This window comes from Heteronotia binoei, chromosome 13, assembly GCF_032191835.1.
Source record: "Heteronotia binoei isolate CCM8104 ecotype False Entrance Well chromosome 13, APGP_CSIRO_Hbin_v1, whole genome shotgun sequence".
Classification (NCBI taxonomy): Eukaryota; Metazoa; Chordata; class Lepidosauria; order Squamata; family Gekkonidae; genus Heteronotia; species Heteronotia binoei.
Genome location: NC_083235.1, coordinates 5,004,154 through 5,074,292, shown reverse-complemented (window position 1 = coordinate 5,074,292; position 70,139 = coordinate 5,004,154). Strand labels below are relative to the sequence as shown.

The following is a 70,139-nucleotide window of genomic DNA, read 5'->3' as shown; positions in this document are numbered from 1 at the left end:
GTCCCTCCCAAGCACCAAGATTACAGAGTATCACTTGCCCCAAAGAGTTCCAACAATATGCTGTGGCTAATAGCCACTGATCGACTTCTGCTCCATATGTTGATCCAATTCCCTCTTGAAGCTGGCTATGCTTGTAGCTGCCACCACCTCCTGTGGCAGTAAATTCCAGGTGTTAATCACCCTTTGGGTGAAAAAGTCCTTCCTTTTATCCATTCTAACCCAACTGCTCAGCAATTTCATTGAATGCCCACGAGTTCTCGTATTGTGAGAAAGGGAGAAAAGGACTTCTTTCTCTGCCTTCTCTATCCCATGCAGAATCTTGTCATCCTCTATCACGTCACTCCTCTGTCGACGTTTCTCCAAGTGCTTTAACCTTTCTTCATAGAGAAAGTGTTCCAACCCTTTAATCATTCTAGTTGCCCTTTTTTCACTTTTTCCCAATGCTATAATATTTTTTTTGAGGTGCGGTGACCAGAATTGTACACAATGTTCCAATTGAGGCCACACCATCGATTTATACAGGGGCATTATGATATTGGTTTATTTGTTTTCAATTACCTTTCTAATAATTCCCAACGTGGCGTTGGCCTTTTTTATTGCATTTGCACACTGTCTCGACATTTTCAGTGAGTTACCTACCGCGACCCCAAGATCTCACTTTTGGTCAGTCTCTGCCAGTTCACACCCCATCAACTTGTATTTATAGCTGGGAGTTTTGGCCCCAATGTGCACTTGGCCACGTTGAATCTCATTGGCCACGTTGACGCCCGCTCGCCCAGCCTCGACAAATCCCTTTGGAGTGCCTCACAACTCTCTCTGGTTCTCACCGCCCTGAACAATTTAGTGTCACCCCGCAAATGTAGCCACTTCACTGCTTACTCCAAACTCCAAATCATTATTGAACAAGTTAAAAAGCATCAGACCTTGTACTGAGCCCTGCGGTACCCCACTGCTTACCACCTTCCACTGCGAAAATTGTCTATCCCTCGAGAGATCTTGGCAGTGTTTTGGTTCACCCAGGTTTCGAACTAAACGACTGCAAGGTAAAACTGCTGGTTAACTGTAGGCAAAGTGATACGGCCAGATTTACACAGACTTTTCCAGGCGAGCTCACAGTGCCCTCTTAAGGGGTTTAATGTTTTTCAACAGACATTTGCTTAATTTGCTATGACGTTCAGAGAGCGAGACAAGGCGAGACTCTGTATTTGCATTTATTTTCTTCATTTTTTGGAGGGCTATTTCTGTTCTGCCATTCCTCGTGGCGGACCACACCGTATACATCAATGGAATCAGTCAGAGCTAGTTTGGTGTAGTGATTAAGTGTGCGGACTCTTATCTGGGAGAACCGGGTTGGATTCCCCACCCCTCCACTTGCAGCTGCTGGAATGGCCTTGGATCAGCCATACCTATCATAGAAGTCTTGGATTAGCCATAGCTATCATACTCTGCTCTGGTAAGACGTCACCTGGAGTATTGTGTTCAGTTTTGGGCACCACATTTTAAGAAGGATCTAGACAAGCTGGAACAGGTCCAGATAGAGGATGGTGTGGAATTGTTTTCTGTGGCCCCAGAAGGTAGGACCAGAACCAGTGGGTTGAAATTAAATAAAAAGTGTTTCCAGCTCAACATTAGGAAGAACTTCCTGACCGTTAGAGTGGTTCCTTAGTTGGAACAGGCTTCCTCGGGAGGTGGTGGGCTCTCCTTCCTTGGAGGTTTTTCAACAGAGGCTAGATGGCCATCTGACAGCAATGAAGATCCTGTGAATTTAGGGGGAGGTTTTTGTGAGTTTAGAGCAGTTCCTCAGTGGAACAGGCTTCCTCCTTGGGAGGTGGTGGGCTCTCCTTCCTTGGAGGTTTTTCAACAGAGGCTAGATGGCCATCTGACAGCAATGAAGATCCTGTGAATTTAGGGGGAGGTTTTTGTGAGTTTAGAGCAGTTCCTCAGTGGAAGAGGCTTCTTCCTTGGGAGGTGGTGGGCTCTCCTTCCTTGGAGGTTTTTAAACAGAGGCTAGATGGCCATCTGATAGCAATGAGGAGCCTGTGAATTTAGAGGGAGGTATTTGTGAGTTTCCTGCATTGTGCAGGAGGTTGGACTAGATGACCCTGGAGGTCCCTTCCAACTCTATGAAAAGTGATTGCGCCGCTTGGGAGCAGTGACCATAATGTTATTGATTTCACCGTTTGTATAAATAGGGAGTTGCCCAAAAAGACCGCCACAACCACATTTAACTTTAAAAGGGGTAAATTCTCTGAGATGAGGAGGCATGTGAGGAGGAAACTGAAAGGAAAGGTAAATACGGTCAAAACCCTTGGGGAAGCTTGGAGACTATTTAAAACTATAATCCTAGAAGCTCAGATAAAATACAAGTTAGGAAAGGCACAAACAGGCATAAGAAAACGCCTGCATGGTTAACAAACAAAGTAATGGAAGCTGTAAAAGGTAAGAAGGACTCCTTTAAGCGGTGGAAAACCAGTCCAAGTGAGATTAGTAAAAGGGAACACAGGCTGTGGTAAATCAAATGCAAGACTGTGATCAGGCAGGCAAAAAGAGACTATGAGGAGCATATTGCAAAAAACATAAAGACCAACAATAAAAATTTCTTCAAATATATTAGAAGTAGGAAACCAGCCAGGGAGGCAGTGGGACCCTTGGATGACCATGGGGGTAAAAGGATTACTGAAGGAGGATAGGGAAATGGCTGAGAAGCTGAATGCATTTTTTGCCTCCATCTTCACTGTGGAAGATGAGAACTTTTTCCCTGCCCCAGAACCACTAATTTTGGAAGGAGAGTTGAAAGACCTGAGTCAGATTGAGGTGAAAAAAGAGGAGGTCCTACAACTGATAGACAAATTAAAAACTAATAAGTCACCGGGTCCGGATGGCATACATCCGAGAGTTCTGAAAGAACTCAAAGTTGAACTTGTGGATCTTCTGACAAAAATCTGTAATCTTTCATTGAAATCTGCCTCCGTTCCTGAGGACTGGAAGGTAGCAAAAAGGGTTCCATCTTTAAAAAGGGTTCCAGAGGAGATCTGGGAAATTACAGGCCAGTCAGTCTGACTTCAATATCGGGAAAGTTGGTAGAAACCATTATCAAGGACAGAATGAGTAGGCATATTGATGAACACGGGTTATTGAGGAAAACTCAGCATGGGTTCTTTTTCCATGTATAAACAAATTTATTAGTAACATATGGCAGCAGAATTATATCTACAACTTATAAAGAGCTTAAAATAAAAAAAAAAATCGTTCTACCCCATATCTTACTTTCCTCCCACCCCTCCCTCCGTTACTTGACCCCCGCCAGTGTTATTTTTTTTAAAAAAAAACAAATATTAAAGGTACCCTTAATTATAAAAATCTTAATCATCAAAAATTGTCCAATGTCCTTTTATTTTCCACTCTTTCTCTACGTATCTTCTGAATTTCTTCCACTCCGCATTAAAAAGTTCTAAATCATAGTCTCTTAGTTTTCTTGTTAATTTGTCCATTTCACTCCATGACATAACTTTTGTAATCCAGTCCCATTTTTCTGGTATTTTTTCTTGCTTCCATAACTGCGCATACAATGTCCTAGCAGCTGAGAGCAAGTACCATATTAAAGTTCTATCTTCAGCATGGGTTCTGTAAGGGAAGATCTTGCCTCACTAACCTGTTACATTTCTTTGAGGGGGTGAACAAACATGTGGACCCAATAGATGTTGTTTACCTTGACTTCCAGAAAGCTTTTGATAAAGTTCCTCATCAAAGGCTCCTTAGAAAACTTGAGAGTCATTGAGTAAAAGGACAGGTCCTCTTGTGGATCAAAAACTGGCTGAGTAATAGGAAGCAGAGAGTGAGTATAAATGGGCAGTCTTCGCAGTGGAGGACGGTAAGCAGTGGGGTGCCGCAGGGCTCGGTACTGGGTCCCATGCTCTTTAACTTGTTCATAAATGATTTAGAGTTGGGAGTGAGCAGTGAAGTGGCCAAGTTTGCAGATGACACTAAATTGATCAGGGTAGTGAGAACCAGAGAGGATTGTGAGGAACTCCAAAGGGACCTGTTGAGGCTGGGTGAGTGGGCGTCAATGTGGCAGATGCAGTTCAGTGTGGCCAAGTGCAAAGTAATGCACCTTGGAGCCAAGAATCCCAGCTACAAATACAAGTTGATGGGGTGTGAACTGGCAGAGACTGACCAAGAGAAAGATCTTGGGGTCGTGGTAGATAACTCACTGAAAATGTCAAGACCGTGTGCGTTTGCAATAAAAAAGGCCAACGCCATGCTGGGAATTATTAGGAAGGGAATTGAAAACAAATCAGCCAGTTCCATAATGCCCCTGTATAAATCAATGGTGCGGTCTCATTTGGAGTACTGTGTGCAGTTCTGGTCGCCGCACCTCAAAAAGGATATTATAGCATTGGAGAAAGTCCAGAAAAGGGCAACTAGAATGATTAAAGGGCTGGAACACTTTCCCTATGAAGAAAGGTTGAAACGCTTGGGACTCTTTAGCTTGGAGAAACGTCGACTGTGGGGTGACACAGGGACGGGCTCGAAACACTCTATAACCCCTCAAAAGAACAGCAGTCTAGCTCGCTTCCTCCGAGCCCTGCCGCCATAAGTTTCAAGGGGGCTCATTTTGCGGCATCTCCTGGCGGGAGGGTGGCACCCGCACGGGACACATATCAAATGAAAGAGGGGGCGCAGGGCTATCAGAAACAGCCGGCGGAGGGAGTCGCGAGACCACCCCACTGGGGGATCCACACCCCGAAAGTGATGAAGGTGGCGCAGATAGAGCCAACAGAGCAAACAGGACAAAATAAATAGGCTGCATTATGCAGCACAGTTGAGAAAGTGCCTTATCCCATATACTGATGAAGTATATACAGGATTTGAGAACAAAATTGTTTCCGGCGGTGATATTTGGGGGATTTTTGGGGACGTCACAGGAAGTGCTGTGAAGTCACTTCCTGTTTCCGGCAGTGGCATTTGGAGGAAATGATGTCATTTGGGGGAAGTGATGTCACAGGAAGTGATGTCACTTCTCGTTTCCGGCAGGTGACGCGGGGAAATGATGTCACAGGAAGTGGTGTCACTTCCTGTTTCCGGCAGTGGCATGACGTCACCGGAAGTGACGTCACTTCCTGTTTCCGGCGACGAACGCGCTTCGCGCGCGCACACCCCTACCTTCCACCCCCCCCCCCCCAAGGTGTCCCTGGCTGGCCTTCAGACATTATGGTCACCCTAGTTGTCCTTGAAAGGAGTGTTTCTGTCAGAACTCTCTCAGCCCCACCCACCTCACAGGTTGTCTGTTGTGGGGGGAGAAGGTAAAGGAGATTGTGATTCGCTCTGAGACTCTGAGATTTGGAGTGGAGGGCAAGATATAAATCCAATATCATCATCATCTTCTTGTCTGCATTCATCTGAGAGAAGCTAATTTTCATGTACTTGTTTTTTGAGGCTGTTTTAATGGTTTTCATGTGCATGTTTTCTGATAAGAGACTGTTTTAATGGTGGCATATTACTGCAGCAAGGAATGTAAAAAAAACACGGGAGTTTGTAATGAGTGGATTCTGTTTATTACATTTTTAAGTTATGTCAAAAAGGAATCCATAGCGACAGGATGGTAGTATACAAGTTTATTTAATGAATTAATCAGTCAAAAAGGCAGAATATAAGTCAGCTATGCGGTCTTCAAGCGGTTGCCAGGTCTAATACGTTAAAACAACAGGAGTCTACAGTTCAACATCTTACGTACTAAGAAAGACAGGAGCACTTCTAAGCATGTGCAAAGTGCTATCCTTCTGCCACAAAGAGTCCACCACAAGTTCTCTACAACAGCCAGAGGGGTTGTCTTCTTCATTATTACTTATTAAAACATCTCTATTCCTCCTTTCCTAGTGGTTTAAGGCGACTTATGATAAGAGTTAATAAAATTTCAGTTTTTAAATCAACAATAAACTAGCAAACCCCAAATCTCTCCTCCACCCCACTTTCCCCCTTAAAAGATGTCAGCCAGCACACCCCCCCTCAGAAGTCTTTGCAAACAGGCAGACCTGGCAGTGCCTCTGAGATCTGCAAGGAAGTGCCTCTCCACCACTTTAGGGAGCCCCATCCACAGAGTCGGGGCCACGATGAAAAAGGCCCTGCTCTAGTTGATGCCGGATAGGTCAACCTGAACAGTGGGAGATTCCCAACCGATGGTTGCCTGATTACCACAGTTGGCACACAGGTACCAGGAAGGTCTCCATCCCCAGGACTCTTGATTTTGGGAATAGAGCGCTAGCCAGGGAGGTAGATCAAGGCAGAAGCAAGAGTGGCAGTGTTGGGAGCCAGCTTGTATGAACATATAAGAACATATGAAGCTGCCTTCTACTGAATCAGACCCTCGGTCCATCAAAGTCAGTATTGTCTACTCAGACTGGCAGCGGCTCTCCAGCAGTGTTCCCTCTAAGCTGAATTAGTGTGAGCTAGCTCACAGTTTTTTAGCCTCAGGCTCACACATTTTTGTCTTAGCTCACAAAAAAATGGCCCCAGAGCGAAGTAATTTATGCAGTAGCTCACAACTTTAATGCTAGTAGCTCACAAAGTAGAATTTCTGCTCACAAGACTACACAGCTTAGAGGGAACATTGCTCTCCAGGGTCTCCAGCTGAGGTTTTTCACGCCTCTTTGCCTGGATCCTTTTTAGTTGGAGATGCCGTTAGGATTGAACCTGGGACCTTCTGCTTGCCAAGAAGATGCTCTACCGCTGAGCCACCGTCCCTCCCCTGCTCTCCACGGTCTCAAGCTGAGGTTCTTCACGCCTTCTTGCCTGGACCCTTTTTAGTTGGAGATGCCAGGGATTGAACCTGGGACCTTCTGCTTACCAAGCAGATGCTCTACTGCTGAGCCACCGCCCCTCCCTGTGTGTAAAGGGCCATCACGTGGCAGTCAACTTACGACGACTCGGTTTTCAAGGGCAGAGGTGAACAGAGGCTGTTGGCCTTACTGGACTCTGCGTGATGCCCCTGGACCTCCTTGGTGGTCTCCCATCCAAGTACTAAGCAGGCCTAGAGATGTGAAGGCCTGGGGGAAAACCCAGAAAAATTCATTTTTTTTCCTGAAGCCTCCCCCCACAAAAAAAAAAATTGAAAAAAAAAGAAAAGAAATTGATTATGGAACGTTTTATTTTAACATGATGAATAAGATATTTTAAGACAAGGTGTTCAAATATTTCCCAAATCATTTCTAAAAACATATGTACGGTATCAGATTATTCTAATTTCTGTGCACCGAGGACAAGCAAGTCCTCCTAGGTCATGCCCATTCATTGAAACTTAGTCCTGCACTCCCTTCTATACAATTCCCCCTCTTCCGTTCTTTTTATGAGAATGAGATTTTTATTTTTATTTAACACTGTGGAGAGGAAATACGAATAACGGTTACTTTTGGATTTTTAAAAATTGTTTTTGTGGAGGTACTTTTTTGTCTGCTCCACATAAACTAGTAAACCGTTCAGGAGAGCGTTGCTCCGTTTGTTACGACTGCAAATAAATATCGTTTTAAAAGTAAATTCTGTTTGTAATCATCGTTTGGATGCGCTGTATTTTTTAATACGCTGGCTGTGATCATTTCATGCCAATTAAAATTGTCCATAGTCATATTTTATGTTCCTAAAGTAACAGAATGACTTTCAATCTGGAAAAGAAAAAAAAGAAGCACTAATGTGGCATTTTTTTTTTAAATTTTTCCGGGAAAAAACTAAGGTTTTTTCCTGTTGTGTTCCTGGGCCTAGCGAGGCCTGCAAGCCCCAGGGAAGCCTGCCTAGGAGTTACTGGAAAAAGTCTGCATCTCTCAGGTCAGATCCCCTCTGTCCCTCTGATTGGGTGGCCAGGTTTTGGAGGGAAACTGGCCCAGAGAGGGGTGGGGCCTGGGAGGAGAAGATAAAAGGACCAAGCCCAGGCCGGGGGTGGGGTTCTTTCCCTGGAAAGCTGAGCTGGAGGTAGGCTGTAGCCTGGAGAGCTTGAAGCAGGGGAAAGACCCTTACCCAAGGGGGTAAGTGTTAGTATTAAAGTAGGGGCAGTAAGATAGACGTGTTAGGGCATTTGGTTATTTTTCCCTTCACCCTTTTACTGTTTTACGCACCTTGTTTGTTATTTTGCACTGACCTTTAAATAAACCTTTTTCCCCCCCTGTTGTTAACTGACATCTGACAGCAATGAAGATCCTGTGAATTTAGGGGGAGGTGTTTGTGTGTTTACTGCATTGTGCAGGGGATGGGACTAGATGACCCTGGGAGGTCCCTTTCAACTCTTTGATTCTATGATTGTGCAGGGAGTTGGACTAGATGACCCTGGAGGTTTCTTCCAACTCTATGATTCTCACGCCTATTATTTGGCCTAAGCGAACAGAGGCCTGGAAGCGCTTCGGAGGGATGACCTAAACTCTTCTCTGTTTTTATCTGCACAACAACTCTGTGAAGTAGGTCAGGCCAAGAATATCTGCCTCAAGATCACCCAAGCCAACTTCCGCGGCAGAGCGCGGATTCGAACTTGGGTCTCCCGGATCTTAGACTGACGCTCTAACCGCTACTAAACATTGGCTCTCTGGAATCTTCTGAAGCGTGTGTCGGTTCTTGGGCAAAAAAAGTACCATACGAAAACCACTACAGTAAGGGGAAATCACATATTCTGCGGAGGGAGTTTTATTAATGCAAACAGAAGAGGGTAGAGGGGAATAACGGACTCTGCGGGGCCAAATTCTGTACAACTATACACACAATGGGCTTTGGCAGGGGTGGAATTCTAGCAGGAGCTCCTTTGCATATTAGGCCACACCCCTCTGATGTAGCCAATCCCCCAAGAGCTTACAGAGCTCTTAGTACAGAACCTACTGTAAACTCCAGGAGGATTGACTACATCAGGGGTGTGTGGCCTAAGATGCAAAGGAGCTCCTGCTAGAATTCCATCCCTGGGCTTTGGTATGAGGGACAGAGAGGGCAGACCCCCCCCCACAACATTGAGGCCTGTCCTCCCGTGTTGCCATTTCCTCAGTTCATCTTGATCAAGATCTGTTCAGAGAAGAGCTTCTTCAGTTGTGCGACTTCCGCCGAAAGCGACGCCAACTGATTCCGCAAGCTGCTGTTCTCCGTCTGGTACCCGGAGCCCTGGAGGGGCGGCAGGTGGTCGGGGGAGGCCTCTGCTTCACAGCAGCCGTTGAACGCCACGGCCCCCGCAGGCGCCGGGCCCGCGTTCCTCTGCTCCTCCCGTGCGGCGGGCCCCCTCCAGGTCCCCACCGGTGGAGATGGCGGGTAGTGTCCCGGCGGCTCCCCGGTCATGTCCTCTGACCCACCTGCCATTTTGAAACGCAGCTTGTGGGGGAGACCTTTGACGTTCTCCCCGGCCTCGTAGCGGCTCACTCGACCCAAATCCGCCCCGTCCTCTGAGGAATCCGGCACCAGGCAGTGCCCGTCGTACATAATCCCTTCCTCGGCCCGGTCACGCTCCTCGAAGAAAACCGGGCTTCCCATGCTGGAACTGCCCGGTGTGGAGAACCCGGAATCCTCAGAGCTGGCAGCAGGCTCTGGTCGGAAGGGGCAGCCATACCGAGCGGTCTCGAGAGCCGCCGGGTAGTGCTGGGGTGTGGGTATAGGCCGGTGGGCTTCAGCGGCGACAGGAACCACTGGCCCGGAAGGCTCTGTTGGATCCCGGATCAGGCCAAAGCGAAATTTCAGAGCCAGGAGCTCTGCTTTGAGACGGGCATTTTCCTCCAGGAGGGCCAGCACCCGCCCTTCCAGGGCCAGGTCGCTGACGCGCCGCTTTTCCCGAGACCGCTTGGCTGCCTCGTTGTTCTTCTTCCTTTTGTCCCAGTAGCCATTGTCCTTTTTGTCATCCGGGGTGAACTCTCGCTTGCGCCGGGCTGTGCTCGAGGGGGCCCCTGGCTCTTTCGGCCGGGCCCCTGCGCTGGTCGGGGTCCTGAGCAGGGAATGGCTTAACAGGCCGTTGCTCGAGAGCAGCGAGACGGTCTCCTCAGCGAAGCAAGAGACGGCGGTGCGCAGCCCGCAGAGCTGTGGGGCCGAGACAGGGGCCTGCAGCAGCTCTGAATGATGTAGGGCTCTGGGGTCCTCCACGGGCAGGTCCATCTGCGAAAAGGCTGCGGGAGGAAGAGAAAGGAGTACAGGTTATTGCAGGCGTCATGATCCTGGGCCTAGCGAGGCCTACAGGCTCCAGAGAAGCCTGCCTAGGAGTATTACAGAAAGCCGACATTCCTCAGGATCCCTCTGATTGGGTGGCAAGGGTTTTGGAGGGAAACTAGCCCAGAGAGGGGTGGGACCTGGGAGGAAAGCATAAAAGGGCCAAGCACAGACAGGGTGGGTTCTTTCCTGGAGAGGCTGAAGGCAGGGAGGTTCTCTCTCTGGAAGGCTGAGCTGGAGGCTGGGTGTAGTCTAGAGAGCTTGTAGCTGGGAAGAGATCCCTCACCCAAGGGAGGTGGCGAGTTTCGGTATTAGTAGCAGGGAACGTCTAGTTCAAGGGTGTCAAACATGCAATCCGGGAGCTGAATCAGGCCCCTGCATGGCTCCTATCAGGCCCCCAAGCAACTGGCTGTCATCTGCATCCTTCTCCCTCTCTCTCTTGCTTCCTTCTGTATAACAGCTTGCTTTGTAAGGCTTGCTCAACTGCACAGGAGCTCCAGAGCAAAACCTCTATTTTCTCCATTGCCTGAGGCTCCTCCCTTGGGGAGGAAGGTGGGGAAGGAAGAACTTGTTTTTCCAGGCTCTCTCAATCGCACAGCAATGCTACTGAGCCAAGGCCCTTCTATTGGCTGAGGCTTTTCTTTCTCCCCCCCTCCCTGACCCTGGGAAAGGAAGGAAAGAGCCAGAGCTTCCTTTGCCCAATTCCCTGGATCCCATGGGAGAAATACAAAGAAAGCACCTTTAAGACCAACAAGTGCTAATACACACACACAGAGAAAGCTTTTTTTTAAAAGCAGGAACGCACAGGAATGCAGTTCCGGCTGGCTTGGTGTCAGGAGGTGTGGCCTAATATGCAAACGAATTCCAGCTAGGCTTTTTCTTCAAAAAAATCCTGTGAAACAATGGTGGCATAAGGGGGTGTGGCTTAATATGCAAATGAGTTCATGCCGGTTTTTTTCCTGCCAGAAAAGCCCTGTGTGTGTGTATATACACACACGCACACACATACAAACACACATATATATATATATATATACATAGGTAAAGGTAGTCACCTGTGCAAGCACAGTCGTTTTTGACTCTGGGGTGACGTTGCTTTCACAGTTTTCATGGCAGACTTTTTACGGGGTGGTTTGCCCTTGCCTTCCCCAGTCATCTACACTTTCCCCCCAGCAAGCTGGGGACTCATTAGACCGACCTCGGAAGCATGGAAGGCTGAGTCAACCTGGAGCCGGCTACCTGCACCCAGCTTCTGCTGGGATCGAACTCAGGTCGTGAGCAAAGCTTAGGACTGCAGGACTGCAGCTTTACCACTCTGTGCCACGGGGCTCTTATATATATATACATACATAGAATTGTATTTGTATTCTTTTTAAAGTTTATCTCTCTGCAACCTAATCTTCCATAGGCACACACATGGCCCGGCCCGACAAGGTCTCATTTATGTCAGATCCAGCCCTCGTAAGAAATTAGTTCACCACCATGCTCTAGTTAGCTGTGTTAAGGCTTTTATTTGTTTGCACCCACCTCTACTGTATATATATTTCGCCGTTGTACTAAATCTTTATCACCCACTTATTATTTCAGAGCACTAACAATAAACTACTTTTTGTTTCTTATCCTGCCTGGGTCCACATGCCTCCTTGGTCGGTTAAGTGGTATTTACCAACAAGGAAGAGACGGGTGGTTGGGGGCTCTGGGCCATCCTGTGCAGACCCTGACCAGTATGATGGCAGCCAGTAAAAAGCCCTCCTAGGCCCCTGCTGTGTGACCCCCAACACGGTGCCCCAAAAGCCACATTTGTGTTCAGATTTGGGCACCACATTTGAAGAAGGATTCAAACAAGCTGGAAGGGGTCCAGAGGAGGGCGACGAAGATGGGGAGTGGTCTGGAGACCAAGTCCTATGAGGAAAGGTTGAAGGAGCTGGGGACGTTTAGCCTGGAGAGGAGGTGGCTGAGAGGTGATAGGATCACCATCTTCAAGGACTTGAAGGGCTGTCCTCTAGAGGATGGGGTGGAATTGTTTTCTGTGGCCCCAGAAGGCAGGACTAGAACCAGTGGTTGAAATTAAATCAAAAGCGTTTCCGGCTCAACATTAGGAAGAACTTCCTGACTGTTAGAGTGATTCCGCAGTGGAACAGGCTTCCTCGGAAGGTGGTGGGCTCTCCTTCCTTGGAGGTTTTTCAACAGAGGCTAGATGCCATCTGACAGCAGTGAAGATCCTGTGAATTTAGGGGGAGGTATTTGTGAATTTCCTGCATTGTGCAGGAGGTTGGCCTAGATGAAGAAAGGTTGATGGAGCTGGGCATGTTTAGCCTGGAGAGGAGGCGGCTGAGAGGGGATACGATCACCACCTTCAAGTCCTTGAAGGTCTGTCATCTAGAGGATGGTGTGGAATTGTTTTCTGTGGCCCCGGAAGGCAGGACCAAAACCATTGGGCTGAAATTAAATCAGAAAAGTTTCCGGCTCAACACAAGGAAGAACTTCCTGACCATTAGAGCAGTTCCTCAGTGGAACAGGCTTCCTCGGGAGGTGGTGGGCTCTCCTTCCTTGGATGTTTTTCAATAGAGGCTGGATGGCCATCTGACAGCAATGGTGATCCTGTGAATTTAGGGGGAGGTATTTTTGCATTTAGAGCGGTTCCTTGGTGGAACAGGCTTCCTCCTTGTGAGGCGGTGGGCTCTCCTTCCTTGGACATTTTTCAACAGAGGCTTGATGGCCATCTGACAGCAATGGTGATCCTGTGGATTTAGGGGGAGGTGTTTGTGAGCTTCCTGCATTGTGCAGGGGGTTGGACTAGATGACCTTGGAGGTCCCTTCCAACTCTACGATTCTATAATTGCTTTGGCAGCAGCTGATATCACAGCTCAAGGGTCTTCACTGTGTGACTGAAGGTACGCTGCAGCAGCCATTTTGTGGCTGTCCCCACCTCTGGCAGCAGCCATTTCATGGCCGACTCTGCCTCTTGCAGTGTTTTGTGTCTGCGCCCATCACATCGGGCCTGATTTCCAAAGATGCCCCCAGGCTCCAAACAATTGGGGACCCTGGAGTTAGCACGTCCAAACGCCAGTTCTCACTGGGGTGCAAAATTCTACAGGCAACGGCAAAGGGGGTCGTGATCACGGCCAGCCTGCCACCTACTGGCCGAGAAGTTAAAATGAAAAAAGGGGTTCTGGAAGCGGCGGCTCCCATTTTGTGCCTCTGCTGCTGAATGCACCGGCTGCACTGCAGGATTCTCAGCCTCCTTTGCCCAACGACAGCCACATCATGCCATGCCTCCTGCAAGAAGCCCAGAAGCCAAGAATCCCAGCTACAAATACAAATCAATGGGGTGTGAACTGGCAGAGACTGACCAGGAGAGAGATCTCGGGGTCGTGGTAGAGAACTCACTGAAAATGTCAAGACAGTGTGCGATTGCAATAGAAAAGGCCAACCTCATGCTGGGAATTATTAGGAAGGGAATTGAGAACAAATCAGCCAGTATCGTAATGCCCCTGTATAAATCAATGGTGTGGTCTCATTTGGAGTCCTGCGTGCAGTTCTGGTCGCCGCACCTCAGAAAGGATATTATACCATTGGAGAAAGTCTAGAAAAAGGCAACTAAAATGATTAAAGGTTTGGAACACTTTCCCTATGAATAAAAGTTAAAACACTTGGGGCTCTTTAGCTTGGAGAAATGTCGACTACAGCGTGACATGATAGAGGTTTACAAGATTATGCTTGGGATGGAGAAAGTAGAGAAAGAAGGCCTTTTCTCCCTTTCTCACAATACGAGAACTTGTGGGCATTCCATGAAATTGCTGAGCAGTCGGGTAAGAAGGGATAAAAGGAGGTGGCGGCGGCTACAAGCATAGCCAGCTTTAAGAGGGGATTGGATAAAAATATGGAGCAGAACTCCATCAGTGGCTATTAGCCACATTTTATATATATATATATATATATATATATATGTGTGTGTGTGTGTGTGTGTGTGTGTGTACACACACACATATATATTGGCCACTGCGTGACACAGAGTGTTGGACTGGATGGGCCATTGGCCTGATCCAACATGGCTTCTCTTATGTTCTTATGTGACAAAGAGTGTTGGACTGGGTGGGCCACTGGCCTGATCCAACATGGCTTCTCTTATGTTCTTCTGTGACACAGAGTGCTGGACTGGATGGGCCATTGGCCTGATCCAACATGGCTTCTCTTATGTGACACAGAGTGTTGGACTGGATGGGCCACTGGCCTGATCCAACATGGCTTCTCTTATGTTCTTCTGTGACACAGAGTGCTGGACTGGATGGGCCATTGGCCTGATCCAACATGGCTTCTCTTATGTTCTTATGTGACACAGAGTGTTGGACTGGGTGGGCCATTGGCCTGATCCAACATGGCTTCTCTTATGTTCTTCTGTGACACAGAGTGCTGGACTGGATGGGCCATTGGCCTGATCCAACATGGCTTCTCTTATGTTCTTATGTGACACAGAGTGTTGGACTGGATGGGCCACTGGCCTGATCCAACATGGCTTCTCTTATGTTCTTATGTGACACAGAGTGTTGGACTGGATGGGCCATTGGCCTGATTCAACATGGCTTCTCTTATGTGACACAGAGTGTTGGACTGGATGGGCCCCTGGCCTGATTCAACATGGCTTTTCTTATGTTCTTATGTGACACAGAGTGCTGGACTGGATGGGCCATTGGCCTGATCCAACATGGCTTCTCTTATGTTCTTCTGTGACACAGAGTGCTGGACTGGATGGGCCATTGGCCTGATCCAACATGGCTTCTCTTATGTTCTTATGTGACACAGAGTGTTGGACTGGATGGGCCACTGGCCTGATCCAACATGGCTTCTCTTATGTTCTTCTGTGACACAGAGTGCTGGACTGGATGGGCCATTGGCCTGATCCAACATGGCTTCTCTTATGTTCTTATGTGACACAGAGTGTTGGACTGGATGGGCCACTGGCCTGATCCAACATGGCTTCTCTTATGTTCTTATGTGACATAGAGTGTTGGACTGGATGGGCCATTGGCCTGATCCAACATGGCTTCTCTTATGTTCTTCTGTGACACAGAGTGTTGGACTGGATGGGCCATTGGCCTGATTCAACATGGCTTCTCTTATGTGACACAGAGTGTTGGACTGGATGGGCCCCTGGCCTGATTCAACATGGCTTCTCTTATGTGACACAGAGTGTTGGACTGGATGGGCCCCTGGCCTGATTCAACATGGCTTTTCTTATGTTCTTAAGCACCTTACAAACCAGGGGTGGCCAAACTTGTTTCATGTACACAGAATAAATGTCAGATGTTTGACAGCCGCAAGCTTGTTTTTTGTTAGACCTTGTGTGTCAGTCTTCTGTTCTATGAGCTACGGCACAGGGCTATCATAATTTTTTTCCAGGTTTGATCCAGTCTCAGCTATTCCACCACCCCCCTCCCCACAGAAATTGTATATTTTGCACCTGATTAGAGATTACTGGAAGTTCTTTTTAGCTGCTGGTTTTATATCACTAAGAGCCCCGTGGCGCAGAGTGTTAAAACTGCATCACTGCAGTCCTAAGCTCCGACCTGAGTTCAATCCCCGGCAGATGCTGGGTTTTCAGGTCACCGGCTCGAGGTTGACTCAGCCTTCCATCCTTCCGAGGTCGGTCAAAGGAGTCCCCAGCTTGCTGGGGGGAAAGCGTAAAGCGTTATTCAGTTTCCAAAAGCGACAAGCAAAAACTTGGAAACTGAATATGTCTTAGTTTGACGTCATTGTTGTGAGTCTACAGGATGGCTCTTGGATTAAGCTTGTTTGCGAAACGTGGCATATCAAGTCAACGAACATGTACAAGAAGGGACTTTGTACCTTTGGAGCCTTTATTTCGGGAGACTGGATCAACCACATCTCGTGAATTGGGCTGTAATTGAATTCCCAGGGGAAGCCTTTGGAATGGACCTTTTGCATTCTCCATGGAAACGTCTTGAAAATTACTGTGGAATCCATCCCCTCGCGAAATAAACTTCCTATGTATTTGGGGTATCTTTATAAATTATTTCTAAATAATTTATAAATTATAAATAGCGGCCCCGTGGCGCAAAGTGGTAAAGCAGCAGTACTGCAGTACTGTGGTCTGAACTCTCTGCTCACGACCTGAGTTCGATCCCGGCAGAAGCTGGATTCAGGTAGCTGGCCCAAGGTTGACTCAGCCTTCCATGCTTCCAAGGTCGGTCAAATGAGTCCCCATTTTGCTGGGGGGAGAGCGTAGATGACTGGAGAAGGCCATGGCAAACCACCCTGTAAAAAGTCTGCTGTGAAAACATTGTGAAAGCAACATCACCCCAGAGTCAGAAATGACTGGTGCTTGCACAGGGGACCTTTCTTTTACTTTAACTATCCTGCGTGCTACTAAAGTATCCTTTACTTTTTGTTGAAGGGTATGCTAATACTTTTGAGGAGCCCAGTGTGGTAAAGCTGCAGTACTGCAGTCTGAGCTCTCTGCTCACAGCCTGAGTTCGATCCCAGTAGAAGCTGGGTTCAGGTAGCTGGCTCAAGGTTGATTCAGCCTTCCATCCCTCTGAGGTCGGTCAAATGAGTCCCCAGCTTGCTGGGGGGAAAGCGTAGATGACTGGAAAAGGCAATGGCAAACCACCCCGTAAAAAGTCTGCTGTGAAAATGTTGTGAAAGCAATGTCACCTCAGAGTCGGAAATGACTGGTGCTGGCACAGGGGACCTTTCCTTCCTACTTGGTTTTAGAGGAGCCCCGTGGCACAGAGTGGTAAAGCTGCAGTACTGCAGTCGGAGCCCTCTGCTCACGACCTGAGTTCGATCCCAGCAGAAGCTGGTTCAGGTAGCCGGCTCAAGGTTGACTCAGCCTTCCATCTTTCCGAGGTCGGTCAAATGAGTCCGCAGCTTGCTGGGAGGAAAGCATAGAGGACTGGGGAAGGCAAGGGCAAACCACCCCGTCAAAAGTCTGCCGTGAAAACGTTGTGAAAACGACGTCACCCCAGAGTCGAAAACAACTGGTGCTTGCACAGGGGACCTTTCCTTTCCTATAAATTATCTGGACGCTTTATTCTATGATTGTTAATTCATTTGGTGTTTGCACGGTGGTTTTGCTTTGATCTACTTACTGTGTAGCCACTTTGTTTCCTGTTCCTTCCCTTCCCACCCCCAGTAGGCTGGCATCCCTAATTCTTTGATCCGTTGCCCGGCAGGTGATGCGGAAGCTGGATGGGTCATCATGCGCCAGGGCCTGCCCATGCAACCTGTTCCCCATAGTTCTCGACTGCCGTCTGCTCTACAGTCTCCAGCGGCTGCACCTAATATTTTCTCGACGGACTCAATTAGCAGGGGGAGTTTGCACCTGTCACCTAACCAGACAGGGAAAAATGTCACCTGTTTCTACCAATTTCCGCCTGTCTCACACCCTATTCAGTGGCACTGTGGCCCCGCCGGAAGGTTAAGAAATAAAAAGTTTAATTCACGCCTATCGATTCCAAAACGAACCACAATCCTTCTGAGACAGCACGGATTCTGAGCAGGCCTCGACTCAACGGCAGGCGTCTTCGCTCTCCCTGCAGGGGCCAGTCTGTCCCAGTCTTCCCAGCCATCTCCCCTCCCAGTTAACTTTTTAATCCTAACGCGACAACTCTGCAAGGGGGGCTGGGCCGCTAGTGCGGCTGGCTTCGGACATCCAGCGAGCTTTGTGACCAAGTGGGACTCGAACCCAGGCCTTCAAGCCACACGGCCTCCCTTGAGCCGGAACTGGGCTCCTCTGTTTTGAGCACCTTTGGAAGGGATTCATTTTATTTATTTATTTGCATTATTTCAATCCCAGCTTTCACCGCAACGGGGACCCCAAGCAGCTAATGCCATTCTCCTTTCCTGCATTTTATCCTCCCAACAACCCTGTAAGGTAGGTTAGGCTGAGAGTGCGTGACTGGCCCAAGCTCACCCACCCAACTTCCAAAGCAGAAGCTGAACCCAGAGCTTCCCCGATCCTAGTCTAGGGGTGACCAAACTAGCTTAATGTAAGAGTCACGTAGAATAATCGTCAGATGCTTGAGAGCCACAAGACAGGAAGGAAGGAGAAGAAGAATTGCAGATTTATACCCTTCTCTCTGAATCAGAAGAAGATATTGGATTTATATCCCACCCTCTACTCCGAAGAGTCTCAGAGCGGCTCACAATCTCCTTTACCTTCCTCCCCCTGTGAGGTGGGTGGGGCTGGAGAGGGCTCTCGCAGCAGTTGCCCTTTCAAGGACAACTCCTGCAAGAGCTCTGGCTGACCCAAGGCCATTCTAGCAGGTGCAAGTGAAGAAGTGGGGAATCAAACCTGGTTCTCCCAGATAAGAGTCCGCACACTTAACCACTACACCAAACTGGCTCGCAGAGACTCAGAGCGGCTTACAATCTTCCATATCTTTTCCCCCCACAACAGACACCCTGTGAGGTGAGTGGGGCTGAGAGAGCTCTCCCAGAAGCTGCCCTTTCAAGGACAGCTGTGCCAGAGCTATGGCTGACCCAAGGCCATTCCAGCAGCTGCAAGTGGAGGAGTGGGGAATCAAACCTGGTTCTCCCAGATAAGAGTCTGCACACTTAACCACGTTTTGGAATCGATAGGAGTGAATTAAACCACTAAAACCCAGGAAGGAAGGAAAAAATAGATGGGGAAGAGGGAGGGAGAGGTGGAAAAAAAGCAACTTTAAATGCATTCCTCCAAGCTGCCAGCTGGCAGGGCAGTGGAGGCTTAGCCACACCATCTGTGAAAGAGCCACCGTTTGGTCACCCCTGTTCCAGTCCAACACTTTAACCACTACACCACACTGGATGACACAGGATGGTGGGCATAACTCCACTCCGAAGAGTCTCAGAACGGCTCACAATCTCCTTTACCTTCCTCCCCCTGTGAGGTGGGTGGGGCTGGAGAGGGCTCTCACAGCAGTTGCCCTTTCAAGGACAACTCCTGCAAGAGCTATGGCTGACCCAAGGCTATTCTAGCAGGTGCAAGTGAAGAAGTGGAGAATCAAACCCGATTCTCCTAGATAAGAGTCCGCACACTTAACCACTACACCAAACTGGCTCGCAGAGATTCAGAGCGGCTTACAATCTTCCATATCTTCTCCCCCCACAACAGACACCCTGTGAGGTGAGTGGGGCTGAGAGAGCTCTCCCAGAAGCTGCCCTTTCAAGGACAGCTCTGCCAGAGCTATGGCTGACCCAAGGCCATTCCAGCAGCTGCAAGTGGAGGAGTGGGGAATCAAACCTGGTTCTCCCAGATAAGAGTCTGCACACTTAACCACGTTTTGGAATCGATAGGAGTGAATTAAACCACTAAAACCCAGGAAGGAAGGAAAAAATAGATGGGGAAGAGGGAGGGAGAGGTGGAAAAAAAGCAACTTTAAATGCATTCCTCCAAGCTGCCAGCTGGCAGGGCAGTGGAGGCTTAGCCACACAATCTGTGAAAGAGCCACCGTTTGGTCACCCCTGTTCCAGTCCAACACTTTAACCACTACACCACGCTGGATGACACAGGATGGTGGGCATAACTCCAAAAACAGGAGGCAAAGCCAACCGGAAAGCCAAGGCTTTAAAAGGGCAACAAGAGAAACGAAGAGAGAGGACAACACCAGCATCGCGGTGCCGGCTAACGTCAGAGCGAGGGCAATTTTCGTCTGTACAGCAATTCAGATCTCCAGTGGCCAATCAGAAGCTGCATTAGGCAAGGGCCCCACCCATCCCTCCCACTTGCTGAAAACACCTGACAGGTGTCTCCCAGGTAAGGTGTCGGTGCCCGCCATGTTGGGGACTTCTGAGCCGGAACAAACAGCAAAGGTGGTGAAGCAGAGACCAAAACAAGCGCAGGCAAGGCGGCGTTGAGATGCTGGACTCCCTCCGGTCTCCTGGCTCCTCTCCGGCCCGTTTCCCTGCCAGGCCAGGCTTCTAATCTCCTCCAGAGCTGGTGTGAGCCAGTGACCTCAGATCCCCTCTGTCCCTGTTCTGTGGGTTGCTTTAACTAGGCCGGTCCCTCCCACCAGACCTCCCACAACCCGATTTGCTGGGAGCATTCCAAAGCCGAGAACAGAACAGGCTGTGCTGCCCCACGGAGGGAAAAAAAAGAGAGAGAGGGCGGAGGAAAGAAAGGACACGCAGTTGAACAAGCCAGAAAACTCAATTATCTTTTGGGCAGACTCGCCAATCCGGTGCCACCCCGGCTACGGCATTTGTAGGGCACACGCAGGCAAAAAAAGAAGGAAAGGGAAAAGTTTAAGACCTCTTCACTTGCCAGTTTCTTTCTTGTTCGGTATTGGAGCCTCTCCCCTCTGTTTTTGGTATTCGAGCACTTGCTTTGGCCCTGGGGGTACACCAGGTTGTCTGAATCCGTGCCAGTTCTGCCTGAGGGCGGGGTGGGGGTGGGTGGGGAGGGGTGTTGAGGCTAGAGAGTCAAGCTGCAGAAAGTTGTGTGGGAGGGGGGAATGGAATCCTCTTTTGAGCGCAAGAAGAAAACAAGATCTCCATCTGGCAAAGCCACACTATCTTAGGGAATGAGTGTTGCTTAGAGAATAACTTATTCCAGTTTGGTGTAGTGGTGAAGTGTGTGGACTCTTATCTGGGAGAACCGAGCTGGATTCCCCCACTCCTCCACTTGCAGCTGCTGGAATGGCCTTGGGTCAGCCATGGCTCCGGCAGAAATTGTCCTTGAAAGGGCAGCTGCTGTGAGAGCCCTCTCAGTCCCACCCAACTCACAGGGTGTCTGTTGTGGGGGGGAGAAGATATAGGAGATTGCGAGCCGCTCTGAGTCTCTGATTCAGAGAGAAGGGCGGGGTATAAATCTGCAGTTCTTCTTCTTCCCCCTTAGCTCAATAAAACAGATATGGCAACCCACCCATCCCTAATGTCCTTATCCACACAGGAGAAGATTCTATAAAAGGCTTGTAATAAAAACATAACAGAAGCCACGTTGGATCAGGCATGGCCCATCCAGTCCAGCACTCTGTGTCACACAGTGGCCAAAAAACCTCAGGTGCCATCAGGACATAAGAACATAAGAGAAGCCATGTTGGATTAGGCCAATGGCCCATCCAGTCCAACACTCTGTGTCACATAGTGGCCAAAACTTCAGGGGCCATCAGGAGGTCCACTAGTGGAGCCAGAACTCCAGAAGCCCTCCCACTGTTGTCCCCCCAAGCACTAAGAAGACAGAGCATTACTGCCCCAGACATAAAAAAACATAAGAGAAGCCATGTTGGATCAGGCCAGTGGCCCATCCAGTCCAACGCTCTGTGTCACACAGTTGCCAAAACCTCAAGGGTCATCAGGAGGTCCACCAATGGGGTCAGAACTCAAGAAGCCTTCCCACTGTTTCCTCCTAAGCACTAAAATTACAGAGCATCACTTCCCCCAGATATAAGAACATAAGAGAAGCCATGTTGGATCAGGCCAATGGTTCATCCAGTCCAACACTCTGTGTCACACAGTGGCTAAAACCCAGGTCTCATCAGGAAGTCCACCAGTGGGGCCAGGACACTAGAAGTCCTCCCACTGTGCCCCCTCAAGCACCAAGAATACAGAGCATCACTGCCCCAGACATAAGAACAGAAGAGAAGCCATGTTAGATCAGGCCAATGGCACAGCCAGTCCAGCACTCTGTGTCACACAGTGATTAAACCAGATCCCATCAGGGAGTCCAGCAGTAGGGTCAGGACAACAGAAGCCCTCCTACTGTCTCCCCCCACCTCCCAGCACCAAGAAGACAGCATCCCTGCCCAAGCAGAGAGTTCCATCTGTACCTTGTGGCTAAGAGCCACTGATGGACCTCTGCTCCAGATGTTGATGCAATCCCCTCTGGAAGCTGTCTGGGCTGCTCCAAGACTTTCTACCACTATGGGAAAAAGCAGGAGGCACAAATTTGTTGTAGTGCTTAAAGACGACTCCCCCACGTTTTGATTCCCATGACAAATCTGACACACGGGCAGGCAGGGAAACTTAAAATACTCCCGCGTTTTCCTTTCAGATCTCCCACACGGAACCAGCCAGGAAATGTCACCCTTGTCAGCTTCCGATGGAGACACACGCACGCACAACCTCGCATGAAGGACCGTATCACAAGCCAGATGCACGACCCCAAAGGCCTACATAGCAGACTTATGCACGGCCCCACACAGGGCATAGCTCAGCAGAGCTATGTATCTAAGCCACACCTTTCCAAAATGCACCCCAGAACTGGGAGGGGCTGTGACTCAGTGGCAGAGCCTCTGCTTGAGACACAGAAGGTCCCAGGTTGATTGCAAACTATAGGCTTGAAGCTGCTAGATCCAAACTTGGCTTTCAAGTGCTGGGAGGAGAAGAAGAAGCAGCAGATTTATACCCCGCCCTTCTCTCTGAATCACAGAGACTCAGAGCAGCTTACAATCTGCTATAGCTTCTCCCCCCACAACAGACACCCCGTGAGGTGGGTAGGGCTGAGAGAGTTCTTACAGCAGCTGCCCTTTCAAGGACAACCTCTGCGAGAGCTCTGGCTGACCCAAGGCCATTCCAGCAGCTGCAAGCGGAGGAGTGGGGAATCAAACCCAGTTCTCCCAGATAAGAGTCAGCGCACTTCACCACTACACCAAGGAAAGGAAAGGTCCCCTGTGCAAGCACCAGTCGTTTCCGCCTCTGGGGTGACGCTGCTTTCACAACTTTTTCACAGCAGACCTTTTTGCGGGGTGGTTTGTGATTGCCACTATACCAAACTGGCTCTCAAAAGATTGTTGTGTGTTCAAGTCCCCAAGGTGTGGCTTCAATAAGAGGAGAGGCAGCTGGATTCAGGCGCGCCTAGATGGCTTGGGGGTTTCTTCATCCAGGGGTGCCAACTCCAGGCTGGGAAAATCCTGGAGATTGGGGGGCAGAGGCTGGGGAGATCAGAGGGCACTAAGTAGGGATGTGAAATCATAGGCTCTACCCTCCAACACTGCCATTTTATCTGGGGAGGATGGATCCCTATACTTTTGAGGTGCAGCTAAAATTCCAGACTTCCAGGCCCCACCTGGAGGTTGGAAACCCCGGCTAGCTCCATATTGGTTAATTTTTGAAGATTTGGTGGCAGAAAATGGTGAGGACAGAGTGGGAGGGGGGCCGTCAGCAGCCTCTAATGCCACAGAGTCTTCCCTCCAAAGCAGCTGTTTTCCCCTGGGGAACTGACCTCTGTCATGTAATCCCACATCTCCAGGTGCAACCTGGAGGCTGGCAACCCCACAGGGCAGGGGAACCCTCGCTGGTTTGGGAAACACCCTGGGGAAGGCGGCATGAGAATTTCACCCTCTGGGGCAGCCCTTCCTCCAGGGGGAAGCGATCTCCGCAGCCGGGAAATCAGCTGCGATTCTGGGCGATCTCCAGGCCCTGCCTGGAGTCTGGCAACCCTAACCCCAAGGGCCATTTGTTCAAAACGGGAGGCCGAGCTGTGCCGAGCAGCAGAAAAGAGCCCCAGCAAAGACCCACCAAAAACAAAGTGGGTTGAACAAAGCAGGTACCAAGCGGCACCTATTTTTATTCAGAACGTCAGCTTTCGTGTGCTCAGATGAGGTCCAGGTGGCACCGGGAGATGTAGGATTACACTAGGGTTGCCAAGTCCAATTCAAGAAATATCTGGGGGCTTTGGGGGTGGAGCCAGGAGACTTTGGGGGTGGAGCGAGGAGTCATTAGGGGTGGAGCCAAGATCAAGTCAGTCAGTCAGTCAGTCAGTTTATTGCGGCTCTAGGCCAATCGACAGCAACCAAGATCAAGGCTGTGACAAGCATAATTGAACTCCAAAGGGAGTTCTGGCCATCACATTTAAAGGGACGGCACACCTTTTCAATGTCTTCTTTCCATAGGAAATAATGAAGGATATGGGCACCTTCTTTTGGGGCTCATAGAATTGGACCCCCTGGTCCAATCCTTTTGAAACTTGGGGGGCGGTATTTTGGGGAGAGGCACTAGATGCTATACTGAAAATTTGGTGCCTCTACCCCCCCCAAAACAGCCCCCCCCCAGAGCCCTGAATACCTGCAGATCAATTCTCCATGATTTTCCATGGGAATAAATCTCCCTAGGGAATAATAGAGTCCCCAGCAGACATTTCCCTCCCCCCACTTTCTGACGACGCTGAAGCGGGGGGAGGGCCTCCAAACGGGGGGGTCCCCTGCCTCCACCTGGGGATTGGCAACCCTAGATTACACGACCGAGGTCAGCTGGGAGAAAACAGCTGCTTTGGAGGGGGGGGGGGACTCTGTGGCATGGGATGAAGCGCGCTCAAGAGCACGCGAAAGCTTCCCCTCGGAATAAACTTCTAAATCAGACCCGGGTTGGTCTGGAAGGTGGCCCCTGACTCCTGTTTTGCTCCACGGCTTTCGGACCGGCACGGCTGGGCTCGGAAGAATAGCTGGGTGGCCGCCGTCGCCAGGCCCAAGCGGGGCGCAGCTCTTTTCCTCCGGCGCCAGGCGGCCAGCGGGGGGAGGGGACCTGCCTCTCTGTACATGCTCAGAGGCCCCTTCCTCCGCCAAGCCGGTCGGGGGGGAGGTTCGCCTGGCCTCCCTCCCCCGGCTTTGGGCTTCCCAGCCCCCTTGGTGCGCCCCTCCAGTGCCTCCAAGGCCGCGGCGCGCCCCGGACTCACCTCCGCGCTGCTGGAGGCGCTCCCCGCCGGGCCGGCCTGCCTGCCTCCTTTCCTCCGGCGCTTTGCGAGGGACAGCCGGGAGCCTGGGCCGCGCTTCGTCCCTGCGCTCGGCTGGCTGGCTGGCGTGGCGCTCCGATCTCCTTTGCGCGCTCCTCCCCCGGCGCGTCGGCACCGCCCTCGCCTCGCCCGGCCCGGGTCAGCCCAGGACGCCGCTCTCCCCTCCCCAAGCTCGGCCTCCAGAGGCCGCCGCAGCCGCCGCAGCAGCAGGGCGGGGAAGCAAAGCCGGCCCCTTCCCCAGCCCGGCGCGCCCTTGGAGAGGCCCGGCGGGGGCGCAGGAGGAGGAAGCGCGCGGCCGGTTGCCACCCTCCCGGGGAGCGAGGCTGCCTGTCGACGGGCGGGTCGGACTCGTTGAGCGGCCCCGTGGCGCAGCGTGGTAAAGCGGCGGTACTGCAGCGCTGGGGTCTGAACTCTCTCTCTCTCTCTGCTCACTGACCTGAGTGCGAGTCCGGCGGAAGCTGGGTTCAAGTCGCCGGCTCCAGGTTGACTCAGCTTTCCATCCTTCCGAGGCCGGTCAAAGGAGGACCCAGCTTGCTGGGGGGGAAAGCGTAGAGGACTGGGGAAGGCAAGGGCAAACCGCCCCGTCAAAAGGCTGCCGTGAAAACGTTGCGAAAGCAACGGCACCCCAGAGTCGGAAACGACTGGTGCTTGGACAGGGGACTGCCTAGAAAGAGCTCCGCGGCGCAGAGTGGTAAAGCAACGGTACTGCAGTACTGCGGTCTGAACTCTTCTCTCTGCTCACGACCTGAGTTTGATTCCGACGGAAGCTGGGTTCAGGTCGCCAGCTCCAGGTTGACTCAGCCTTCCATCCTTCCGAGGTCGGTCAAAGGAGGACCCAGCTTGCTGGGGGGAAAGTGTAGAGGACTGGGGAAGGCAAGGGCAAACCGCCCCGTAAAAAGGCTGCCGTGAAAACGTTGCAAAAGCAACATCGCCCCAGAGTCGGAAACGACTGGTGCTTGCGCAGGGGACCTTGCCTTTTCCTTTCCAAACTTGTTTGTTGTAAGGGCCGGATCTGACATAAAGGAGACCTCGTTGAGCTGCGCCATGTCAAGCTGGGCTGGCTGTCTTTAAGATTAGATAGCAGAGAGATACATTTTATAAAGGACACAGACAAATATATTATATATATATATTAAAAACTTAAAACATGCTTAAAACGTTAGCACGCATTGGTCTTGAAGGTGCTTTCTTTGTATCTCTCCCATGGGATCCAGGGAACTGGGCAAAGGAAGCTCTGGCTCTTTCCTTCCTTCCCCAGGGGACTGGGGGGGGGAGCCTCAGCCAATAGAAGGACGAGAGGCTTGGCTCAGTAGCTCTGCTGTGCAAATGAGAGAGCCCGGCAAAGCAAGCTGTTCCTCCCACCTTCATCCCCAAGGGAGGAGCCGCAAGCAATGGAGAAAATAGAGGTTTTGCTGCGGAGCTCCTTTGCGATTGAGCCAGCCTTGCAAAGCAAGCTGTGATGCAGAAGGAAGCAAGAGAGAGGGAGAAGGAAGCAGATGACAGCCAGTTGCTGGGAGCCTGATAGGAGCTCTCTGGAGGCCTGATTCGGCCCCCGAACTGCATGTTTGACACTCTTGGCCTGTAACATTAGATAGATCCAAGCGGGCAGCCGTGTTGGTCTGAAGCAGTAGAACAAAGCAGGAGTCAAGTTACCCCTTTAAGACCAACAAAGTTTTATTCAGAATGTCAGCTTTCGTGTGCTCTAAGCACACTTCCTCAGACGGTAGGATGGACTGGCCAGCAGTCCTAAATATAGAGAAAGCGGGCAGTGAATAAGTATGAAAAATCAGGGACATTTCCATGATTTTGCTTGCCTATAACGTTGTTGACGTTTTTAGCGAAGGAAAGATTTGAGCAGTGGTGCCCATCGGAACGAAGGATTTCTCAGGAAATGTGCAAAAAAAAAAAAAGATTTGCCTAAGATGCATGCCTTGTCACACCTGAATTGTGGCCATAGGAGCCTATGAGAATTTCCCTAGCTGGACTGCAGTTATTTCCCTCTAAACAGAGACTGTGAGAATCAGGGCCTTTTTTTGTAGAAAAAGCCCAGCAAAGACTTATTTGCATAAATAAGAACGTAAAGGAGATTGTGTCCGCTCTGAGATATAGAGTCTGGGTTGATTTCCCTTAGGAGTGACTGATTGGATCTTCTTGCAGTCCAAGGGACTCTCAAGAGTCTTCTCCAGCACCACAGTTCAAAAGCATCTATTCTTCTGCACTCGGCCTTCCTTATGGTCCAGCTCTCACAGCTTTGACTACACGGACTTTTGTTGGCAGGGTGATGTCTTTCCCAGCATCAGGATCTTCTCCAGTGAGTGCTCCCTTCTCATTGGGTGGCCAAAGGATTTGAGCTTCAGCTTCAGCATCTGACCTTCCAGGGAACAGTCTGGGTTGATTTCCCTTAGGGCTGACTGACTGGATCTCCTTGCAGTCCAAGGGACTCTCAAGAGTCTCCTCCAGCACCACAGCTCAAAAGCATCTCTTCTTCTGCGCTCGGCCTTCCTTATGGTCCAGCTCTCACAGCCATACGTTACTACTGGGAATACCAGGACATAGGACATAGGGCTATAGAATAAAAGGCCTCAAGAACCTCTTTAAGCCTTTGCCACTTCATTAAATTTCCTTGTGGTCCAGCATTGTTCTATTGAAGACCAGTCTAGGTTGAAACGCATCAGGTCAAGTGGTTTCCCATTGTGGTTTTATGATTTTATAAAGGAAAGACGCTAACGATGGGCCCCTAAAAGTTTTTATCCTTCTATAACAGGGGTGGCCAACGGTAGCTCTCCAGATGTTTTTTGCCTACAACTCCCATCAGCCCCAGCCAGCATAGCCAACGGCTAGGGCTGATGGGAGTTGTAGGCAAAAAAAAACATCTGGAGAGCTACCGTTGGCCACCCCTGTTCTATAAGAACATAAGAGAAGCCATGTTGGATCAGGCCAATGACTCATCCAGTCCAACACTCTGACCGATTTCCCATGAGGCTTGTTCCGGGTGGAGAGAGCCCTTTTGCTCCCGGGGGTTCCTCTTCATTTTCTCACGAGTTGGCCCGGAGCTGCGAGTTGGCGTGGCGCTCTTCTGCAGCAAACGAGATCTTCCGAAATGTTTCTGCTTGCAACGGGAGAACAGTGCGCCAACTCGCAGCTTCGGGACAACTTGTGCAGAAACGGAGAAGAGCCCGGGGAGCAAAAGGGCTCACCCAGTGGCCAAAAAAACCAGGGGCCATCAGGAGGTCCATCAGTGGGGCCAGGATGTGAGAAGCCCTCCCACCGCTGTCCCCCCAAGCACCAAGAATACAGAGCGTCACTGCCCCAGACAGAGAGTTCCAACAATACACTGTAGCTAAGAGCCACTGATGGACCTTTGCTCCAAATGTTGATCCAGTCCCCTCTTGAAGCTGTCCATGCTTGCAGCCGCCATCACCTCCTGTGGCAGTGAATTCCACGTGTTAATCCCCCTTTGGGTGAAGAAGGACTTCCTTTTATCCATTCTAACCCAACGGCTCAGCAATTCCATTGAATGTCCACGAGTTCTTGTATTGTAATAAATGTATGTATGCTCTTGTAATAAAAAAAAAGTCCCTCTCGGCTTGACTTCGCGAACGAAGATTTAAGAAGGGTGCAGTAGTCCATGTCTGCTGCAGGCTCGCTGGTGACTGACAAGACCAATACAGGACAGGCAGATCCGGCCACAGTGGCTGCAGGGAAAAGTCTGATTTGGGGTTGGTGCTGTAGCAGTGCGATTCTTCCTCAATCTCCTTTTGTCCTCAAGACCAGCTATGCGTGCGTTCTCAAAGAAAGAGACAGCCTGGTGGATGGTGTGCCTCCATGCTTTGCGATCTGAGGCTAGGTCAGACCACTGGTGATGGTTGATGCGACAGGTGCCAAGGGATTTCTTCAAGGAGTCCTTGTACCTCTTCTTTGGTGCCCCTCTATTTCGATGGCCGGTGGAAAGTTTGCCATACAGAGCAATCTTGGGAAGGCGGTGGTTTTCCATCCTAGAAATATGCCCTGCCCAGCGCAGCTGCGTCTTCAACAGCAGTGCCTCGATGCTTGTAACCTCCGCCCGCTTGAGGACTTCTTGTAAATATGCATTTTCTTGTTGTAAATGTTTGCCTATGATTTAGCATATATTTTGCTTTTAATTTTTGGCCCTTTAGTTGCATATTAACCTTTCAGGTTTCTTACTCCAGTTTTTGGGTTAAGTTTCTCTCCCCTCTCTGTTTCTCCTTATCTTCTTAAGACCAATTGAAATGGCATGCATTCCACAGCAAACGACCTCTGAACTCTGCCATCTCCCATAGGCTATTCAGCGTTATCTCCCAGACTCTGAACTGTCAGGAGTACATCTCCAGCCCTTGAAGAAACATCTGCCTCCCAGGACTACTGGCATACCGTGCTCGGCCACCATGCATTAGTAGAAGAAGATATTAGATTTATATCCCACCCTATACTCTGAATCTCAGAGCAGCTTACAATCTCCTTTACCTCCCCCCCCCGCCCGCCCACAATGGACACCCTGTAAGGTGGGTGGCGCTGAGAGAGCTCTCCCAGAAGCTGCCCTTTCAAGGACAACTCCTACGAGAACTAGAAGAAGAAGAAGATATTGGATTTATATCCCGCCCTCCACTCCGAAGAGTCTCAGAGCGGCTCACAATCTCCTTTACCTTCCTCCCCCACAACAGTCACCCTGTGAGGTGGGTGGGGCTGGAGAGGGCTCTCACAGCAGCTGCCCTTTCAAGGACAACCTCTGCCAGAGCTATGGCTGAGCCAAGGCCATTCCAGCAACTGCAAGTGGAGGAGGGGGGAATCAAACCTGGTTCTACCAGATAAGAGTCCATGCAATTAACTACTGCACCAAACTGGCTCTTTAAGAAGATACTGGATTTATATCCTGCCCTATACTCTGAATCTCAGAGTTTCCCTTCCTCTCCCACAACAAACACCCTGTGAGGTGGGTGGAGCTGAGAGAGTTCTCATAGAAGCTGCCCTTTCAAGGACAACTCCTACAAGAGCTGTGGCTGACCCCAGGCCAGCCCAGCAGCTGCAAGTGGAGGAGTGGAGAATCCAACCCAGTTCTCCCAGATAAGAGTCCATGCACTTAACTACTGCACCAAACTAAGAAGAAGATACTGGATTTATATCCTGCTTTGTACTCTGAATCTCAGAGTTGCTGACAATCTCCTTTCCCTTCCTCTCCCACAACAAACACCTTGTGAGGTAGGTGGGGCTGAGAGAGCTCTCCCAGAAGCTGCCCTTTCAAGAACAACTCCCACGAGAGCTATGGCTGTCTCAAGGCCATTCCAACAGCTGCAAGTGGAGGAGTGGGGAATCCAACCCAGTTCTCCCAGATAAGAGTCCATGCACTTAACTACTGCACCAAACTAAGAAGAAGATACTGGATTTATATCCTGCTTTGTACTCTGAATCTCAGAGTTGCTCACAATCTCCTTTCCCTTCCTCTCCCACAACAAACACCTTGTGAGGTAGGTGGGGCTGAGAGAGCTCTCCCAGAAGCTGCCCTTTCAAGAACAACTCCCACGAGAGCTATGGCTGTCTCAAGGCCATTCCAACAGCTGCAAGTGGAGGAGTGGGGAATCCAACCCAGTTCTCCCAGATAAGAGTCCATGCACTTAACTACTGCACCAAACTGGCTCTCTAAAAAGAAGATACTGGATTTATATCCTGCCCTATTCTCTGAATCTCAGAGTGGCTCACAATCTCCTTTACCTTACTCCCTCACAACAGACACCCTGTGAGGTGGGTGGGGCTGAGAGAAATCTCTCAGAAGCTGCCCTTTCAAGGACAACTCCTACGAGAGCTATGGCTGACCCAAGGCCATTGCAGCAGCTGCAAGTGGAGGAGTGGGGAATCAAATCCGGTTCTTCCAGATAAGAGTCCGTGCACTTCACCACTACGCCAAACTGGCTCTCTTAGTACTTTGTTCTCGTGGCCCTTTCTTACGCGCCCAGGGAAATGCTGTTCACCAGTTCGGGGTCCGTAAGCATTTTTTCTCCAGGCCAGATTGGCAAGGGATCCTGGAGGGTTTTTTTTTTTAATTTTTTTGCCATCTTCTGGATGTGGAGCAGGGGCCACTGGGGATGTGTGTGGGGGAAGAGGTATTTGTGAAGTTCCTGCATTGTGCAGGGGGGTAGACTAGATGACCCTGGAGGTTCCTTCCAACTCTATAATTCTATGCCAGGGGTGGCTGAACTTGCTTAACATAAGAGCCACGTAGAATTAATGTCAGATGTTTGAGAGCCATAAGACGTGAATATGAGATGTTTGAGAGCCACAAGGGAGGAAGAGAGGGAGGGAGGGAAATAGATTGGGGAGAGAGTGAGAGGTGGAAAGAAAGCAACTTTAAATGCATTCTCCAGGACGACAGATGGCTTGGCTTGGAGAAATGATTTTAAAAGGCAAATGCCTTCTCCAAGCCAGCCAATGGGGCAGTGGAGGCTTTGAGAGAACACAAGATTTCTAAAAGCCACCATTTGGCCACCCCTGTTCTATGCACTGTCTACATTCGGGCTTCTCAACATGGCACCCGAGGGAACCGTGGCGTCTGCTAGCACCTTCCCTGGTAGGGTTGCCAAGTCCAATTCAAGAAATATCTGGGAACTTTGGGGGTGGAGCCAGGAGACATTAGGGGTGGAGCCAAGATCAAGGCTGTGACAAGCATAATTGAACTCCAAAGGGAGTTCTGGTCATCACATTTAAAGGGATGGCACACCTTTTAAAATGCCTTCCTTCCATAGGAAATAATGAAGGATAGGGGCACCTTCTTTTTGGGGCTCATAGAATTGGACCCGCTGGTCCAATCTTTTTTGAAACTTGGGGGGTATTTTGGGGGAGAGGCACTAGATGCTATACTGAAAATTTGGTGCCTCTACCCCAAAAAACAGCCCCCCCCCAGAGATCCAGATACCCGCAGATCAATTCTCCATGATTTTCTATGGGAATAAATCTCCCTAGGGAATAATAGAGTTTTCAGCAGACATTTCCCTCCCCTCCCCCCGCTTTCTGATGACCCTGAAGCGGGGGGAGGGCCTCCAAACAGGGGGATCCCCTGACCCCACCTGGGGATTGGCAACCCTATTCCCTGGCGCCCCACCAAGTGTTTTGGGGAAGTGGGCGGGTCCAGGTGAAGCTTTCGCCCAACAGGGCTTCTGACGGGAAAAGGGAGATTTGATTGGCTGGGCAGGTTTTTCTTCGTAAACGTCACTTTGGCAGCAAATGTCACCGCGACGCAAGAATTGTCAGGCGTGTGAGTAGGGTTGCCAAGTCCAATTCAAGAAATAGCTGGGGGCTTTTGGGGGTGGAGCCAGGAGACTTTGGGGGTGGAGCCAGGAGACATTGGGGGCGGAGCAAGGGTGTGACAAGCATAATTGAACTCCAAAGGGAGTTCTGCCCATCACGTTTAAAGGGACCGCGCACCTTTTTAAATGCCTTCCTTCCATAGGAAATAATGAAGGATAGGAGCACCTTCTTTGGGGGCTCATAGAATTGGACCCCACAGTCCAATCTTTTTGAAACTTGGTGGGGGGGCTTTTTGAGGAGAATCACCAGATGCTATGCTGAAAAATTGGTGCCTACCTCAAAAAAACAGGGGCTCCCCCAAGCCCCAGATACCTAAGGGATCAATTTTCTATTATACCCTATGGGAATCGGTTTCCATAGGGAATAATGGAGTGCCCAGCAGTCATTCCCCCCCCCCCCACATCGCTTTCTGATGACCCTGAAGTGGGGGGAGGGCCTCCAAACCGGGGGACCCCCTGCCCCCCCCCTGGGGATTGGCAACCCTACGTGTGAGTGAAAGGTGAGCTACGGCAGCCATTTTGTGGCCGACGTTGCCTTCTGCAGAAGTGATTTTTGTGACTATCTTGTGACTCTGTGACAAGATTCCAAAGCTGCCTGCAGGCTCAAAAAGTTGACCCCTGGCCTACATACGGTGGCCTCATCTGAACTGGATAGGGTTGCTAGGTTCTCTCTGGCCACTGGCAGGAGGTGGGGGGATAGGGTCCTGGAGATTTAAGGGTGGTGCCTAGAGAGTGCAGGGACCTCAGCAGGGTATAATGCCATAGAGTCCATTGTTATATATTGTGTTGTACTGGGTTCTTGTTGCCTGAGCTGGAGGCAGGCACTCCTTGCAAACCAGGATCCTGAAGCCTGGAGGAAATGGCCAATCAGGATGCTAGGCATGGAACAACTTGTATCAAAGAGATGCAAATGAAGGAGTCTGGAGAGAGCCAATCAGGATGCTAGGCATGGAACAACTTGTATCAAAGAGATGCAAATGAAGGAGTCTGGAGAGAGCCAATCAGGATGCTAGGCATGGAACAACTTGTATCAAAGAGATGCAAATGAAGGAGTGTGGAGTGAGCCAATCAGGATGCTAGGCATGGGACAACTTGTATCAAAGAGATGCAAATGAAGGAGTGTGGAGTGAGCCAATCAGGATGCTAGGCATGGGACAACTTGTATCAAAGAGATGCAAATGAAGGAGTGTGGAGTGAGCCAATCAGGATGCTAGGCATGGGACAACTTGTATCAAAGAGATGCAAATGAAGGGGTCTGGAGGGAGCCAATCAGGATGCTTGGCATGGGACAACTTGTATCAAAGAGATGCAAATGAAGGAGTCTGGAGGGAGCCAATCAGGATGCTAGGCATGGAACAACTTGTAACAAGGAGTTGCAAATGAAGGATTTTAATTTTATTTATTCGATTTATATCCCGCCCTCCCCACCGAGGCTGGCTCAGGGCGGCTCACAACGTAAAATTCAACGATCGGCTTAATAAATAGTAAAATACATGAAATAATTTACAAAAATTAAAACAGTAACACAGAGAAACAGTCAATCAGTTTGGTGCTATTCTTACAACCTTCCTTCACAGTTTTAAAATCCCAATAAGTTAAATGCCAGCCGGAAGAGGACCGTCTTACAGGCCTTGCGGAACTGCCCTAGGTTCTGCAAGGCCCTCACCTCTTCCGGTAGCTGGTTCCACCATCCAGGGGCTGTAATTGAAAAGGCCCTATCTCTGGTTGACTTCAGGCGGGCCTCCTTCGGCGCAGGGATTGTTAGCTCCGGCTGAATATGCTCCCACCTAGGGAGCCCTAACAGTAGCCGGGCAGCGGCATTCTGCACTAGCTGCAACTTCCGGATTCGGCACAGGGGCAGCCCCATGTAGAAGGCATTACAGTAGTCCAACCTCGAGGTGACCGTTGCATGGGTCACTGTTGCCAGGTCGCCATGCTCCAGGAAAGGAGCCAACTGCCTCGCCAACTGATTCTGGAGTGAGCCAATAGGAGTAACTGTTGCCTGCCATAGCTCTAGTAGGAGTTGTCTTTGAAAGGACAGCTGCTGTTAGAGCTCTCTCAGCTCCACCCACCTCACAGGGTGTTTGTTGTGTGTGTGTGGGGGGGGAAGGTAAAGGAGATTGTAAGCCACTCTGAGACTGACTCAGAGAGAAGGCAGGGTATAATATTATCATCATCATAGAGTCCCCCCTCCAAAGCAGCCATTTTCTCCATGGAATCTGATCTCTGTAGTCTGGAGTTAAGCTGCAGTTCCAAAAAATCTCCAGGTCCCCCCTGGAGGCTGGCATCCCTAGCGTGCAGCCATTCAACATGTGTGAGTTTTCACAGCTGGTTCTCAGAAGCCGGTCAAAAATACACAGGAGTTTCTAAAACAGCAAACGGTTGTTTTCGAGCAAAAAGTTTCCGCTGCATTCATTATCAATTTCTCAGGAAGGTGGCCGGCTTCTGCTGAATTCTTGGCGGGTGGTTCTTTCTTCGGAGGTTTCAAGGCCTCTAAGAAGCCAGGCCTGTGAACTGGTGCCTAGAGTTCCCTGCCTTCTGACTCTCTTCCAGTTCTGAAACATGCACCCAGCGAACTTTCGCCCCGTCCTGTCCTCTTCTGACTCTTCTTTCCCTTCCTCCACTTGGCCAACTGGCAGACTTCCTTCTTAGGTAATCATTAATGGTGTCTTTCTAGGAACTGCTTGTAGCAAACAAGTTTCAGGCGGGGGGTGGGGGGTGGGAAAGGGCACGGCAGACATCCAGTTTAGGGCAGTGTGGAAGGCACGGCTGTTTAGCTCGGAGCGCAGAGGAGAGAGTTGGAGATACATGAGTTGAACTGCTCTTTCGGCCTCACTCCTGGCCATGTCGCTTTCAGCGTTGCTTTTTTGTCCTAGTGTTAGGGCACGATCCCTTCAAGGTTAAGCGCTTTTAAGGCTTATTCCAGAAGCTCTGGGGCAGAAGCCCCTGAACTTTTTGAGCCTGAGGGCACCTTTGGAATTCTTACACCTGGACAGGACCCCAAAATGGCTGCCACTGAGGCAAAGCAAACCCCAAAATGGCTGCCAAAGGAGGCAAAGCAAACCCCAAAATGGCTGCCACTGGGAGGCAAAGTAAAACCGCAAAATGGCTGCCACAGGAGGCAAAGCAACCCCCGAAATGGCTGCCACTGGAGGCAAAGCAAACCACAAAATGGCTGCCACAGCTTGCAGTCAGACACATAGCAGAGAAGAGAACCTCACACTGTGGTGGTAGCGGCTGCCAAAGCATTTTTTTTTTAAAATCTGGACAGCCAATCAAATAGCTAATGGCCAATAATAATTTTAAAAGTAGTCCCCTGTGCAAGCACCAGTCGTTTCCGACTTTGGGGTGACGTCACATCACTGTTTTTTCATGGCAGACTTTTTTATGGGGTGGTTTGCCATTGCCTTCCCCAGTCATCTACGCTTTCCCCCCAGCAAACTGGGGACTCATTTTACTGACCTCGGAAAGGTGGAAGGCTGAGTCAACCTTGAGCCGGCTGCCTGAACCCAGCTTCCGCCGGGATCAAACTCAAGTCGTGAGCAGAGCTTGGACCGCAGTACTGCAGCTTTACCACTCTGCGCCGCAGGGCTGCTATTAAGATAAGCCAATAAGAGCCACATAAAATGAATGTCAGATATTTGAGAGCCACAAGGCATGAACATCAGATGTTCGAGAGAAGGAAGGAAGGAAGCAAGGAAGGAAGGAAAATAAATGGGAGAAGGAGAGAGAGGTGGAAAGAAAGCAACTTTAACTTTAAATGCATTCTCCAAGCCACCGACTGGCTCAGAGAAGTGATTTAAAGAGAGAAATGCCTTCTCCAAGCCAGCTGACAGGGCAGTGGGGATGTTGGGAGCCACACAATATGTGTAAAAGAGTCACACGTGGCTTCAGAGCCAGATATTTCCCAGCCTGGAGCTGGCAACGCCATCCTCTCCACCTGCTCTGCTAACACAGCTCCGGTGACGCCCCCTGGTTCTGAATCACGCTGAGATTTCAATTCCAATTCCCATGTTTATCTCGCCCCAGTTACCCAAACCCTCCTCCTCCAGGGCCAAGGCGAGGACAATCTGGGCCTTTGCTAGGACAATCCTAGAAAGGGGACGGACAGAACCCCCCAGCCGGGTGCAAGCGTACAGGAGATAAGCCGTCCCTAGCCTCGCACCCAGTGCCCGTCATCGATGCGCCCGCTACAGAGATTACACAAGCCGCTCTCAGCTGTTATGTAAGGGGCTGGCGTCACGCCCAGGTGGCTTAGCCCGCTGCCCAAATCTCCTTTCCCCCTCCCCAAGCTGGATCAACAAACACAGCAGGTCAGAGAGGTGGAGAGAAAGCAGCCAAGAGAGAGCCAATGTGTGCTTGCTTCTGTGTGGTCCGCGTTCAAGCAAAACATGAGCAAAAGGCCTTCCAAACCAGGAGGGTGAGGGTCTGTTTCTGGAAATCTTGAGAGATTCTCAGCCTTGTCTTCATCTTATCTTTATTGGTGTTCTGGCGATCTTGAACATAAGAGCATAAGAGAAGCCACGTTGGATCAGGCCAATGGCCCATCCAGTCTAACACTCTGTCACACAGTGGCCAAAAAACCCAAGTGCCATAAGGAGGTCTACCAGTGGGGCTAGAAGAGGCTAGTGGAGCTATGAGAGCCAGTTTGGTGTAGTGGTTAAGTGTGCGGACGCTTATCTGGGAGAACCGGGTTTGATTCCCCACTCCTCCACTTGCAGCTGCTGGAATGGCCTTGGGTCAGCCATAGCTCTCTTATCTGGGAGAACCGGGTTTGATTCCCCACTCCTCCACTTGCACCTGCTGGGATGGCCTTGGGTCAGCCATAGCTCTCTTATCTGGGAGAACCGGGTTTGATTCCCCACTCCTCCACTTGCAGCTGCTGGAATGGCCTTGGGTCAGCCAGAGCTCTCTTATCTGGGAGAACCGGGTTTGATTCCCCACTCCTCCACTTGCAGCTGCTGGAATGGCCTTGGGTCAGCCATAGCTCTCTTATCTGGGAGAACCGGGTTTGATTCCCCACTCCTCCACTTGCAGCTGCTGGAATGGCTTTGGGTCAGCCATAGCTCTCTTATCTGGGAGAACCAGGTTTGATTCCCCACTCCTCCACTTGCACCTGCTGGAATGGCCTTGGGTCAGCCAGAGCTCTCTTATCTGGGAGAACCGGGTTTGATTCCCCACTCCTCCACTTGCAGCTGCTGGAATGGCCTTGGGTCAGCCAGAGCTCTCTTATCTGGGAGAACCGGGTTTGATTCCCCACTCCTCCACTTGCAGCTGCTGGAATGGCCTTGGGTCAGCCATAGCTCTCTTATCTGGGAGAACCGGGTTTGATTCCCCACTCCTCCACTTGCAGCTGCTGGAATGGCCTTGGGTCAGCCATAGCTCTCTTATCTGGGAGAACCGGGTTTGATTCCCCACTCCTCCACTTGCAGCTGCTGGAATGGCCTTGGGTCAGCCAGAGCTCTCTTATCTGGGAGAACCGGGTTTGATTCCCCACTCCTCCACTTGCAGCTGCTGGAATGGCTTTGGGTCAGCCATAGCTCTCTTATCTGGGAGAACCGGGTTTGATTCCCCACTCCTCCACTTGCACCTGCTGGAATGGCCTTGGGTCAGCCAGAGCTCTCTTATCTGGGAGAACCGGGTTTGATTCCCCACTCCTCCACTTGCAGCTGCTGGAATGGCCTTGGGTCAGCCATAGCTCTCTTATCTGGGAGAACCGGGTTTGATTCCCCACTCCTCCACTTGCAGCTGCTGGAATGGCCTTGGGTCAGCCATAGCTCTGGCAGAGGTTGTCCTTGAAAGGGCAGCTGCTGTGAGAGCCCTCTCAGCCCCACCCACCTCACAGGACGTCTGTTGTGGGGGAGAAAGGGAAAGGAGATTGTGAGCCACTCTGAGACTCTTCAGAGTGGAGGGCAGGATATAAATCCAATATCTTCTTCTTCTTCTAGAAGCCCTTCCACTGTGCCCTCCCCCAAGCACCAAGAATACAGAGCATCACTGCCCCAGAAAGAGAGTTCCAACAATACACTGTGGCTAATAGCCTCTGATAGACCTCTGCTCCAGATGTTGATCCAATCCCCTCTTGAAGCTGGCTATGCTTGTAGCTGCCACCACCTCCTGTGGCAGTGAATTCCACGTATTAATCACCCTTTGGGTGAAGAAGGACTTCCTTTTATTGGTTCTAACCCGACTGTTCAGCAATTTCATTGAATGTCCACAAGTTCTCATATTGTGAGAAAGGGAGAAAAGAACTTCTTTCTCTACCTTCTCTTGTAATCCTCTATCACATCACCCCCTCAGTCAACGTTTCTCCAAGCTAAAGAGCCCCAAGCGTTTTAACCCTTCTTCATAGGGAAAGTCTTCCAACCCTTGAATCATTCTAGTTGCCCTTTTTTGCACTTTTTCCAATGCTATAATATCCTTTTTTGAGGTGCGGTGACCAGAATTGTACACAGTACTCCAAATGAGGTCGCACCATCGATTTATACAGGGGCATTATGATACTGGTTGTTTGGAAAGAACCAGTCTTAGAAATCCTATCCTCTGTGTCCCTGTGAAGACAGGTTAAAGACACAGGTGTTGAACTAGGGTTGCCAATCCCCAGGTGAGGGCTGCAACCCCCCAGTTTGTAGGCCCTTCCCCGCTTCAGGGTCATCAGCGAGCGGGCGTGGTGAGGGAAGGGAAATGTCTGCTGGGCACTCCATTATTCCCTGTAGAGACTGATTCTCATAAGGTACAATGGAGAATTGATCTGCAGGTATATGGGGCTCTTGGGAGGCTGTTTTTTTTGAGGTAGAGGCACCAAATTTGCAGCGTAGCATCCAATGCCTCTCCTCAAAACACCCTCCAAGTTTCAAAAGGATTAGACCATGGGGTCCAATTCTATAAGCCCCAAAATTAGGTGCCCCTAGGAGAGCCAGTTTGGTGTAGTGGTTTAGTGTGCGGACTCTTATCTGGGAGAACCGGGTTTGATTCCCCACTCCTCCACTTGCACCTGCTAGCATGGCCTTGGGTCAGCCATAGCTCTGGCTGGAGTTGTCCTTGAAAGGGCAGCTGCTGTGAGAGCCCTCTCCAGCCCCACCCACCTCACAGGGTGTCTGTTGTGGGGGAGGAAGGGAAAGGAGATTGTGAGCCGCTCTGAGACTCTTCGGAGTGGAGGGCGGGATATAAATCCAATATCTTCATCTACCTCACAGGGTGTCTGTTGTGGGGGAGGAAGGGAAAGGAGATTGTGAGCCGCTCTGAGACTCTTCGGAGTGGAGGGCGGGATATAAATCCAATATCTTCATCTACCTCACAGGGTGTCTGTTGTGGGGGAGGAAGGGAAAGGAGATTGTGAGCCGCTCTGAGACTCTTCGGAGTGGAGGGCGGGATATAAATCCAATATCTTCTTCTTCTTCTTCTTCTTCTTCTTCTTCTTCTTCTTCTTCATTATTTCTAATGGAGGAAAGGCATTTGAAAGGTGTGCCGTCCCTTTAAATGTGACGGCCCGAACTCCCTTTGGAATTCCATTATGCTTGTCGCAACCTTGCTTCTGGCTCCACCCGCAAAGTCTCCTGGCTCCACCCCCAAAGTCCCCAGGTATTTATTGAATTGGAATTGGTCTTACCAGAGTAGAGCAAAGCAATACCATCATTTCACGTGATCTGGACACTGTTCTTCTGTTGACAATGTCTTAAACCCACCTGGGGGAGGGGTGTGTGTGGAGAACGAATTGAGGAGGAGAAAGACCCAGAAAGATGGAGATCAGGGGAACAGAAAAAAAATGTGAGAAAGCAAAAAAGTGTGAAGGCTTTGTATTTGTGTGTCTGAGTGCGGTGCGCTGGGGTCACGGTATATCAGTTGCACAACATGTGAAGGTTGGAACTGAGTGTTCCCTGACGGTTTATTTATAGCCTAGGGGCTGCTGGCTTGTACCTTCCCCCAGCAGTGTGATTAGCCGCTCACGGCTCAGCCAGCTGTGTAGAGGGGAGCCAGAACTCCCGGGTGTGAACTGCAGGTCTGGAGAAGGAACAACCTGTACAATGCAGTTGTTGTTGGTTTGCCTTGTTTTGATGTGCACTAGGCTTGCCAATCCCCAGGCGAGAACCCAAAGAAAAACCGCGACAATTCACAAATACAGTCAAAAATATGCTTGTAATTATTAATATGAAACTTCAAAGTATTTGATGGTCACGATCCATTTCAATAATTAATATTATGAGGTAAGTAGAAGAAGAAGATATTGGATTTATATCCCGCCCTCCACTCCGAAGAGTCTCAGAGCGGCTCACAATCTCCTTTACCTTCCTCCCCACAACAGACACCCTGTGAGATAGATGAAGATATTGGATTTATATCCCACCCTCCACTCCGAAGAGTCTCAGAGAGGCTCACAATCTCCTTTCCCTTCCTCCCCCACAACAGACACCCTATGAGGTAGATGAAGATATTGGATTTATATCCCGCCCTCCACTCTGGAGAGTCTCAGAGCGGCTCACAATCTCCTTTCCCTTCCTCCCCCACAACAGACACCCTATGAGGTAGATGAAGATATTGGATTTATATCCCGCCCTCCACTCTGGAGAGTCTCAGAGCGGCTCACAATCTCCTTTACCTTCCTTCCCCACCACAGACACCCTGTGAGTTGGTTGGGGCTGGAGAAGGCTCTCCCAGCAGCTGCCCTTTCAAGGACAACCTCTGCCAGGGCTATGGCTGACCCAAGGCCATGCTAGCAGGTGCAAGTGGAGGAGTGGGGAATCAAACCCGGTTCTCCCAGATAAGAGTCTGCATACTTAACCACTACACCAAACTGGCTCTCCATATAATTCATTTACAAAACGCAGCTAAAAACAGTTACATCAAAACAGTTTAAAGTGCACATGTGGATTCTGTGTCTTTCACACAATAACAAACACAAAGCAACTCGCAATACTTTCCCCGGAATTAATACAGGCGAGCAGCTGTGTTGGTCTGAAGCAGTAGACCAAAGTTAGAGTCCAGTCCAGCACCTTTAAGGCCAATGATGTTTTATTTTTTGGTACGGGCTTTCATGTGCATTAACGTTTTGTGAATTAATATTCAGGTCTGTTTGGGTAGCTGTAAAGGCAGAGAGTCTGTCTGGAGGGGCACTGTTTGAGATCTTTAACCGGTTTGGTGTAGTGGTTAAGTGCGTGGGCTCTTATCTGAAAGAACCAGATTTGATTCCCCACTCCTCCACTTGCAGCTGCTGGAATGGCCTTGGGTCTCCCAAAGCTGTCCTTGAAAGGGAAGCTTCTGTCAGAGCTCTCTCAGCTACCCTGTGTGAAACAATGGTGATGTCAGTGTTAGGGCACGATCCCTTCAAGGTTAAGCGCTTTTAAGGCTTATTCCAGAAGCTCTGGGGCAGAAGCCCCTGAACTTTTTGAGCCTGAGGGCACCTTTGGAATTTTTACACCTGGACAGAACCCCAAAATGGCTGCCACAGGCGGCAAAGCAAACCCCTAATATGCAGTAAAATGAGTACCCAGCTTGCTGGGGGGAAAGTGTAGAGGACTGGGGAAGGCCATGGCAAACCACCCTGTAAAAAGTCTGCCGTGAAAATGTTGTGAAAGCAACGTCACCCCAGAATTGGAAACGACTGGTGCTTGCACAGGGGACCTTTCCTTACCAGTATAATATAAAAGTGTATGTATATCGTACCCAGCTTGCTGAGGGGAAAGTGTAGAGGGCTGGGGAAGGCAATGGCAAACCACCCTGTAAAACATCTGCCGTGAAAATGTTGTGAAAGCAATGTCACCCCAGAAACGTCGGAAACGACTGGTGCTTGCACAGGGGACCTTTCCTTTTCAGTATAGTATAAAAGTGTATGTGTATTGTACCCAACTTGCTGGGGGGAAAGCGTAGAGGGCTGGGGAAGGCAAGGGCAAACCACCCCGTAAAAAGGTCTGCCATGAAAACGTTGTGAAAGCAGCGTCACCCCAGAGTCGGAAACGACTGGTGCTTTATAACATTGGTGTAGGGTTGCCAAGTCCAATTCAAGAAATATCTGGGGACTTTGGGGGTGGAGCCAGGAGACTTTGGGGGTGGAGCCAGGAGACATTAGGGGCGGAGCCAGGAGCAAAGGTGTGACAAGCATAAATGAACTCCAAGGGAGTTCTGGCCATCACATTTAAAGGGACGGCAAACCTTTTCAATTCCTTCCTTCCATAGGAAATAATGAAGGATAGGGGCACCTTCTTTTGGGGCTCATAGAATTGGACCCCCTGGTCCAATCTTTTTGAAACTTGGGGGTTATTTTGGGGAGAGGCACTAGATGCTATAATGAAAATTTGGTGCCTCTACCCCAAAAAACAGCCCCCCCAGAGCCCCAGATACCTGCAGATCAATTCTCCATGATTTTCTATGGGAATAAATCTCCATAGGGAATAATAGAGTTCCCAGCAGACATTTCCCTCCCCCCACTTTCTGACGACGCTGAAGCGGGGGGAGGGTCTCCAAAGCGGGGGATCCCCTGCCCCCACCTGGGGATTGGCAACCCTACATTGGTGGTGGGGAAATCATCTCACATTCAGGGTTGTCTGCTTTTCTAGGAAATCCGGTAGTTGTTTCTAATGCTGTGCCACTTCATGTCCTCAAGAGGGCACGCAGACACTGTTATTTTGGCCAGGGGTGGCAGTGGAAAGCTCTGTCGAGTCACAGCCGATTTTTTTGGCAACCCTGGAAGGTTTTCCAGTCCAGAGATGAACAGAGGTGACATGTGGCCTAATATGCAAAGGAGTTCCTGCTACAAAAAAATGAAGCCCGCCCTTGCTGTAGCCAATCCTCCAAGAGCTTACAAAGCTCTTCTTACAGGGCCTTCAGTAAGCTCCAGGAGGATTGGCTACATCAGGGGGGTGCAGCCTAATATGCAAAGGAGTGCCTGCTACAAAGTAAACCCTGGGCCACACACCCCCTGATGTAGCCAATCCTCCTGGAGCTTACAGGGCTCTTCGTACAGGGTTTACCGTAAACTCCAGGAGGATTGGCTACATCAGGGGCGTGTGACCTAATATGCAAAGGAGTTCCTGCTACAAAAGAAGCCCCGCTCTGCATACTTTGAGGAGGATCCAGGAAGGAAGAAGGGTGTGCGCGCATGTACAATAGCTCTGCAAATTAGCATAGGGACGCACAAAAGATGCTTAGGTGTGGTTGGGGGACAGGAGAGATAAGCCAGCAGTTGCTTGCCTGCCAGAGATTAAGGAATAATAAATACTTTACCTGCGACCCCATTGTTTCACACATTCCATTGCTGGGGGGGGGGGGGGGACAGGAATTAGCCTGGGGGACGCCTGCTTATGCAACCTGGTTAACTTCTATCATGGCCTCTTTTTTCTAGACTCAGCCTATGCAGTCATGCTGCATAGAAGAATAATTGAGGCTAGAAGAATAATTGCAGATTACTCCACTACGAATCTCAGAGTGGTTTACGATCTCCTTTATCTTCTTCCCTCACAACAGAGACCCGGTGAGGTGGGTGGGGCTGAGAGAGATCTCCCAGGAGCTGCCCTTTCAAGGACAACCTCTGCCAGAGCTATGGCTAACCCAAGGCCATTCCAGCAGCTGCAAGTGGAGGAGTGGGGAATCGAACCCAGTTCTCCCAGATTAGAGTCCATGCACTTAACCACTACACCAACTAGATATATGTGTATATTAACCACTATGTGTATGTGTATATCTATATATCACACATAGTATAAAACACACACACGCACGAGTTTGTAAAATGTTAAATATTTGCAAATGTTAATGCTTTTAAAAAGGCGAAGTTTGTGTATGTTGTGTATGTGTATATCTATAATTACACATAGTATAAAACACAGTGTGCACACGCGTTTGTGTGTGTGTTTTATTCTACGTGTGTGTGCATGCGAGTTTGTAAAATGTTAAATATTTGCAAATGTTAATGCTTTTAAAAAGGGGACGTTTGTGTATGTGTATAAGTGTATATCTATATATCACACGTAGTATAAAACACACAAGACTTTGTAAAATGTTAAATATTTGCAAATGTTAATGCATTTAAAAAGGCGACGTTAGCAATTTTTTGCTGTGATCCGCCTTGTCTCTTTCTCTTATAGAGACAAGCGGAATAGAGAAGCGGAAATAAATAAATATATAAAAATCAGCGGGAGAACAAAACGATCCCGGAAGTGTTAGCCCGCGGACAAACCGACCGCTTCTCTATGCGCCGCGGCTGGAGCCACCTGGACAGCCTCGGTCGCCCAGGCGCCTCACGTGACCCCTCGGTGGTGGGCGGGGAAAACCCGACTGGCCCGGCCCGCGATTGGCTGCGGCTGCGGCTCCTCCTCCTTTCCTCGCCACGCCCCTTGGCGGGGAGGGGGGTTCGGAGTGAGCGCGCGGCACGGCCTGGCCTTGCCTCAGCCGACCATGGCGCCCAGCAGTGATTTAATGGGGGCGGCCGAAGACCTGGCCGATCAGGTGAGCCTCCCCTTTCCCCGCTCCCCGGGTGGTAGAGTCCGCCTTGCCTGGACTGAAGGAGCCGCGTGGTGGGGACGTACCATTTTATTTGAGAGGGGAGGGCTGGAGGGAGATACCACTCGCCGCCTCCCCCTTTCCCTCAATCTCCCATCTGCTGTAGAATATCGGTTCGGAGCGTACCATTCACAAACATGGGGGAAGGGACGGATGATTTCAATGGCCGTTTCGCGGGGAAAGGGGAGATTAGGCACATCCTAGCCATGCTTTTTGTAAAAGCGTGGAAGAGGTTGGCCGGCCTTTCTCCATACATCTCTCCCCTACGCTGTAATTATGAATTGTATTTCTTATAGAGTAGAAATTCCTGGATCAATCAATCCGATTTATTGACTTCCAGGGGCTGCAGATATTCCTATTGCATCTTCTGATGGCCCTTAAGTGCCATCCCCATTTAAAATGGCCTCAGTGGCAGTCCCAGACATAGCTGTACAAATCCTTACAACAGCCCTGCAAGGTAGGGCGGTGGCTCTTTTTCGAGCAGGAGCTCCTCTGCCTATTAGGCCACGCCCCCTGATGTAGCCAATCCCCCTAGAGCTTCCAGGGCTCTTACTACACAGCCTACTGGAAGCTCCGGGAGGACTGGCTACATCAGAGGGGCGTGGCCTAAAAGGCAGAGGAGTTTCTGCTAGAAAAAGAGCCCGGCCAGTTACCGATGGGGAGCCAGTCCAGGTGAGAATGGGACTCCTTTAGCTGCCATCTGTCCCGCCTCTGGGTCCCATATAAGCTGCTGAGGGTCTCTATTGCTGATGTGGAAACCATTCACTGGGGGAGAGATCGGAGTCTGGGTGCGAGTCGCGCAGAATCAAGCAACCCATTCTCACTAAAGAATGAGAATTCAGGGTTTTCAAGCTGCAACGGACTTATGGCGAGCTCTCAAAGGGCGTTCGAGGCAAGGGGTGAGCAGCGATGGCTGGCCGTTGCCTGCCTCTGGGTAGTTACCCTGGGCTTCCTTCCCAAACATGTACTAACCAGGACTAATCCTGTTGAGCTTCCAAGGTCTAACGGTGGCCAAGCAAATGCAATTTGGGGCTATATCGACAGAAGTCTAGTGTCCAGATCACGTGATGTGATGGTATTGCTTTACTCTGTTCTGGTAAGACCTCACCTGGAGTCTTGTGTTCAGTTTTGGGCACCACATTTTAAGAAGGATCTAGACACGCTGGAAGGGGTCCAGAGGAGGGCGATGAAGATGGTGAGGGGTCTGGAGACCAAGTCCTAGGAGGAAAGGGACCTCTAGGGTCATCTTGTCCAACCCCCTGCACAATGCAGGAAACTCACAAACACCTCCCCCTTTTTCATTGCTGTCAGGGCCATCTAGCCTCTGTTGAAAAACCTCCAAGGAAGGAGAGCCCACCACCTCCCGAGGAGGAAGCCTGTTCCACTGAGGAATCACTCTAACGGTCAGGAAGTTCTTCCTAATGTTGAGCCGGAAACTCTTCTAAGTTAATTTCAACCCATTGGTTCTGATCCTACCTTCCAGGGCCACAGAAAACAATTCCACACCATCCTCTATATGACAGCCCTTCAAGTATTTGAAGATGGTGATCCTATCACCTCTCAGCCGCCTCCTCTCCAGGCTAAACATCCCCAGCTCCTTCAGCCTTTCCTCATAGCACTTGGTCTCCAGACCCCTCACCATCTTCGTCGCCCTCTTCTGGACCCGTTCCAGCTTGTCTAGATCCTTCTTAAACCTTGGGTCAGCCATAGCTCTCGCAGAGTTGTCCTTAAAAGGGCAGCTTGTGGGAGAGCTCTCTCAGCCCCACCTACCTCACAGGCAGTGTTTCCTCTAAGCTGAGTTAGCGTGAGCTGGCTCACAGATTTTTAGCCTCCAGCGCACAGATTTTTGTCTTAGCTCAGGAAAGATGACCCCAGAGCACAATAATTTGTGCAGTCGCTCACAACTTCAACGCTCAGCATTTTAATGCCAGTAGCTCACAAAGTAGAATTTTTGCTCACAAGGCTCCGCAGCTTAGAGGGAACGTTGCTCACGGGGTGTCTGTTGTGGGAGGAGAGGTGGGGAAGATAAAGGAGATTGTAAGCCGCTCTGAGACTCTGAATGAAGGGCGGGGTATAAATCCAATATCTTCTTCTGTGTCACTTCTGAGATATGTGGCCACACTGCATTTGTTTCCAGCTTCTGGGAGGTAAGAGGGGGTAATTTGGGGGAGGGGGGAGAAGCACCCAAAAGCCGGAGACCCCGGCTTGGACAACTCTAAGATCAAAGCAAGAGATGAACAGAGGTGGTTGTCCATTGCCTGCCTCTACATAGCAACCTTGAACCTCTTTGGTGGTCTCCCATCTAAATACCAACCAGGGCCAATCCTGCAAGATCTAGCCTGGGCGATCCAGGTCAAGGCAAGAGATGAACAGAAGAAGAATTGCAGATTTATACCCCGCCCTTCTCTCTGAATCAGAGACTCAGAGCAGCTTACAATCTCCTGTATCTTTTCCCCCCCACAACACACACCCTGGGAAGTAGCTGGGGCTGAGAGAACTCTCCCAGAAGCTGCCCTTTCAAGGACAGCTCTGCAAGAGCTATGGCTGCCCCAAGGCCATTCCAGCAGCTGCAAGTGGAGGAGTGGGGAATCAAACCCGGTTCTCACAGATAAGAGAGCTCTGGCTGACCCAAGGCCATTCCAGCAGCTGCAAGTGGAGGAGTGGGGAATCAAACCCGGTTCTCCCAGATAAGAGAGCTCTGGCTGACCCAAGGCCATTCCAGCAGCTGCAAGTGGAGGAGGAGGGAAACAAACCCGGTTCTCCCAGATAAGAGAGCTCTGGCTGACCCAAGGCCATTCCAGCAGCTGCAAGTGGAGGAGTGGGGAATCACACCCCGTTCTCCCAGATAAGAGAGCTCTGGCTGACCCAAGGCCATTCCAGCAGCTGCAAGTGGAGGAGGAGGGAAACAAACCCGGTTCTCCCAGATAAGAGAGCTCTGGCTGACCCAAGGCCATTCCAGCAGCTGCAAGTGGAGGAGTGGAGAATCAAACCCAGTTCTCCCAGATAAGAGAGCTCTGGCTGCCCCAAGGCCATTCCAGCAGGTGCAAGTGGAGGAGTGGGGAATCAAACCCGGTTCTCCCAGATAAGAGAGCTCTGGCTGACCCAAGGCCATTCCAGCAGCTGCAAGTGGAGAAGTGGGGAATCAAACCCGGTTCTCCCAGATAAGAGAGCTCTGGCTGACCCAAGGCCATTCCAGCAGGTGCATGTGGAGGAGTGGGGAATCAAACCCGGTTCTCCCAGATAAGAGAGCTCTGGCTGACCCAAGGCCATTCCAGCAGCTGCAAGTGGAGGAGTGGGGAATCAAACCCGGTTCTCCCAGATAAGAGAGCTCTGGCTGACCCAAGGCCATTCCAGCAGCTGCAAGTGGAGGAGTGGGGAATCAAACCCGGTTCTCCCAGATAAGAGAGCTATGGCTGACCCAAGGCCATTCCAGCAGTTGCAAGTGGAGGAGGGGGGAATCCAACCCGGTTCTCCCAGATAAGAGAGCTCTGGCTGACCCAAGGCCACTCCAGCAGGTGCAAGTGGAGGAGTGGGGAATCAAACCTGGTTCTCCCAGATAAGAGAGCTCTGGCTGACCCAAGGCCATTCCAGCAGCTGCAAGTGGAGGAGTGGGGAATCACACCCGGTTCTCGCAGATAAAGAGTCTGCACACTTCGCCACCACACCAGACAGGCTCTCAGAGGTGGCTTGTCATTGCCTGCCTCTGCGTCTCAAACCCTGGACTTCCCCGGTTGTTTCCCACCCAAGTACTAACCGGAGCCAACTTCCCTTCGCTTTCAAGTTCTGCTGAGCTCAGACTAGTCCAGGCAACTAGCAATCTTCCAATTGCAGCGCCAGTAGAGCTGGGCTGGTTCAGATATTGTGCACAAAATCACAGCCTTGGGTCCTGGGTGAAGAAATTTAATTACCGTTCCCAAGTGTTGCACCCTCTGAGGAATTGCACTGCAGGCTGAGTGTGCAAGGAAAAAAGTATAATTTAATTACTCTTATGTGGTTAATTTATACCGACTCAGAACCTTCATCTGTCGGCCTCAGTACTGCCTGTTCGGAACTGGCAACGGCTCTTCAACGGCTGAGGCAGAAAAAAGGTCTTGGCTTGCGTTGCCTGCCTGAGATCGATTCATCGAAAGCAGGCCTCATTTTGACCAGGAGCGGAGCTCCAGAATGTCTAAATTTTATTGTGCTCTTTCTTTCTTACCCCCTCCCCAAATACTCGCTTCTGGGCTCCGTTGTTCAACCCCCCTGGGAGAATTTTTGCTGAATTCTTAAGATTTGACAAGAAGCCCCGTGGCACAGAGTGGGAAAGCTGCAGTACTGCAGTCCGAGCACTCTGCTCATGACCTGAGTTCGATCCCGGCAGAAGCTGGTTTCAGGTAGCCGGCTCCAGGTTGACTCAGCCTTCCATCCTTCCGAGGTCGGTCAAATGAGTATCCAGCTTGCTGGGGGGGAAAGTATAGATGACTGGGAAAGGCAAGGGCAAACCACCCCATAAAAGTCTGCCGTGAAAACGCCGTGATGCGACGTAACCCCAGAATCAGAAACGACTGGTGCTTGCACAGGGGGCTACCTTGACCTTTTTAAAGATTTGACAAACTTCCTAATATTTCCCCCCACAAAAAATGGAAAAATAACCAAAACATAGGAAGCAGACAGATGGAAAAATTCGTCATGCCACTGTGGCCACAGAGGAGAAAGTCATTTAAAAAGTATGATGGGTGCAGTTGAGTTAGTGTGAGCTAGCTCACCGTTTTTTAGCCTCTGGCTCACATATTTTTGTCTCAGCTCATGAAAAATGGCCCCAGAGCAAACTAACTTATGCAGGAGTTCACATCTTTAACGCTAGTAGCTCACAAAGTAGAAGTTCTGCTTGCAAGACTCTGCAGCTTAGAGGGAACATTGGATGGGAGTCAGGTTTTATGATGAGAATTCTAATTCCAGAAGCATTTTAAGGTAGATGCTGAGCTGATATAATTTAGTATACACCTTCTGGTGATGTCAGGGGCGGGTGCTGTGTGCAAATGAGTTGCGCTAATGAGCTCCAGCACCTCTTTTTCTACAAAATGACCCTTGATCGGAGGCGTCTGGAATTGAGCATGGGAGTTTCTGCGTTGAAAGCATACGCTCTGGCAAGGAGCTACGGTCCCTCGTGCCATTGAGGGTCCCACACAGTCCCAGATAGGTAAGTCTTTCCCCACCCCTTCACAAAACCATTTCATAAAAAGCAGCACAAGCTTTTTTGGTTGAAGAAGAAGGATTGCAGATTTATACCCTGCCCTTCTCCCTGAATCAGACTCAGAGCGGCTTACAATCTCCTTTATCCTCCTCCCCCACAGCAGACACCCTGTGAGGTGGGTGGGGCTGAGAGAGCTCGGACAGAAGCTTCCCTTTCAAGGACAGAGACTCAGAGTGGCTTACAATCTCCTTTATCTTCCTCCCCCACAACAGACATCCTGTGAGGTAGGTGGGGCTGAGAGAGCTCGGACAGAAGCTGCCCTTTCAAGGACAACCTCTACCAGAGCTATGGCTGACTCAAGTCCATTCCCGCAGCTGGAGAGCCAGTTTGGTGTAGTGGTTAAGTGTGTGGACTCTTATCTGGGAGAACCGGGTTCGATTCCCCACTCCTCCACTTGCACCTGCTGTAATGGCCTTGGGTCAGCCATAGCTCTGGCAGAAGTTGTCCTTGAAAGGGCAGCTGCTGGGAGAGCCCTCTCCAGCCCCACCCACCTCACAGCGTGGGGGAGGAAGGTAAAGGAGATTGTGAGCCACTCTGAGACTCTTCGGAGCGGAGGGCGGGATATAAATCCAATATCGTCTTCTTCTGGAGTGGGGAATCAAACCTGGTTCTCTCAGATAAGAGTCCACACACTTAAGAAGAAGGATTGCAGATTTATACCCCGCCCTTCTCCCTGATTCAGAGTCTCAGAGCGGCTCACAATCTCCTTTATCTTCCTCCCCCATAGCAGACTCCCTGTGAGGTAGGTGGAGCTGAGAGAGCTTGGACAGAAGCTGCCCTTTCAAGGACAACCTCTGCCAGAGCTACGGCTGACTCAAGTCCATTCCTGCAGCTGCAAGTGGAGGAGTGGGGGATCCAACCCGGTTCCTCCAGATAAGAGTCTGCGCACTTCACCACTGCACCAAACTGGCAGGGCGAAATGATTCTGAAGCAAAAATATGATTTGTGGGCATCCGTAGCCACGCTGCAGGGATTTCGGTTGTCACCCTTACATGTGTACCCTGCCCTGTCCGGATAGTCCCTGCTTGTTGATGTGGAGTGCAGGGGTGTGTGTTCTCTTCGTTCAAATGGGGTTTCTCAACTCCTTCCCGTCAGCTCCAGCTTTAAAGAGCCTCTTTGTACTTCCGAGGGGCGAAACAGGTTCTTCTGCCCTGAGGAAAGTCTCCCCTTTAATCTTTTTGATAATTTTAAGCTATTGTTCGGAAGGGCAGAGGACTGAAAGGAACTCTTGGCTTCCTGCTCAGGTTTATCCGTAATCCTCTGATTGCTGGAAGATAAAAGCACACTAGAATGCATGCATTTCTTTGTATGTCAGGCCAAAGCCTCTAATACAGGTCGCTTGAAAACATGCGTTTGTCACAAGGCAAGAGTATAAGAAGGCACCTTCCAGCGCAATCCTGCACTACCTATGCTTGGAAAAAGTAAAGGCAGTCCCCTGTGCAAGCCCTGAGTCGTTACCGACCCATGGGGTGACGTCACATCACGACATTTTTATGGCAGACTTTTTACGGGGTGGTTTGCCCTTGCCTTCCCCAGTCCTCTCTGCTTTCCCCCCGGCAAGCTGGGGACTCCTTTGACCCACCTCGGAAGGATGAGTCAACCTGGAGCCGGCTACCTGAACCCAGCTTCTGCCGGGATCGAACTCGGGTCGTGAGCAGAGAGCTCGGACTGCGGTACTGCAGCTTAACACTCTCTGTGCCACGGGGTTCTTTCTGGTGTAAATACCCACACTCTTTTCCAAAGACGGAAGTGTTCTAAAGTCCCCAGGATGGCATGGCTGGATACAAAACTGTCATGAACTTCCAAAGCCATTACCTTCGTTCCAGATTAGATGTTTTCCTTTTCGAGATGGTTTTGCAGGGGTGGAATTCTAGCAGGAGCTCCTTTGATGATGATATTGGATTTATATCCTGCCCTCCACTCCGAAGAGCCTCAGAGCGGCTCACAATCTCCTTTACCTTCCTCCCCCACAACAGACACCCTGTGAGGTAGATGAAGATATTGGATTTATATCCCTCCCTCCACTCCGAAGAGTCTCAGAGCGGCTCACAATCTCCTTTACCTTCCTCCCCCACAACAGACACCCTGTGAGGTAGATGAAGATATTGGATTTATATCCCACCCTCCACTCCGAAGAGTCTCAGAGCGGCTCACAATCTTTTTTCCCTTCCTCTCCCACAACAGACACCCTGTGAGGTAGATTAAGATATTGGATTTATATCCCGCCCTCCACTCCGAAGAGTCTCAGAGCGGCTCACAATCTTTTTTCCCTTCCTCTCCCACAACAGACACCCTGTGAGGTGGGTGGGACTGAGAGAGTTCTCATAGAAGCTGCCCTTTCAAGGACAGTTCTGTGAGAGCGATGGCTGACCCCAGGCCATTCCAGCAGGTGCAAGTGGAGGAGTGGGGAATCAAACCCGGTTCTCCCAGATAGAGTCCGCACACTTAACCACCACACCAAACTAATAGAAATGAAGTGCACAATTGTATCATCTCGAAACCATAATTCCTCCCTTGATCCGTGGAAAAATTGCCTTCCACAAAACGGTCCCTGGTGCCAAAAGGGTTGGGGACCGCTGCTGTAACCACTACACCACACTGGCACTCTTAATTTCACAATCTCCAAGGGATTTCACCAAGACATGGAAGCAGCTGTTAGGTGAACTATGGCCACAGTAGACCTCTCCCTCTAAGGAGCAGCGTATGTGACCGTTGGAAGTATGAGAAGTACTAAACAAATGGAGCAGAGGTCCATCAGTGGCTATTAGCCACAAGGTATAGATGGAACTCTGTCTGGGGCAGTGATGCTCTGTATTCTTGGTGCTGGGGGGGCGGGCAACAGTGGGAGGGCTTCTAGTGTCCTGGCCCCACTGGTGGACCTCGTGATGGCACCTGATTTATTTGGCCACTGTGTGACACAGAATGTTGGACTGGATGGGCTGTTGGCCTGGTCCAACACGGCTTCTCTTATGTACTGGGGCCGTGATGGTCTGTCTTCTTATTGCTTGGGGGGCAAGAGAGGGAGGGCTTCTGGCCCCACTGGTGGACCTCCTGAGGACACCTGGGTATTGGCTCCTGTGTGACAAGAGTCTTGGACTGGATGGCTGTTAGCCTGATCCAACATGGCTTCTCTTATGCTGTTATGTCTGGGGCAGTGATGCTCTGTCTTCTTGGTGCTTGGGGGGCATCAGTGGGAGGGCTTCTGGAGTTCTAGTCTCACTGGTGGATCTCCTGATGGTGCCTGGGTTTTGTCCACTGTGTGACACAGAGTGTTGGACTGGATGACCCACTGGCCTGATCCAATAAGGCTTCTTTTATGTTCTTATGCCTGGGACAGTGATTCTGTCTTCTTGGTGCTTGGTGGGGAGGCACAGTGGGGGGGCTTCTAGTGTCCTGGCCCCGCTGGTGGACCTCCTGATGGCACCTGGCTTTTGGCCACTGTATGACACAGAGTGTTGGACTGGATGGGCCACTGGACTGATCCAGCATAGCTTCTCTTATGTCTGGGGCAGTGAAGCTCTGCTTTCTTAGTGCTTGGGGAGGCACAGTGGGAGGGCTTCTGGAATTCTGCTCCCACTGGTGGACCTCCTGATGGCTTCTGGGTTTTGGCCACTGTGTGACACAGAGTGTTGGACTGGATGACCCACTGGCATGAACCAATAAGGCTTCTTTTATGTTCTTATGCCTGGGACAGTGATTCTGTCTTCTTGGTGCTTGGTGGGGAGGCACAGTGGGAGGGCTTCTAGTGTCCTGGCCCCACTGGTGGACCTCCTGATGGCTCCTTGCTTTTGGCCACTGTATGACACAGAGTGTTGGACTGGATGGGCCACTGGACTGATCCAGCATAGCTTCTCTTATGTCTGGGGCAGTGAAGCTCTACTTTCTTAGTGCTTGGGGAGGCACAGTGGAAGGGCTTCTGGAATTCTGGTCCCACTGGTGGACCTCCTGATGGCTTCTGGGTTTTGGCCACTGTGTGACACATGGCTTCTCATACATTCCTAAAAGATGTCCTTGCCCAAGGCACGCTTCTGCCGCCTGTTACGGCTCTTCTGGGGCGTGGCTGTCTCACACTCTCTTCCCTTTTGCCTCCTCCTTAGTTCTTGCGCGTCACGAAGCATTACCTACCTCACCTGGCTCACCTCTGCCTCATCAGCACCTTCTTGGAGGACGGAATCCGGATGTGGTTCCAGTGGAACGAGCAGAGGGACTACATCAACCTGTCGTGGGGGAGCGGCGTCCTCCTGGCCACCCTCTTCGTGCTCCTCAACATGTGTGGGCAGCTGGGTAAGGACTCCTTTTTGGGGAGGCGGGCTGGGAAAGAGCAGGCCTGATCCCTAGATCCCGCAGTTCAAGGCAGGAGACGTTGACATTGCCTGCCTCTGCCTACGGACCCAGGAGGACACACTTGGTGGTCGCCCGTCCACGTACTCACCAGGGCCTACCATGTTTAGCTTCCAAGATACCATGAGATCAGGCTAGGCAGGGTCATCCAGTTCAAGACAGGAGATATTCAGAGGTGGTTTGCCACTGCCTGCCTCTGCCTACGGACCCAGGACGACACACTTGGTGGTCGCCCATCCAAGTACTTAACCAGGGCTGACCCTGATTAGCTTCTGAGATTTGACCAGATCAGGCTAACCTGGGCAGGGCTCAGCCTTTCGTGCACAAGTTAGTATCCCTGTCTGTTTATAGCCAGGTTGACAGAATTGGAGGGGAACCAATCTGGAACTGAAGGTAACTAAAAAAGGAAGAATAGGCAATTGAAACAAGGTTTTTTTTGCCACGGTGTGACACAGAGTGTTGGGCTGGATGGGCCATTGGCTTGATCCAACATGGCTTCTCTTATGCTCTTATGTGACACCGAATGTTGGCCTGGATGGGCCACTGGCCTGATCTAACATGGCTTCTCTTATGTTCTTATGGACCCCCTGATGGCACCTGTGTTTTTTGGCCACTGTGTGACAGAGTGTTGGACTGGATGGGCCATTGGCCTGATCCAACATGGTTTCTCTTATGTTCTTATGGACCTCCTGATGGCACCTGGGTTTTTTGGCCACTGTGTGACACAGAGCGTTGGGCTGGATGGGCCATTGGCCTGATCCAACATGGCTTCTCTTATGTTCTTATGGACCTCCTGATGGCACCTGGGTTTTTTGGCCACTGTGTGACACAGAGTGTTGGACTGAATGGGCCATTGGCCTCATCCAACATGGCTTCCCTTATGTTGTCTTATGTCTGGGGCAGTGATGCTCTGTATTCTTGGTGCTTGGGGTGGGGGCACAGTGGGAGGGCTTCTACTGTCTTGGCCCCACTGATGGACCTCCTGATGGCACCTGGTTTTTTGGGCCACTGTGTAACATGGAGTGTTGGACTGGACGGGCCATTGGCCTGATCTCACTTGGCTTCTCTTCTGTTGTTATGTCCAAATCTGTATTCGAGTGGGAATGAGCGGTAGCATTTAGTTTCTTGAAGAGTTCTAATTTAGCACTTTCTCATGATATATTAAGCAGCCCCATGGCACAGAGTGGTAAAAGCAGCAGTACTGTGGTCTGAACTCTCTGCTCACGACCTGAGTTTGATTCCGGCGGAAGCTGGATTCAGGTAGCCGGCCCAAGGTTGACTCAGCCTTCCATCCTTCCGAGGTCGGTCAAATGAGTCCCCAGCTTGCTGGGAGGAAAGTGTAGATGACTGGGGAAGGCAAGGGCAAACCACCCCGTAAAAGTCTGCCGTGAAAACGTCGTGATGCAACATCACCCCAGAGTCAGAAACGACTGGTGCTTGCACAGGGGACTACCTTGACCTTTTTAAAGATTTGACAAACTTCCTAATATCTCCCCCCACAAAAAAGTTCTCCCACTGTGCCCCCCCAAGCAACAAGAAGACAGAGCATCACTGTATCAGACATAAGAACAGAAGAGAAGCCATGTTGGTTCAGGCCAGTGGCCCATCCAGTCCAACACTCTGTGTCACAGAAGAACATAAGAGAAGCCCTGTTGGATTAGGCCAATGGCCCATCCAGTCCAACACTCTGTGTCACACAGTGGCCAATATAGGTGTATGTGTGTATATACATATACACACATATATATACATACACACTGTGGCTAATAGCCACTGATGGACCTCTGCTCCATATTTTTATCTAACCCCCTCTTGAAGCTGGCTATGCTTGTAGCCGCCACCACCTCCTGTGGCAGTGAATTCCACATGTTAATCACCCTTTGGGTGAAGAAGGACTTCCTTTTATCCGTTTTAACCCGACTGCTCAGTGATTTCATTGAATGCCCACGAGTTCTTGTATTGTGAGAAAGGGAGAAAAGGACTTCTTTCTCTACTTTCTCCATCCCATGCATCATCTTGTAAACCTCTATCATGTCACCCCGCAGTCGACGTTTCTCCAAGTTAAAGAGCCCCAAGCATTTTAATCTTTCTTCATAGGGAAAGTGTTCCAAACCTTTAATCATTCTAGTTGCCCTTTTCTGCACTTTTTCCAATGATATAATATCCTTTTTGTGTTTAAACCAATTTTATTATACTGCAATATATTGTAATAATACGTATAAATAACTAATATAAATACATAACATTTTTCTCCTCTCTCCCCCCCTTTTCATTACCCCCCGACGGTGTATTTTAATTAAATTGCTAAAAATAAAAGGTAATTTTATCAGTTAAAGAATCTTCATTAAAAAATTCTTAAAACAAGAAGAAAAAAGGAAAGAAAAAACCATATGTTATAATCCATCTTCATTATAATCCTTTAGTCCTTATAAAAAAAAAGTTGAAGAAAATATGTTCACATAGTCTCGCTTTTTGACTGTAGTCCATTTATTATTCCTCTAAAGTTCAACCATTGTCAAAAATCGCCAGATATCTTTTAACCTTCCATTGTTTTTCAACATATTTTTGAAATTTTCCCCACTCATTTTTAAACTTCTCTAGATCATATTCTTTTAAGATTCTTTGTAAGCTTGTCCATTTCACTCCAATGCATAACTTTTAAAGTCCAGTCCCACTTTTCTGGTTTTTTATCTTGCTTCCACATCTGTGCATATAATGTCCGTGCAGCTGAAAGCATGCACCAAATGTATCATTCTATCTTCATAATATAATATCCTTTTTGAGGTGCGGTGACCAGAACTGCACACAGTACTCCAAATGAGACCGCACCATCGATTTATACAGGGGCATTATGATACTGGCTGATTTGTTTTCAGTTCCCTTCCTAATGATTCCCAGCATGGCGTTGGCCTTTTTTATTGCAATTGCACGCTGTCTTGACATTTTCAGTGAGTTCTCTACCACGATCCCAAGATCTCTCTCTTGGTCAGTCTGTGCCATTTCACAACCCATCAACTTGGTAAGACCCAGCTTAGCCCAGACTCATCAGATCATTCGTCCTGGGAAATCCTTGGGTTAGAGACCACCACGGAAGTCCAGGGTTGCTATGCAGAGGCAGGCAACGTCAAACCACCTCTGTTTGTCTCTTGTCTTGGCCTGGATGGCCCTGGCTAGTCTGATCTCATCAGATCTTGGGAACTCAGGGTCAGCCCTGACTTGCACTTGGATGGGAGACCACTAAGGAAGGCCCACTACACAGAGGAAGACAACCGCAAACCACCTCTGAACGCCTCTTGCCTTGAAAACCCTACACGGTCGCCAGAAGTTGGCTGCAACTCGATGGTGTTTCCAGCTACTGTCAAACCAGGCAGCCATCTCAGTCGAATAAAAACTTAGGATAGGAGCTAACAGCCTGTATCACAAGGGATGGAATTGTTGCTTCTAGAACAGGCCTTTTGGTGTAGAACAAGCCAGTTGGGTGTAGTGGTGAAGTGCGTGGACTCTTGACTAGGAAAATGGGGCTTGATTCTCCACGCCTCCACTTGCAGCTGCTAGAGTGGCCTTGGGCCAGCCATAGCTCTCGCAGAGCTGTCCTTGAAAGGGCATCTCCTGGGAGAGCTCTCTCAGCTCCACCCACCTCACAGGGTGTTGTGGGGGAGGAAGAAAAAGGGAGATTGTGAGCTGCTCTGAGACTCTTGAGATTCAGAGCGGAGAGTGGGATATAAATCCAATATCTCATTTTCTTCTTCTTCCCCACCCACCTCACAGGGTGTCTATGGTGGTGGTGGGGAGGTAAAGGAGATAGTGACCACTCTGAGATTCAGAGTGGAGGGCGGAGTCTAAATCCAGTATCATCATCTCCTTCTTCTTCTCCTTCTTCTCTGTCTCCTCCTCCTCCTCCTCCTCCTCCTCCTTCTTTCTCTAGTGGTTTTTCAGACAAATGAAGCATAAACATCTTGGGGCCCTTGGTAAAACCAGGGCATGTGGAGAAAGAGATCTGTACATTTTCCCGTTGTGTGTTTTGGGCAGCTACTAAAGAGCCTTCTCTTTCTTCCCTTCCTTTCCTTCTTTCTAGCCGGGTGTGTGCTTGTCCTCGCCAGGAGGTTTGTTCCTTATGCATGTTTTGGACTCTTCGGAATCATCTTTATGCAGGTGAGTCAGGAAGGAACATACCTTGGGACCTGCGGTGATGGAGATCTCCTTGGAACAAATCCCAGCGCAAGGAAGTAATTTGTTATGTTATAAGTTCTGCAACGTTTATTGCAGCAGAGAACATATTGGAAGAACTGTCTCCTTCGCCATGTCTCTACAGTCATCGGGCAGCTGTTTGGGGCTATCCCATCACAATGCTCACCTAGCAGAGACCGGAGAGTGATAAAAATGCGGAATTCTCCGCCAGAGCATTTCATGATGGCCACGGGAATAATCAGCTTTAAAAGGCGATGAGATAGATTCATGGGAGATAAGTCTAGCAGGGGCTACTAGGCACAGCGGCTGAGGGGAATCTCCGCATTTAGAGGCGTTAAAACTCTGAATACCAGAGCCAGGAGGCAACGTTAGTGCAAGGCCTCGGCCTCTCTGCCCTGTTCCTGGACCTCCAGAGGAACTGGCTGGCGTGGACTATTGGTCTGACCCAGCAGGGCTCTTTTGATGTTCTTCTCAGGGGAAGGCCTCAGCCTCTCTGCCCTGTTGTTGGCCCTCCAGAGGAACTGGCTGGCCACTGTGTGAGACAGGAGGCTGGACTAGATGGACCCTCACTGGTCTGACCCAGCAGGGCTCTTCTGCCCTGTTGTTGGTCCTCCAGAGCAACTGGTTGGCCACTGTGTGAGGCAAGAGGCTGGACTAGATGGACCCTCCCTGGTCTGATCCAGCAGGGCTCTTCTGATGTTCTTCTCAGGGGAAGGCCTTGGCCTTTCTGCCCTGTTGCTGGCCCTCCAGAGGAACTGGTTGGCCACTGTGTGAGACAGGAGACTGGACTAGATGGACCCTCACTGGTCTGACACAGCAGGGCTCTTCTGATGTTCTTCTCAGGGGAAGGCCTCAGCCTCTCTGCCCTGTTGTTGGCCCTCCAGAGGAACTGGCTGGCCACTGTGTGAGGCGGGAGGCTGGACTAGATGGACCCTCTCTGGTCTGACACAGCAGGGCTCTTCTGATGTTCTTCTCAGGGGAAGGCCTCGGCCTCTCTGCCCTGTTGCTGGCCCTCCAGAGGAACTGGCTGGCCACTGTGTGAGACAGGAGGCTGGACTAGATGGACCCTCCCTGGTCTGATCCAGCAGGGCTCTTGTGATGTTCTTCTCAGGGGAAGGCCTCAGCCTCTCTGCCCTGTTGCTGGCCCTCCAGAGGAACTGGTTGGCCACTGTGTGAGACAGGAGGCTGGACTAGATGGACCCTCACTGGTCTGATCCAGCAGGGCTCTTCTGATGTTCTTCTCAGGGGAAGGCCTCGGCCTCTCTGCCCTGTTGCTGGCCCTCCAGAGGAACTGGCTGGCCACTGTGTGAGACAGGAGGCTGGACTAGATGGACCCTCCCTGGTCTGATCCAGCAGGGCTCTTCTGATGTTCTTCTCAGGGGAAGGCCTCAGCCTCTCTGCCCTGTTGCTGGCCCTCCAGAGGAACTGGTTGGCCACTGTGTGAGACAGGAGGCTGGACTAGATGGACCCTCACTGGTCTGATCCAGCAGGGCTCTTCTGATGTTCTTCTCAGGGGAAGGCCTCTGCCTCTCTGCCCTGTTGCTGGCCCTCCAGAGGAACTGGCTGGCCCCTGTGTGAGACAGGAGGCTGGACTAGATGGACCCTCCCTGATCTGATCCAGCAGAGCTATTCTCATGTTCTCTGTTGTGGGGTGGGGGAGGAAGATAAAGAAGATTGTGACCGCTCTCAGATTCAGAGTATAGGGCGGGATTTAAATCCAATATGTCCTTCTTCTAAGTTCTCCTGTGTGTGTCTCCAGACACAAGAGGATAATAATAATTTTTATTTATATCCCGCCCTCCCACCGAGGCAGGCTCAGGGCGGCTTAAAGACATGGAAAGTGCCATGATTACAGTAAATACATTATACAATAAAATACATTTAAATAATTTAATTAAAACCACAACAGTTAAGGTGCTATAATACAAGACAGTATATATACCCCGAATTAATTTGGATATACCCCGAATTAAGCTTTGTTGGTGTTCAAGGTGCCCCTAGATGTTCTGTTGGTTCAGATCAACACGGCTGCCCATCTGAATCGCTCTTTTGTCAAGAAAGGCAGGCGGGCATGCCAGAAGTGTGACCCTAACCCTTGTAAACCTCTATCATGTCACCCCACAGTCGACGTTTCTCCAAGCTAAAGAGTCCCAAGCGTTTCAACCTTTCTTCATAGGGAAAGTGTTCCAGCCCTTTAATCATTCTAGTTGCCCTTTTCTGGACTTTCGCCAATGCTATAATATCCTCAAAAAGCACTGGAGAAAGTCCAGAAAAGGGCAACTAGAATGATTAAAGGGCTGGAGCACTTTCCCTATGAAGAAAGGTTGAAACGCTTGGGGCTCTTTAGCTTGGAGAAACATCGACTGCGGGGTGACATGATAGAGGTTAACAAGATAATGCATGGGATGGAGAAAGTAGAGAAAGACGTCCTTTTCTCCCTTTCTCACAATACAAGAACTCGTGGGCATTCGATGAAATTGCTGAGCAGCCAGGTTAAAACGGATAAAAGGAAGTACTTCTTCACCCAATGGGTGATTGGCATGTGGAATTCACTGCCACAGGAGGTGGTGGCGGCCACAAGCATAGCCACCTTCAAGAGGGGTTTAGATAAAAATATGGAGCAGAGGTCCATCAGTGGCTATTAGCCACAGTGTGTGTGTATATATAAAAATTTTTGCCACTGTGTGACACAGAGTGTTGGACTGGAGGGGCCACTGGCCTGATCCAACATGGCTTCTCTTATGTTCTTATAGAGTGTTGGACTGGGTGGGCCATTGGCCTGATCCAACATGGCTTCTCTTACGCTCTTATGTTCTTCTTATGTGATGTTGGCGTCAGCCTCTTCCCCTTGTCACTTCCCACCGGTGTCTTTTGTTTTTCAGACAATTGCCTACAGTATTTTATGGGACCTCAAGTTCTTGATGAGGTGAGTGGGTCACAGCGGTCCCTTTGAAGTCACATGGCCCAATTCAAGATGTTGGCTTGGTCCTTTAAAGCCCTACGTGGCTTGGGACTGGGGTAGCCAAAGGACCATTGCCTCCATATGTTCCTACCCAGGAATTAAGATTGCATGGGGGAAAGTCCTTTTGATTTTTCCTCCATTCAAAGGAACTTGTTTGGCAGGTGCATGAGGCAGGGCCTTTTTGGTGGCAGCCCCAGAATTATGGCGCAACCTCCCAGGGAGATGTGTGTGGCACGGCACCTACCGTCTTTAGGAAGCAGTTGAAGATGGTTTTATTTAGGACTGCCATTTGAGTAAAGCAAGCCTACATTATGATTTTGGTTCTGTGTTTTTCATGCAGTTTCTGTACATTTACTTATTTTTGTAAGCCGACTTGAGCTCCCCAAGGAAGAATGGTGGCTAATAATAAACTGCTTCTAAAAGGGTATTAGATAGATTCATGGAGGAGATGTCTACCAGTGGCTACTAGCCCTGGTGCTGAGCGGGACCACCACATTCAGAAGCACCAAACCTCTGAATCCCAGAGCCAGGAGGCAACTTCAGGGGACGGCCTTGACTTCTATGCCCTGTCGTTGGACCTCCAAAGGAACTGGCTGTCCACACTTGAGACAGGAGGCTGGACTAGATGGACCCTCCCTGGTCTGACCCAGCAGGGCTCTTCTGAGGCTCTACTCAGGGGAAGGCCTCGGCCTTTGTGCCTGTTGTTGGCCCTCCAGAGGAACTGGCTGGCCCCTGTGTGAGACAGGAGGCTGGACTAGATGGACCCTCCCTGGTCTGACCCAGCAGGGCTCTTCTGAGGCTCTACTCAGGGGAAGGCCTCGGCCTTTGTGCCTGTTGTTGGCCCTCCAGAGGAACTGGTTGGCCCATGTGTGAGACTGGAGGCTGGGCTAGATGGACCCTCCCTGGCCTGATCCAGCAGGGCTCTTCTGAGGTTCTTCTCAGGGGAAGGCCTCGGCCTCTCTGCCCTGTTGTTGGCCCTTCAGAGGAACTGGTTGGCCCCTGTGTGAGACAGGAGGCTTGACTGAATGGACCCTCCCTGGTCTGATCCAGCAGGGCTCTTCTGATGCTCTTCTCAGGGGAAGGCCTCAGCCTCTCTGCCCTATTGTTGGCCCTCCAGAGGAACTGGTTGGCCCCTGTGTGAGACAGGAGGCTTGACTGAATGGACCCTCCCTGGTCTGATCCAGCAGGGCTCTTCTGATGCTCTTCTCAGGGGAAGGCCTCAGCCTCTCTGCCCTGTTCTTGGCCCTCCAGAGGAACTGGCTGGCCACTGTGAGACAGGAGGCTGGACTAGATGGACCCTCCCTGGCCTGACCCAGCAGGGCTCTTCTGAGGTTCTTCTCAGGGGAAGGCCTCGGCCTCTCTGCCCTGTGGTTGGCCCTCCAGAGGAACTGGCTGGCCACTGTGTGAGACAGGAGGCTGGACTAGATGGACCCTCCATGGCCTGATCCAGCAGGGCTCTTCTGAGGTTCTTCTCAGGGGAAGGCCTCGGCCTCTCTGCCCTGTGGTTGGCCCTCCAGAGGAACTGGCTGGCCACTGTGTGAGACAGGAGGCTGGACTAGATGGACCCTCCATGGCCTGATCCAGCAGGGCTCTTCTCAGGGAAAGGCCTCGGCCTCTCTGCCCTGTTGGTGGCCCTCCAGAGGAACTGGCTGGCCACTGTGTGAGACAGGAGGCTGGGCTAGATGGACCCTCACTTATCTGATCCAGCAGGGCTCTTCTGATGTTCTTACATTCCCTTCCGTTTCTCCTTCCTCAGGAATTTGGCTCTGGGTGGTGGGCTGCTCCTGCTGCTGGCTGAGTCTCGATCTGAAGGGAAGTCCATGTTTGCCGGAGTCCCCACCGTTGACGACATCTCACCGCGGCAGTACATGCAGCTGGGCGGGCGCCTGCTTCTCGTCCTCATGTTCATGACGCTGCTGCACTTTGAGCTGGGCGCCTTCACTGTGAGTGTGGCCTTTGCCTCTCTCTGGAGGGAGAACATCAGTTTCAGTTGGGGTTTCTCCCCTGGGGGAAAGTAGGTGCAGCGTGTGGATGCTTTTCCATGCCTGTTTTAACAGACTATTGGAGAGTGGCCTTGGTTAATGAACTAGGAGGGATTCTTGGTCATGAGGACAGACTCCTGGATGTCCCTTTGCCTCACTGGTGGCAAAAGAAGAAGGCCGTAGATTTATACCCCACTCTTCTCTCAATCAGAGTCTCAGAGTGGTCACAATCTCCTTTTCCTTCCTCCCCCACAACAGGCACCCTGTGAGGCAGGTGGAGCTGAGAGAGCTCTGACAGAAGCTGCTCTTTCAAGGACAGCTCTGCAAGAGCTATGGTTGACCCAGGGCCATTCCAGCAGCTGCACGTGGAGGAGTGGGGAATCAAACTGAACGTACCCAAGTCCCTCAGTCTTTCCTCACAGGGTTTCTCAGTCTCCAGGCCCCTGATAAGTTTGGTGTAGTGGTTAAGTGCACGGACTCTTATTTGGGAGAAACCGGGTTTGATTTCCCACTCGTCCACTTGCAGCTGCTGGAATGGCCTTGGGTCCTTGAAAGGGTAGCTGCTGTAAGAGCTCTCTCAGCCACCTCACAGGATGTCTGTTGTGGGGGAAGAAGATATAGGAGGCTGTAAGCCGCTCTGAGACTCTGATTCAGAGAAAAGGGTGGGGTATGAATCTGCGGTCTTCTTCTTCATATGAACATATGAAGCTGCCTTCTACTAAATCAGACTCTGGGCCCATCAAAGTCAGTGTTGTCTATTCAGACTGGCAGTGGCTCTCCAGGGTCTCCAGCTGAGGTTTATCACGCCTCTTTGCCTGGACCCTTTTTAGTTGGAGATGGTGGGGATTGAACCTGGGACCTTCTGCTTACTAAGCAGAGGCTCTACCACTGAGCCACCGTCCCTCCTCTAATACCAGGCTATATGAAGCTGCCTTCTACTGAATCAGACCCTTGGCCCATCAAAGTCAGTCTTGTGTACTCAGACTGGCAGCGGCTCTCCAGGGTCTCCAGCTGAGGTTTATCACGCTCATTTGCCCGGGACCCTTTTTAGTTGGGAGATGCCAGGGATTGAACCTGGGACCTTCTGCTTACCAAGCAGATGCTCTGCCACTGAGCCACCGCCTCTACACCCACTCCGTTCCGTCCACAGTCCTTTTGAAGTGGGGAGCCCTAGGATAGCCAGTCACAGAAGCTCTGAGGAGAAACGTGAGGCTGACCATTGGGCGTTTCTGTTCTTTCCCTCCCCAGATCTTCCAGGACATCTTCGGCATGGTCCTCATAATCCTGGTTGCCGTGGGCTTCAAGACCAAGCTGGCGGCTCTGACCCTGGTGGGCTGGCTGCTGGTCATCAACATGATCCAGAATGCCTTCTGGAGTATCCCCACGTACCGGCCCCTCCACGACTTCCTCAAATATGACTTTTTCCAGACCATGTCGGTCATCGGTGGGCCTCTTGCTGGTGGTGGCCCTGGGACCTGGGGGGTGTCCATGGATGAGCACAAGAAGAAGTGGTGAAGACGGAGCGGAGAAAGAGGGGCGGGGCTGGGGGCGGGGCTCTTTTCCTAGCAGGAGCCCCTCTGCATATTAGGCCACGCCCTCCCTGATGTAGCCAACCCCCCAAGAGCTTGCAGGGCTTGCTGGAAGCTCCAGGAGGATTGGCTTGCATCAGGGGGGGCGTGGCCTAATATGCAGAGGAGCTCCTGCTAGAAGAAGAGCCCTGCTGGGGAGGAGACGAGGGCGGCGGTTTTTACGAGACCCGTGTAGAAATTCTTCCTTCTCCCTTTTTTGCTTTATTTTCTGGAAGTTTATCATAGTTCACGGTTGCCTTATCCGGAATGGGGAGGGCTGTTGCCTTCCGCCCTGTCTGAGACGTGTAAATTAAAGCCGAATTCTCTACGTTGATTTGATGACGCTTGCGTGCTTAAGTGCCCGAGGCCCCTCCGTGGTCTGCCGTGGCAAAATCCTTTTTGATGTTCGAGGTCCAGTTTGAAAGGTGGGCTCTTGCGGCTTCCAAACACCTGTGTCTAGAGTGCCTGTTAGTTTTTGGAGCTTCAGCACAGCTTAGTCTTCTGGTTCTGCGCAGGATGAGCCCAGAATGAAGGAGATCGGTTTCTTGCTCTACTTGAAGAAGATTATATTGGATTTATATCCCACACTTTACCCTGAATCTCAGAGTCTCAAAGCGGCTCACGATCTCCTTTCCCTTCTTCCCCCACAACAGAAACCCTGTGAGGCAGATGGGACTGAGAGAGCTCTCCCAGAAGCTGCCCTTTCAAGAAGAAGACTGCAGATTTATACCCTGCCCTTCTCTCTGAATCAGAGCCTCAGAGCAGCTCACAATCTCCTTTATCTTCTTCCCTCACAACAGATACCCTGCGGGGTGGGAGGGGCTGAGAGGGATCTCACAGCAGCTGCCCTTTCAAGGACAACTGCAAGAACTACAGATGACCCAAGGGCATTCCAGCAGCTGCAAGTGGAGGAGTGGGGAATCAAACCTGGTTCTCCCAGATAAGAGTCCATGCACTTAATCACTACACCAAACTGGCTCTGTGAGAGCTATGAACCATCAAATCCAACACTCTGCGTCATACAGTGGCCAAAAACTCAGGTGCCATCAGGAGGTCCATGAGTAGGGCCAGGACATTAGAAACCCTCCCACTGTCCCCCCCCCTCCCCCAAGCACCAAGAATACAGAGCATCACTGCCCTAGACAGAAATCCAAAAATACGCTGTGGCTAATAGCCACTGATGCACCTTTGCTCCAGATATTTATCCAATCCTCTCTTGAAGGTATGCTTGTAGCCGCCACCACCTCCTGCGGCAGTAAATTCCACATGTTAATCACCCTTTGGGTGAAGAAGGACTTCCTTTTATTCCTTCTTACCTGTCTGCTCAGCAATTTCATGGAATGCCCACGAGTTCTCGTATTGTGAGAAAGGGAGAAAAGGACTACTTTCTCCATCCCATGCATTATCTTGTAAACTTCTATCATGTCACCCCGCAGTCGACATTTCTCCAAGCTAAAGAGCCCCAAGCATTTTTACCTTCCTTCATATGGAAAGTGTTCCAACCCTTGAATCATTCCAGTTGCCCTTTTCTGCACTTTTCCCAATGCTGTAATATTTTTTTTGAGGTGTGGTGACCAGAATGTTGAGGTGTTGTGACCACCTAACTTTCCCATGTATCCTTCATCCACGCTGTTTAAGAACATAAGAGAAGCCATGTTGGATCAGGCCAATGGCCCATCCAGTCCAACACTCTGTCACACAGTGGCCAAAAAAATTATATATATATATGCACACTGTGGCTAATAGCCACTGATGGACCTCTGCTCCATATGAACATATGAAGCTGCTTATACTGAATCAGACCCTTGGTCCATCAAAGTCAGTATTGTCTACTCAGACTGGCAGCGGCTCTCCAGGGTCCCAAGCTGAGGTTTTTCACCCTTTTTTGGAGATGCCAGGGATTGAACCTGGGACCTTCTTACCAAGCAGATGCTCTACCACTGAGCCACCGTCCCTCCCCTATCTAACCCCCTCTTGAAGCTGGCTATGCTTGTAGCCACCACCACCTCTTTCACCTGTTTCTTCTTTCCCTCCCTCCGGCAGCTCCTGTATCCCCACGTTTCCCAGCTTCCATCTCTCCTTCCCACACACCTACCAGCCAGTGTTCCCTCGGGTGGCCAAGGGTAGCTCTCCAGATGTTTTTTGCCTACAACTCCCATCAGCCCCAGCCAGCATGGCCAATGTGGAGCTGATGGGAGGTGTAGGCAAAAAAAAACATCTGGAGAGCTACCCTTGGCCAGCCCTGCTCTAAGCTCTCGTGAGCAAAAAGTCTACTTTGTGAGTGACAGGTGTTAAAGTGGTGAGCGACTGCATCAATGAGTTTGCTCTGGAGCCATTTTTTCTGCGTTGAGATAAAAAATGTGTGAGCCAGAGGCTAAAAAATTGTGAGCTCGCTCACGCTAACTCAGCTTAGAGGGAATACTGCTCCCAACCTATCTGTAGGCTGTCCTCCCGTCTCCAGATGTATTTATTATTTTATTTATCTCCCAATAAGGGTATTGCTTTACTATTTTCTGGTAAGACCTCACCTGGAGTCTTGTGTTCCGTTTGGGGATCTAGACAAGCTGGAACGGGTCCAGAGGAGGGCGACGAAGATGGTGAGGGGTCTGGAGACCAAGTCCTATGAGGAAAGTTTGAAGGAGCTGGGCATGTTTAGCCTGGAGAGGTGATAGGATCACCATCTTCAAGTCCTTGAAGGGCTGTCTAGAGGATGGGGTGGAGTTGTTTTCTGTGGCCCCAGAAGATGGGATCGGAACAAGTGGTTTGAAATTAAATCAAAAGAGTTTCCGGCTCAACATTAGGAAGAACTTCCTGACGTTTGAGCGATTCCTCAGTGGAACAGGCTTCCTTGGGAGGTGGTGGGTTCTCCTTCCTTGGGCGTTTTCAAACAGAGGCTAGATGGCCATCTGACATCAATGAAGATCCTGTGAATTTAGGGGGAGGTGTTTGTGAGTTTCCTGCATTGTGCAGGGGGTTGGACTAGATGACCCTGGAGGTCCCTTCCATTACACAGTTAAAGGTTAAAGCACTTGGGGCTCTTTAACCTGGAGAACCGTTAACTGTGGAGTAACAGGATAAGAGGTTTACGGGATTCTGCATGGGATAGAGAAGGCAGAGAAAGAAGTCCTTTTCTCCCTTTCTCACAATACGTGAACTCGTGGGTGCTCCATGAAATTGCTGAGCAGTTGGGTTAGGGTAAAAGGAAGTCCTTCTTCACCAAAAGGGGAGATTAACACGTGGAATTCACTGCCGCAGGAGGTGGTGGCTGCAAACATAGCTTCAAGAGGGAATTGGATCAACATCTGGAGCAGAGGTCCATATTGATGGAACTCTCTGGAGTAGTGATGCTCTTTATTTTTGGTGCTTCGGGGGAGGGGGGTAACAGTGGGAGGGCTTCTAGTGTCTTGGCTGCACTGATGGCACTTGGGGGTTTTGGCCACTGTGTGACACAGAGTGTTGGACTGGATGGGCCACTGGCCTGATCCAACATGGTTTCTCTGATGTTCTTCTGTCTTGGGCAGTGATGCTCTGTATTCTTGGTGACTGGGGAGGGGGGGCACAGTGGGAGGGCTTCTAGTGTCCTGGCCCCACTGCTAGACCTCCTGATGGCACCTGGGTTTTTGGCCACTGTGCGACACAAAGTGTTGGACTGGATGAGCCATTGGCCTGATTCAACGCGGCTTCTCTTACGTTTCTCTTATAGTTGTAGAACAGTTGCCTACAGAGTACTTCAATTTAAAAAGACCAGAACTAGAAGTGGGTCCATTAGAAACAACCAAAGATACAAAATATGAATCCAGTAATCACTGAAATTGGAAAACAGTATACTTTAAAAAAATCTATAAAGAAATTTCTTTCTTTCTTTCTTTCTTTCTTTCTTTCTTTCTTTCTTTCTTTCTTTCTTTCTTTCTTTCTTTCTTTCTTTCTTTCTTTCTTTCTTTCTTTCTTCCTTCCTTCCTTCCTTCCTTCCCTTCCTTCCTTCCTTCCTTCCTTCCTTCCTTTCCTTCTTTCTTTCTTTCTTTCTTTTCTTTCTTTCTTTCTTCTTCTTCTTTCTTTCTTTCTTTCTTTCTTTCTTTCTTTCTTTCTTTCTTTCTTTCTTTCTTTCTTTCTTTCTTTCTTTCTTCTTCTTTCTTTTCCGCTGTCTTCACAAGCAGACTCAGGGCGACTAACAATTAATTAAAAATATGCAATTACAATTTTAAAGCGTTAAAATTACAATTGAGAAACCTTTTATGGTGCTGTTCCGCTTCAGTATAGGCGGGATCTCTCTTTCCTCTGACAGTGATCCTATCATGATCGTAATTCCTCGCGGCAGTTCTCTCCTGGTTTAGGTACTGAAGGCTTGTCGAAATAATTCTGTTTTGCAGGCCCTGCGGAATTGAGAGAGATCCCGCAGGGCCCTTATGGCCTCCGGGAAGGCATTCCACATTTCTGGTGCTGCCACTGAGAAGACCCTGGCCCGTGTGGTCTGGGGGTAGACAGGTTTTGTGTCCCTGGGTACAACAAACCAGTATTTCGTCTTGTAACTCTTAATGGTAAGTGTAATGTTTCAAGTAGGAGCTCTCTTTAGCAGGATGCTGTTTAATTAGAAGCCCCCTAAACGCCACCTGGTTTTGGAATGCACTTAGCGGGCACCAGGAATGGGGTCGATGCATGCCATGGACACCTGTTGGGGGACTCTGGAATTCAGCTGCAATTTATTCTGACCCCCAGCCCTTACCTGCTTGGCACGCCCTTTCCCTTAGCTGCAGCATCACGCTCCAGAGGCTTCCTGCATTATGGGAGAGAGCGTTCTTGAGAAACGGGGCTGAGAAAATGTTTTGTTCAGTTGTACAGTCGGGTCTGACTCTTGCGACCCCCTGGACCAAGTCACACCAGGCCCTCCTGTCTTCCACCATCTTCCGAAGTCTGCTCAAATTTGTGCTTGTTAAATCAGTAATGCTGTCCAGCCATCTCTTTTGCCGCCCCCTTCTTTTGCCTTCTGCCTTTCCCAGCATCAGGGTCTTCTCCAGGGAGTGCTCCCTTCTCATTGGGTGGCCAAAGGATTTGAGCTTCAGCTTCAGCATCTGACCTTCCAGGGAACAGTCTGGGTTGATTTCCCTCAGGACTGACTGATATGATCTTCTTGCAGTCCAAGGGACTCTCAAGAGTCTTCTCCAGCACCACAGCTTGAAAGCATCTCCTTCTGCGCTCGGCCTTCCTTATGGTCCAGCTCTTACAGCCATACGTTACTACTG

The 70,139-nt window shown here is 50.3% G+C and overlaps 2 protein-coding genes across 2 annotated transcripts; one reads left to right on the top strand and one right to left on the bottom strand.

Moving 5' to 3' along the window:
- Positions 1 to 8,983: 8,983 nt before the first annotated feature.
- Positions 8,984 to 17,407, bottom strand: LOC132581788 (uncharacterized). Its single transcript, XM_060253199.1, has 3 exons — positions 17,262 to 17,407; positions 13,227 to 13,459; positions 8,984 to 10,109 (listed from the first exon to the last, which is right to left on the bottom strand). The coding sequence occupies exons 1-3, from the start codon at positions 17,405 to 17,407 to the stop codon at positions 9,007 to 9,009; spliced, it is 1,482 nt and encodes a 493-aa protein (XP_060109182.1). The 3' UTR covers positions 8,984 to 9,006.
- A 27,020-nt stretch (positions 17,408 to 44,427) lies between these two features.
- Positions 44,428 to 65,236, top strand: LOC132581427 (surfeit locus protein 4-like). Its single transcript, XM_060252669.1, has 6 exons — positions 44,428 to 44,574; positions 53,959 to 54,145; positions 58,278 to 58,354; positions 61,273 to 61,316; positions 63,109 to 63,295; positions 64,583 to 65,236. The coding sequence occupies exons 1-6, from the start codon at positions 44,524 to 44,526 to the stop codon at positions 64,847 to 64,849; spliced, it is 813 nt and encodes a 270-aa protein (XP_060108652.1). The 5' UTR covers positions 44,428 to 44,523; the 3' UTR covers positions 64,850 to 65,236.
- Positions 65,237 to 70,139: the final 4,903 nt, after the last annotated feature.

Bases quoted from the DNA above. Each gene is read 5' to 3' on its own strand.
- LOC132581788 (XM_060253199.1), bottom strand. From the start codon at position 17,407: ATGGGGAACAGGTTGCATGGGCAGGCCCTGGCGCATGATGACCCATCC. The intron at 13,460-17,261 runs GTAAGTAGATCA...TTGTATTTGTAG, and splicing joins GGAAACAAAGTGGCTACACA to CTGGGATTCTTGGCTTCTGG. The intron at 10,110-13,226 runs GTGAGAACTGGC...TTCCTCCCGCAG, and splicing joins CTGTAGAATTTTGCACCCCA to CCTTTTCGCAGATGGACCTG.
- LOC132581427 (XM_060252669.1), top strand. From the start codon at position 44,524: ATGGCGCCCAGCAGTGATTTAATGGGGGCGGCCGAAGACCTGGCCGAT. The intron at 54,146-58,277 runs GTAAGGACTCCT...CCTTCTTTCTAG, and splicing joins CAACATGTGTGGGCAGCTGG to CCGGGTGTGTGCTTGTCCTC. The intron at 61,317-63,108 runs GTGAGTGGGTCA...CTCCTTCCTCAG, and splicing joins GACCTCAAGTTCTTGATGAG to GAATTTGGCTCTGGGTGGTG.